This window comes from Dermacentor variabilis, chromosome 3 (assembly GCF_050947875.1).
Source record: "Dermacentor variabilis isolate Ectoservices chromosome 3, ASM5094787v1, whole genome shotgun sequence".
Lineage (NCBI taxonomy): Eukaryota > Metazoa > Arthropoda > Arachnida > Ixodida > Ixodidae > Dermacentor > Dermacentor variabilis.
In genome coordinates this window covers 150,397,224-150,469,312 of record NC_134570.1, presented here as the reverse complement: position 1 = coordinate 150,469,312, position 72,089 = coordinate 150,397,224, and the positions used below count along the sequence as shown (strand labels likewise).

General features: G+C 46.4%; 1 long non-coding RNA gene across 1 annotated transcript; it reads left to right on the top strand.

The window, feature by feature from the left end:
* Positions 1–21,018: 21,018 nt before the first annotated feature.
* LOC142574259 (uncharacterized) lies at positions 21,019–66,010 on the top strand. Its single transcript, XR_012826477.1, has 3 exons — positions 21,019–21,054; positions 47,196–47,275; positions 65,923–66,010. It is a non-coding gene; the product is annotated as an uncharacterized LOC142574259 (long non-coding RNA).
* The last annotated feature ends 6,079 nt before the right edge of the window (positions 66,011–72,089 follow it).

Here is a 72,089-nt window from a genome sequence, read left to right as displayed (position 1 = left end):
CAGGATGAGCACCTAAGAAAAGTGATCAAATGCCTAGCCAGAGAAAATGTGACAATGAACAAAGAGAAATGTTTTTTCTGGGTTAATGAACTGCGTTTTTTGCGCTGTATTCTAAAGCAGAAGGCATTCATCCCGATCCGGCTTAGATCAGTGCTATCATAAATTTGAGACCACGCAAAACCTTCACTGAGCTAAGAAGCATCTAAAGCAGGACCAATCACTTAGGCCGCTTTCTGCCACATTTAGGCCTGGTGACGCCCCAAATGGAGGTTCTTTTGCGCAAGGATATGGACTGGATTGGGACTGTAGCAAGGAAAATGCATTCCAAGAACTCAGAGCTCGTATGCTCAGCGCAGTGATGGCTATGTACGGGGCTTCGCTACCAACCACTCGTTCAGCTGACGCATCGTCTTTCGTACTGGGGGAGCTTTATTTCAAATGCGAAAATTCGGGCGACTCAGACCAGCTCGATTCCCTTCTAGTTCGCTTACGAAAACTGCCAAATCCCAACAACAGTACTCACATATCTAAAATGAGGCGCTTGCGCTGGTATAGGCATCTGAAAGATTTCATGAGTATATACATGGTCTTGAAGTTGTCCGCGAATGTGTCCTCGAGACCTTACTATCATTGTTGGGTCACATGGCAATCCATACTGTGCCTCCAAGAGGTTACCGCTTTTGGCTGCGGCTGATGTGATAACGTTTTTCCGTGGTGTATGTGTCAGGCAAATTACTCCCCACTGCGTACACTCTCACGACCTTCGTTAGCATGCATGAAAATTGCAAGCTGCTTGCATGCATGAAAGTTGAAAGCGTACTCGAAAATTTGTTTATTGGACTTAGGAACAGGTGATCAGGTGAACAGGTGAACAGAGATGGTTAAGAGAGTGACAAAGTGTATCGAAGCGTGCTCCAACTGTGCAAGAGGAGCTGGCATAAGAAACAAAACATTTCTTGTTATCTCGCGCCATACTTGCAGAATCAAGCATGCGTTAGTTTAGAGAACTAGATATGGAGGAGCGTAATGAAGCTGATCATTGTTTAGTGTCTTCGAAAAGAAGTGTTAAGCAGACTGCGCGAGGGCCACCAAGGCACCTCGCAGTCCCGCAGTGTAGCTGAAGGTTCTGTCTGTCGTACATGTTGTTCTTTCGTCCTTGTCTTCGTAGCGCTCTCTTTTTTCATTAAGTATGGTGGCCGGGTATTAGCGCTGAGATAGCGTGTTTCGTGAAGCAGTGCAATGTCTTTAGGATGCATGCGCTGGAAAACATCAAACCGAAGATTTTATCGACAACACCCTTTTCTCCTTGGCAGAGAGTGGGCGTTGAGTTGTGTCAAATTTACGGAAAACAATATCTTGTCGCAGTGGTATATCTTTCACGCTACCCGGACATAGCCATTATTCTGTCAACAATGTCTGCTACTGTGATAAGCAGATTGGAAAGCGTTATTGTGAGATATGGTATTCCCATAGAAAGGTGACGGTCAGGGCTAGTTGGCTTTCCATTTTTGACTGTGTGGTACAGGGCGAAGCGGGACCCCGTCGCGTCGTCTCGAGTCCGAGACAACCTCAGGGCAACGGGGAAGTAGATCGTATGGTACAAGATATTAAGCATTCCATTTTGAAATTCAATGACGCTTACGTGGCCTTGCTGTCCTATATGACAACCCAGCACGGTGGCTCAGCGATTATGGTGTGGCTTTGCTAAGCGCGAGGTCGCGGGATCAAAACACGGCCGCGGTGGCTGCATTTCGGTGGCGGCGAAATGCAAAAATGCCCTTGTCCCCTGCATTGGGGGCATGTTAACGATCGCATGGTAGTCAAAATTACTCCGGCGTTCCCACCACGGCCCGCCTCATAATCAAATCATGGCTTTCGCACGTAAATCCCTAGAATTCAAATGCAATTCGTAGAGTAGAACGCCTGGCGTTCTGCAAGTCCGCCCAGCGGTGATACTGATGGGTAGAAGGCGTAGGACGAGTGTCCCATTGCTGCCTCGGCACCACAATCCGGCACAATGCTGACCGCGAGGAGCGGTGGCTAATGACCGTAAGGTCAGAAAGAGGCACAGTCGTCACTTTTACTGACTTCACCGGTCTAAAAATCTCGCGAAGCTGGAAGTAGGCAATGGGGTGTGGGTGACTCATCTCCGTACCATAGGTAACGGGCTCGGAGCAGCACCACAGCCACGTTCATACGACCTTCACACGAAGAAGAAGGTCACAGTATGTGGAAACTGGGGAATGCTTAACCGTCTCCCAAAAGACCGATGGACAGCGGGATCAGCTAGTTTCTATATAGTCAGCAACAGCCTAGAAGGACTCAATTAGTCTCTATTGCAGGCATCCAAACTCACATATCGTCGGTTCCTCTACGACGGAGACTGACGATAACGAGTATCACGTTAAGATTGCAACTGTGACTAGATTTGGTAGAGTAGTTCGCAAACTCATAAGGCTGGGTGTAGACGACTTATTGACGTTTAGATTGATATTGCCCTATGTTTTTTGTGTGTAAGTGATGCTGGGGTCTTGTCTAGCTACCGCCGTTTTTGATTGTATGCATGCGATGATAATAGTGATTAAAAAGGGGGATGTGCTGGAATAGCCTGTTTGTGTTGTACACAAGACATCAACCGCCATCGGCAGCTGGCACTACCGTTCTGATGTGCCGCCATGTTATTGATGTGTATAAAGGAATTTTCGATAATAAAGCGAGGCTTTCTTCTTCACCAATGAGCAGGGCATCTGGACTGCTTTAGAGTTACCGTATATGGCTCCGCAGAGGGCTGGAGCCATACACAGTAACTGCTTACTACCTCTTTGAAGAGCGCTTAGGCGAGCCCTGCGCTATAGCTCCCTCACGAAAACCACTACTTGGGTTCTGTTTTTTCTTCTACCGTATTCCTTAGAGACGATCTCGATTTATTGAGCCTCGACGCCCTGTGGGACATCCACCTGCATGATGAGCTAAAGGTAGTGAGTTGCAACCGGCAAAAAATTGTTTACTCAAGCTTCTTTTGCGCGGCTGTGCTGGCTGACGGGTTTGGCGTAGGACGGTGCGACCAGCACTCAACACCCAACCTTTATTCGGTTTGCAAAGAAACAGTGTTCTCGGATTGGTTGCATTTGAACAACCGTATGGCTGATATTTTGCTGCATCGCATTCCGCGCTAAAAACTCGAAATGCCCATACAGTGGAACTACAGGATATTTGAAATTACAGCTGCAATGGCAGGCCACGAAAACTAATTTTGGGCTTTTGACAACAAAAATACGCCAGTTCTGTTTTTAAGGAAAATGGCGTTACATTATTTTTCTTCCACCGGATCTGTTCTCTCGTCACATACATGGCGCTTAGCCTCATGATTCGCCGATGAGCGGCCATGTTTTGAGCGTATGGGCTTCTATGGAACCTTCGCTACCAGACATTTTTACCTTGGTTCAACTTTAGGAGCTTAATTATTATAGCTACTTTAAGCCTTACCTATTGGCTTGTTTAGAGTGAAAAAAAAACAAGAAGCGGTAGTGTTTTGCTATGCTTCATGTGGCTGTGCATGTAAATTGAGCCCTTTGCTCGCGCTTATATTTATGCACATATATAATAGGGGCAAACGCATGTGCGAATAAAACGCTTAGCTACGCATTTCGGTCGCTAGCCTTTATGTTTGTCGCCAGGGCAGGTGCTCCATATATACATTATGCAAGCTTGCGGAGCATTCTTATGCGCCTTATATATACGACAAATGAAAGTATTTGCGCACAAGCATAACTCTGAAATTTAAAAAAGATAAAAGAAATAACTTCGCGAGCGTAAGAACGGCAGCTCATGTCTGGGAGGCACGCTCTCTTATTTTTTGCATGATATATGCCCTAAAATTATGAGCATATGTTCGTAGTTTCTTAGATCGCCTCCTCCAGCGCTATACCTTGCCTTGCGCTACGTGAGCCCTCTCCGTCTTAGTTTGCTGATCCCACGCCCGCCTCTCTTTCTCTCTCTTTGCATGCTTCTTTCTTTTCTGACAAGTCCTGCTCTTCTTATAATGAGAAAGCCCCTAACTTTTTATGTTCACCACAGTGGTGGTTTGGGAACGCTTGTAATCTAGAAGAACGTTTAAGAAACGCGAACTCGACACGGAAGAAAAATGCAAATACAAGAGACACACAGGCGCTAGTTGCAACAGTTAATTCTTGCAATTCAGTTGCTATATTATACATAAATGTAATCAAAGGAAATCGCTGCATAGAAATGAAAAAAAAAACGGGCAAGGGCTTGATATCCTATCGACTCCACGTTGGCACATCAAATTATATTGCTGTTAGCGCGATTATATTGCTCTTAGACCGGGTGTGCGAACGCGGAAAAATTAAATCTGAGTGGCTGTCAAGTCATTGCGTATTTCTTCACTTCACATACTTATTTGTTCTGAATACTTTTATGTCAGTTCTGTTTTAAGTAGCAACAGCATCGCAAGGATAAACTGGTGGAAGCGGCGCCGGGGTGCGTGTGTGTGTCTTATATGTGTCTTTTTTGTCCGTGTTTATTTGGTGCTTCTTTTACGTTCTTTATGTTAGCGATTGTATCACACAGGCTGAACAAGCCACCTTTCTTTAGACATGTCGCTGTTAAAAACTGCGGTAGGTAAGGACTATGATAGCCCTGCTTATATACAATAAAAGGTGCAAACAGAATAAAGAGCGCTTACACAACTCTCCTTCTCACGGGACCCACAAGCTTAGCAGCAAAGAGAAAAAGTAGTTCAAGGACGAGTCAGGTGATTCAGGTGGGAGACATGAACAAACTCTGCATTATGGTGGCACCTAATAGACAATTAGGGAACCGATGCTGCGCGCAATTTGACAGGCGATGTCTTTTTAAACACAATTTAAGGGTCCAGACATCGGCGCAGTAAATCCTCACGTGAACTTCGGCTCAAAGAAGTGCATAGCGCAACTTCATCGGTGAGGCCTAATGATGTAAAGCGACGGTGCTCATTGCAGCGAAGCTTTCTCTCTTCTCCAGCGGCAGCCGTTTTCGCTCATAGGAGATCTCGACAACGTCCGACACAAGGAGCCAGTTCGTGTGGAAGGGACGTGCTTGGCGAGACAACGTCGTGTCGAATACAGTGCTAGCAGGATTCTTTCATAAACGAGGTATCAGGTATGAAACTAAATTCGATTTGATTTGAGGAGGGGCTCTAGCTAGTGCTGTGCTGAACGGTAGTGTTGTAAGCAAGCATTACCTTTGGAAGAATGGTGTCCCATGTCGTGACTGCAGCGCCAAGAATCTCTGTGCGGAAAGACAAACTAGAGGTTTGGTGAAAATATCACGGACGAATACGATGCTGCTTAATGCAAAATTTGAGCTTAGCTGTACATGGGTTTTCGTTTCGCAGTTTAATGAGGCATCGCACCGATCACCACTCTATGTGGCAGAGCCACGCCGCGCAGCGCTATATATATACACCAGTTACGCAGTTGCCGATCCCTAGCAACTTCTGCTTGTGTAACCGCAATTTTTACCGGCAAACGCTTGTGGCGAACGCTGTACACGAAGGGGAGGTTTCTGGTTCTTCCTTTTACTTTCTCTCGCACCTCCGGTGCTGCCGCTGTTACGGATGCGTAGACGTGACCGCCAGCGGCTACTGATTTAAGGTGGTTTCCTCCACTTTCATCCTCATGTTGCCGCTATACCCACTTCCTCCACTTTCCTCTTCACTCTGACGTATTTCATCCGCCACTGCGACCCAGGGTCGCTCTACTTTCTTTCGCAGGGCTCGTTCGCTCGGTCAAGCCGCGGAGGTACCACAACGCCCAACGCAGATTTGGGCGCCTAAGAGCAGCGCTCTAATAACAAGGTACATGTGCTGCAGTCACGCCATGAACTACGCCAACTAGCCCAATTCACCATTATATTCTACAGCATGATAGCTCGGCGGGTCGAGCCTGATATACAGGGATATACTTTCCCATATCCTGCGATGAAAGCACACGGCTATACCATTTTGCAGCGAAACTGCATAGCACTAAAATCAGAGGTTTCGTGGCGTCTGTGTGCAGAAACTATCATCAGGAGCACCGATCCTGGTGATAGTGGAGAAAGGGTCGGAGCTCAATCGCACATTCTCCTGTGGGCTAGGGCACACGTGTCTTTGAAATACCCTTGTCAGACGTGAGACTCAAACTATCATGATCATAAGTGACTTGAATTTCGTCGTATACTTTCACAGCTGGCTCGTTGGCGAACGACGTGAAAGCACTCGTGCCACTGCTCACGCGTTCGCCGTCTTCATCTTCTTCCGCAGATGGCTCCGTTGCCGCTCATTATTCCAGCCACGGACCACTCGTGCCACGGTACGTGCTCCACTACAGCGACGAAGTAGCCACACAGACCTGCCCGGCAAGTGTGCAGTCTGTATGCAGCAGGGACACCACTCCGATGTCTGTCCCACACCAGATATCGAAGTCTGCACACAATGCGCCACCATCGACCCCCAGGACAACCACACCTGGGCGCCGAGATGTGTCCTCTGTGGATAAGACCACGTCACAGGCGCACGAGAATGCCGTAATCGGCTGAAAACGCTCCTCGAAAGTCCGGCCCACCGAGACCAGGACAAAAACAAACCCACAAGAGGCCGCAACAGGAGCCCGCAGCGAGAGCCACAACCACAAAGAATCTGGTTCAGCTCCGACCGGGACACGTTCAGAAGCCGCTACAGGTCCAGGCCCCAGTCGTTTCCTAACTACCCCAGGAGGGAGGACTCCAACCCCCCCAAAAAAGAAGCCAAGGGAACGACAAGAGCAAGCGGAATTCCTACCAAAGCGGCGACAGCAGTGGCAAGCTAAGCTGGTCAGTACAGGCAGCCTCAACCATTGCTCCGCACATAAATGTCAAACACAAACTTCAGGAAGAAAAGCAAACACTTAAAAGAGAATTAAAACTTCTAACAATTAAGCAGGGACAGCAAGTGGGCGAGATGGCAGAACTCCACGCCCTAATCCGTGGCCTTCAAAAGACAAAGGACGAAGGGATTACACCTCAAGCAACCCCGTAAGGCATAGGAAATGTCGAATACATTACCATGACGACTCTACAAGAAACGCTGCAACAAGTGATGCAACAGATTATCCAACAAATCAATGAAGTCAAAAATTCAATGAGGAATCAAATGACAGCCTGCAATGTAAGGGACAAGGTAGACCTTATCTACCACAGACCAGGACTAGCGGCCCTATAATATGATTCGAACACCTCAGACACCTCATACAATTTCTCCCCTTACTACCATGGGAAGTACAAGTCAGGCAGAACACGAACAATTCGACATATGGCAATGTAAGTGCCACGGATATCGCAAGAATTATTATTATTATTATTATTATTATTATTATTATTATTATTATTATTATTTGTTTTCAACACATATATACCCTTAACCGGATAGGGAAAGCGAGGAGCAGGCTGGCAACTGCCACCGGAAGGGGCACAACGTCTACGTACTCTTCAGAAAGGAGGTGAGAGCAACACAGAAATGGAAGATAGGATGAGGGGGAGGATAGATGAAAGGGAGAGCAACAGGAGAAATCTAAAGAATAAAGTAGAATACAGTACAGATCCCACACAGTAGGGCCAGTTAATGAAGGTCACGCAACTACAGAATGTTGAATAGAATAGCTTCGATGCTACAAACGTGAACCTGTTAGTGAACTCGAGAAAAGTAAGCAGAGCGCGGTGAGCCTGATCACGTTTAGACGCACAACCCCTGGGGTACAAACATTCGTCGAGTGTCGTACACCGCAGGGCACGGAGATGATAGTTTCTCACTAGCGATATTCGCTACGCACTAAAAGCGGGACACTCAAATATAACGTGCTGAAATGTCTCGCAGCAGCCACAAGGCTTAAACAATGGACTTTCCACACGTCCTTGTCTGTATAAACGTTCGTGCGCGTTCACGCAGCCAACCCTCAGCTCGACTACACATGCTCTAGCGTGACGAGGCAAGCCTCGACCGCGATCACGGGGCGGGAACGTTCCATTTGCAACCCGTTGGTCTGGATGCTGCTTGAGTAGGTGGCGACCAATCAGCAGACAAGCGTCATCAAGCTTGCGGAATATTTCTGGGAAATCCCAGTTGTTGTGAGCGCAAGTTGAAGCGAATCGATCAGCTTCTTCATTTCCGGCGATTCCTACGTGCGAATGTATTCATTGAGCAACGAGAGATACCACACCAGATGAAATTTTGCTCGCAGAGTCAGCAATGCTGCGCTCAACTGCGCCATTGCTCTGCAGTGGGCGTAGCCAGGCTGCTGCTGCTGATGATGAATGGCAGCGCCAGAGTCCGTAAAGATGGCAATCTTCGATGTAGTTTACTCCTCTTGCACGTATTTCAGCGCAACATTAATTGCTGCTAGCTCCGCAGTTGCTGACGAAGTTGGATGAGGTAGTTGAAAGATATAGCGCACTTGACCGTCGCTGTATACAGATGCATATGTGAATACTTGAAGATAATCTGAAAATTTTTCGAGCACGTGAGACTGAGCCAATTGGAATACTGCCTAAACAGGCTTATCAGACTTTTTGTGCAAGTCAGGGATTTAGTAACATACGTGATACACATTTAGTAACATACGCGATACGCGCATGTGTGTGTGTACTTATATCATCACGATGACCATAGATCAGTAAAATAAAACGTTCGTACCTTTGTTCAAAATTCTGTGTCATCTCTGTTTAGTGCGCTAAACAGCTTCGCTGGACATCCGCCTTCACTGAGTGGAATGGCTCACAAATGTTTTGCTTCATTTCATTTGGCACATTCAGGTTGTTTTGTGAACGATGGTAATAGTATGAAGAACAAAGAGAAGGATGGGAATAGTTGAAGTTTTTCCCAAAAGGCGAAACATCGATTGCGATAGCAAATTTCTGAACAGCTAAGCGAATCAAGGACAGTAGTTTTATCAAGAATGTAAACTTGCAAACATAGGCATACGAACTAAATTAACGAGCAAGCTGTAACGCGCGCTCGAGCAAACATGAACAGATCTCACTCAACGACCTTGGGAGCTCGCCTTTAAAGCACGGGAGTGAATAAGTGTCGCAGTAGCAGCGAGAGAATGGCCCTTCGTGCTGCGTCTCGCATCAACGCGAACTAACCGGCGTAAACACAGCGCGCACTGCACTTGCTCCCCATCGCAGATGGCTTTCAAGGTAAAGCGGCCCAGACTAAAACGCTCCCTCCTGTCCCTACACTCGCCCCGCAGCCTCGCGCTCGGTGGAACACAACGTGCTTCCTCCCCACTTCTGTTCCTTGCGTGCATGAGATCGAGCCGCGATCGCTGGCTCAGCCTTACACGCTTTCACTCCCACATACAGCCTACGGTGCGCGAGGATGATTTTAACGCCCTTAAACCTTATACGGAATCTCACGGAAACAGCAACGTCAGGAATGCGCCTGGAGTGTTTAAGTAATTGTTATTGCAATAAAACATGTTCCTGTGGCTGCTGAGTGCAATGCCAGAGGTTCCGTGGTGCAAGCTAATGACATGGAGAAAGCCGTCCAGAATATAAAAGAGGCACTACAAAGAAAATAGTCGGCGGTGGTTACAAAGCAATGTACAACTTTCAGGGCCTACAGGGGGCACGGCTGTGCATCCAACATGGCAATCATTAAGACGTTGGTGATGGTAGCGGGACATGTACGTTCTGCCATAACCGGAGTTTCTCGCACAGAAGTTCTAAGATATATGATATTGCGTAAGCAGCGATGCGAGACCATTTTCTAATACATGAAGGCATGTTGGTTGCATGAATGCACCTACATGGAGCACTTCAATGCGTAAAGTTGTGAATTAACACTGCAATGCAGCCTCTTGTCACGTCGCTTGCACACAGTTGTTGATGGAAGTTATCCCAAGCTATGAAACGGTGGCGCAATGGCTCATTAATGGCAGAAAAATTCTCGTAGATGGCGATTTCTTGCGCTTTTGTCTGCACTCTACTCCGCTGTCTAGGCTTAAACTCACCTCACTGGTGGTCGAAGACTATGTAATTCCAGCTTTTGTATTACGCGAGCTACAAAATCAAGATAAAAACAACGAAGTAGACTTTGCGTATGTGTAAGTAAACGAAGTTGTCAAGAAGTTGTGTTTTGTACTTTGACTGAACTGCTCGAGTGACTCTGGAGGCATATCCGATTACTAGCGATGTGGTTTTATTCCATGGGATCTCTTCATCAAGAAGCAGCAGCAGAGTCGGTCAAAAAGTTGACCAGCAGTACGGAAGCCAGCACATGTTCAAAATAGTAATTTTTGAGAAATGCTGCTTGTCTTTTCAATTCTACGTTTCCGGTCCTTTATGGGAGCAAGGAAAAAGCTAATGGGTAGTAATGAAAAAAGGAAGTGCCATTTGCAAAGCGAACCATACAAAAAGATGGAGATATGGCGACTGCGGTAGTTGCGAAGGTCCCGGGTTGCAAATAAGGTACTTTCCAGGCGCTTGAGATTACGAATAATGCAACAGGTATCCGGACGCGGGCTATCCATGATGCACCTGAGTGAAACTGCGTGTAGGAGTCACATGGGGCTTTTGTCTGCACTAACCTCTAAATAAGAACTCTTCTTTTTCGACAAGTTGGTAAGCAAACGAATATTTGCTTTCTCTGATTATCCTACACTTGTAATTTGGAAACACATTGACAGGCTCGTTTCCTGGATTTATTTCCGTCTCAATGTGCGATAGTCCTCCGTTCTGCCAAGTTCTGTCCGTCGCACTAACCGTCGAGGGCGTCTGGTTCATGAATAAACCACATGTCACCGTCACTGTCCCTGAAAGTTGCAAATAGTTATCCGCAAGTGTCATAGAAAGGGGTTCATAAAGACTAATGCCGAGAAATTATATCTGAGCAGACGGGCAAGGAAAGGTCTGGAACAGATACGTGGGAGGAAAATTAAAGCGTTGGTGACACTGACACAAGGCAGATGATACAGCGTATTGACGTGGTCGCAAGGCTAGGACAGAAGAAACAACAGCTGATGCGATTCAGCGTCTCGTAGGGCTCGACGTGACCAGATGGTGAGTCACATTGCAAGAAGGCTAAAATATTGATGTTGAGGAAACTGACCCTGATCTGAACCAGTGTGGTATTTGTTTTAGTAAATTTAATGATCAAGTGCACATTCGTGAAGGCAGAAGCTGTTCAGTTGGCGTCGCTAATTTCCACTCAGAGTTTTGTAGAATGACTCAGGTGATCGGTGAGGCTACGGCAATATGTGTGCGAGGAGAGATGTGGTGGGTCTCAGGTTTCGACGCTTGGGCAACAGTTCTTCAAAGACGATGGTTGTCAGTGACACCAACTGCTTTATACTGAACACGCATAGACCGGAAGTCGTGGGCTGGCGAAGAGTAATGAACAAGTTCTGCAAGTCATATATCTCAGTGATTACTTGGTAACAACCACAAATGCCGCAAGACGCTAAGGTCGGAATTCAAAACTGGCGCCTTGGTGCTGGCTACGAAAGAGAATTAGAGAACTAAACTTTGATTTTCCGAAACGGTACACCGAGTCAGAACCCGGTTCACCCTAGGTGGGAGGATTCCTTATTCCAAGAACCCTCTGGCTCGGGCTGCCTCCTTGGCTCGGGCGACGAGACTGCGTTGGTCATCCAGGTCATCGGAGGAAAGTTTGGCCTCCCACGTTTCAGTTGTATGGATCTGAGGTGACTTGGGGCGCTCTTTTATTGCTTCTATGGGGCGACTTTCTTTGGAGTCGTCTTGTGGAGCTTGTGAGTAGGGTCTGCTGCTTTGTCACGCAGTGGGCAATCCTGGACCATATGTTGCAGGGTGTCTGGAACGTCGCAATGGGGGCATGTGTACGAGTACTGCGTAGGATACAGTCTGTGCATGATTATTCCGTGCACGTAGGTGTTGGTCCTTAGGCGGCGCAGGATGACTTCTTCCTCTTTGCTCAGATTCTTGTGTGGTGAAGCGTACGTTCTTCTGCTGAGTCGGTGGTGTTGCGAAAGCTCCGAGTACTTCAGGGTGATGTCATCAACGTTGGTGGCCGGCCTAGATTGGGATGGCAGGAAAGCCCGGCTGGTATGCTCGCAGGCAGCGGCGTGTGCCGCCTCATTTCCTGTCATGCCCTGATGGCTTGGGACCCAGTTGATGTGGGTGTCGGGGAGCGGGGCGCGTGCGATGTGATTTCTTAGTATTTTGAGCGCGGTTTTATACGCGTCCTTTTTGATAGTAGCCCGCTGCTGCTTGGGAGTCTTTTAGTATTACTGCTACTTCAGGGCAAGTTGTCATTGCCAGAGCGATTGCCGCTTCCTCTGCAGTCTCGGAGGCTCTTGCTCGGATGGTGACAGCTGCAAGTTTCTTGCCTTGGTGATCCGTGAGGCTTAGGGCAAAGCCTACGAAAGACGAGAAAAAATAGTTGGGTGGCGCATGCTCGATGCGCAAGTATGGCACGCGCAGTGCGGTTATAGAAGCCTGCTGCACCGGTCTCTCTTATTCTAGCGCTCCGCTGCGATCCCTCGCTTCGCCACAGTTGTGACTCCGGCCTAATTTATGGCCGACTGAAGCAACCTACCACTTTCAGGCAACGTTTCGCCAGACGCTACCTTGCGGCCATAGGACGTCGCAACTCTGCAACTCCGCCTGCCCACGTTTAGGGGCAAGAACGCGCAGGTTTGGTTTGCCCAGGTAGGAGCCATCTTAGATCTCCACCGCATCACCTCGAAGGCTTCTAAGTTTCGCCACTTACTTCGTAAGCTGTCTCTTGAGGTGTCTAAATAGGTGGCAGAGATCATCGCTGCACCTTTGCGCGATGCCCTGTACCAGAAATTTAAAAATAGTGTTGTAAACTGCACCACGGTGTCTGAGAACGCGCAACTCTAGCACCCGCTCACCTCATAGGAGCTTGGAGGCCACCGCCTCGCCTGGCTGCTCAACAGCATGCGGCAGCCCCCGGCCCAAGCAACGTCTATTCGAGCGGTACGCTGTTGAGGGAGCTCATCCTGCAGCACTTGACGCATTCCACCCGCCTTGTATTCGCCTCGGCAGGGGACTTGACAGCTCGCTGATCGTGTACACGACGCAATTTCTACTTCGGTCGCCTCCCTCTCGTCAACACCACCGTCCTGAGTCATGGCCCGCTTAGAGTCCCGGAATGGCGATCTCGCTCTTCACATCGATGCCTTGAGGACGTCCTCTCATAATTAACGCTACTCCTCCTTACGTCCTAGCCGCCGTTCGTCTTCCACAAGCAGTCCCCGCAAGCGCAGTTCTCCAAACTCGCCTGTTTACATACGGCAGGACAGGCGCTGAACTTTTGACTGGTACTTGTTTCAAATGATCGTCTATTTATGCACTGCGCATCAAGGGCATTATGCAGGCATCATCATACAAAAGATTGCATAAATCAATTAGTTCATGTATGCGAATGTACGGGCTATCAATTCACGTGCCTAGACGCCTCGGAACAAATGGCATTTCTTCATGCAACCACTAAGGCGGATAGCTGGCACATTTGTCACCTGCCTTCCTCACAAAATACGCTTCAACTATTTTGCGCTCTCTTTTAGTTTTTTCTTTCCTCAAGAAAGTTTTGTCGCTACACATGGCGCGCATGCGCATTGTTTGCAGTGTTCAGCCACGTGGCTACCGTATCCTCTTCGATCGTCATTTCCCGGCATGTGAACTGATCTTCGCCGATGATGCGTGCACGATGTACCTGATGCGCAGTGCATAACTACACACATAAATAGAAAAGTATCACCCCATGCCAGTAAAAGCACAAGCGGAGTCGGGTGTACGCTTTGAAGAGGTCAGCGTGGGCGCATTGCGGGTCTGCATGGACAACGGAGCACACATCTGGGCGGAGGTGGCGAAGGATGATGAACAATCTCTTGCGACAGTTGAAAGCGTAGTTGCAGCAGTAGAATAGTGCATTCAGTATCGGAGAGTGAGAAACTTGACGGCGGAGAGTACAGGAAGGGCAAGACACCGGGGAGTCAGATAAGGAGTCCAAAAGAGCCGCAATCCCCGGATATTTGAGCCGCGCTAAGTCCTATCGATGAGCATGGGTGACGAAGCCAGCGAGTCGATGACACAAATGCAAGCCGTATCACTTGACGTGGGGGAATGAGAGAGAGCGTTCGCGTCGGTGTGTTTACGGCCAGACCGATAGACAACGCGCATGTCGAAGTCTCTTAACCGGAGGGCCCAGCAGGCGAGGCGGGTCTTCAATGGGTCTTTCAATGTCGACAGCCAACATAGGGAGTCGGTAACGACATCGAAAGCACGGGCGTGCAGGTATGCTCGAAATTTTGCAAGGGCTTAAATGATAAAACTGCTTTCTCTGACGGAGTTATTAGATTCGACCTTAGTTAGTGTTCGGTTAGCATAGGCTACTACGTATCCGCCTTATCGACTTTAGCGCTGAGTGAGCACAGCACAAAGTCCTACGCCGCTGGCGTTCATGTGGACTTTTGTGGGAGCCACGGCGTCCAAATGGCGCAGTACAGGCGGCGACGTGAGGAGATGGAGCATTGTTGCAAGCGCGTCGTCACAAGCTGGAAACCAGGTAACCTAACGGCTGCGAGGAGTTTGGTTAATGGAGCATTCATAGAAGCAAAATTCCTGATAGAACGACGAAAGTATCAGCAGAGCCCGATGAAGCTTCGAAGTTGCTTTAGAGTAGTGGGTTTCGGGAAATCGGTAACAGCGTGAAGTTTAGAAGCGTCGCGTCAAATGCCGTCTTTGAAAAAGATGTGTGCGAGTATCGTAAATTTCTTGGGTCCGAGTCGACATTTCCTAATATTGTGTTGGAGGCCTGCGTTAGCTAGCCACTGCAAGGGCTGCTCGAGACGGCATAGATGAGCGGCGAAGTGAGGCGAAAAGGCAACCACGTCATCAAGGTAACATAAACACATCTTCCAGACCGTGGAGGAGATGGTGCATCATCCGTTAAAATGTAGCAGGGGCAAAGACCAAATGAAATAATGTTAAATTAATGTAGGCCGTCTGTTGCTACAAAAGCTGTTTTTCGGGGATCGGCTGGAGCCATGGGAATTTGCGAATGACGTAACTAACGTTAGCCGAGCGTAACTCGAGTGAGAAGTACTGCGTGCCTTGGAAATAATCGAGATCTTCGTCAATGCGCGGCAAATGATATAGGTCTCTACGCGTTATCTTGTTGAGAACGCGATAATCCACGCAACACTGGATTGGTCCATCTTTCTTCTTTACAAGGACTACAGGAGACGTCCATTGGGCTGGTAAAAAGTAGAATTCCGCGCTGAAACATACCGCTGACTTGGTCCTCAGTAACTCGGTGCTCTGCGGTTGACATGCCTTAAGTGCGCTGGCGCAGCGGAGCATGGGGGCCCATATCAATCTCGTGATACACCATAGTTGTGTGGCCCAAAGTCGTTTGTTGACAATCAAATGTAGAGGAGCATTTGCGAAGCCAATTGAGAAGCTGGGAGCGTTGTGCGGAGCTCAGGTTAGTATCCATAGAACTCTCCAAGACTTCCATAGTAGGCAGGGGTTAGCAGGGCAACAAACCACTGTACTGATCTCGATGCAGGTGCCATCAAGAGGTGCTTCAAAGATGGTCATCGAGTCGATGTGCTCAAGTCGTCCAAGGCACTCACATGCGATGCGAAGTGAGGGGCGGGGTATAGTCACTGGAGACAAGCATATAAATGAAGCCCCCGTTGACAGTAACGACAGTGAAGACAACATCGTCGATCAACAAAAATATGCGATGGTGTAAAAAAAAGCAGTGGTATCGTTCACACTTAAAGCAGGCAGTCGCAATCACAGATGAGTGCGGAGGTATCGTGGTGTTTTCAGCCACGAGCAGCTAGTCGCCGGAATTACCAGCATCATGTAGTTGGGCGTCAGGAAGCGGCTAAAATTTGACTTTGGGGCGAGAACAGGCAATGACGGCTTTGTGATCGGTAAGGAAGTCCCACCCCAATAGGAAGTCGTATGAGTACGAAGGCGGAACAACGAGTTCGACTCCATACGTGAGTACTTGAATGGTGGTGCCGGTAGTGCATGCCGAAACAGAGGTAATGTGCAGTACACGTGCTGTACGGAGCGACAAGGCAGACAAGGGTTACCTATCGCCGAGACACGAACTTTAAAGACATGTTAGTGCACGCAAAAGTCAGCCAACAACATTCCCCTGTAATAAAGGCATGTTGTCACCCCAGGTGAAAAACCTGCAGGCACCTTCAAAGTGACATTAAAATTAAAAGCACCGCAAATAGTTATACACATGAAGTCAAATCTAGTTTCGCCTGTACAAGTTCGGATGTGATTTATATGGTTGAATGTTCCTTCTGTAAGAAACAATATATCGGTGAAACGGGACAATCAATGAACGTCAGAATAAACGGACATCGCGCGGACACAGTTAAAAAGCTCCCCAAAGCCGTCGCCGAGCATTTCAACCAACCATGTCGCAACTTCGATGAACTTAAACTCTACACCTTACAGTCAAATTTTCGTTCTGAACGAGAAAGTAAATACAGAGAATAATACCTTATCCATAAGTTCAAGACAGTGCAACCAATAGGCATATACCTTTCAAAGAGGGCTTTAGAATCTATTCGCTATGCTAAATTTCAAGCTTTCCGCAACAACACTTAGTTGTGTTTCTTGGCGTATTCCCGTTTTTTTTCCTTTCCTTTCCTCCGTTTTTCATTTTTTTTTTTGCAGCCGGCGTGTCAGACGCCATTGACGCGCCGGCTAACACGCGTGCGTTGACACGTGGTTGACAGACGGGGGTGGCGGGCCCTGGCCTTGGCCTTTTGCACATCATTCCTTTATTCTCAATTCGACACGCTAACACACCTTCCCTCGTAGCCGCACCCACCCGCATTACAACCTCTCCCCTTTATAAGAACCCCACCTATATATACTGTGGCGAGGAAAGCATACGTCGCCTTGAAGAAGACAAGTCCACTTGTCAAAACGTTGGCTCCTGCTTTCACCTTACTCTCGTGTTGCGCATCGTCTTGAACTATTGTTGGATGACGACTTTCTGTAGAGTAGCGGACGAGACGGGTAGCTGTTTGTATTTTTTTTCTGTCGATAGCGACGTTTAAGTGATCATGACCATGTGGCGTATGTCAAATCCTCCGAGTGAGCGTACGTGTCGGACGTGTTCTTTTCAGGAAAGCCATAAAATCCAAGATTGTTACGACGCGACCTGTTTTAGACATCGTATAGGCGGCCTTCTAGATAGCAGACTAGCATAGCTCTACGAGTGGTGTCGTTCCTCATCGTTAAATACTTCGGTTCGAAATAGGGTGATGTTCTTGTAGGGACTTTCTAATTGCGTTATTTGTTTTCCTAAGTGAGCTATTGTTTTATCAGTTGCCATTAGCTGACTTTTCAATAAATTCAGATTGTCGGTTAATTCCGACTGGCCGCTAGATAATTTCTTCAATTCTGGGTGTCTAATAGCGGTGCCATAACCTGGGTAATTTTGTACATCACCCAATAACATAAGTGTGGATGACAGCGATGAACTCTATTGCCATACACACACAGCAATGCGTGCTCGGAAGCTGTAGCGAAAGGTAATTACTCGACCTTTTAGCAAAAATAGAATAAGGCTTGTTAGCTGAAATTGCGAAGCGAGCAGGTTATTGAACTGCGCAGTGACACAGCCGTCAGGCGCACAGTTTGGTGCGGATTATGTCTGCTGCCTAGCGGCTTTCCACGATGAAGCCGGCGCTCGCCAGATAAATTAGCTGGTCGCCACAGTAATTTGAATGCCCATTTAATCTCCAATGTCATTGTTCTTAAAACATGTTGGTACCTCAAGAAATGTAGATGCCAGGACAGGAAACAGCATGCTATTTAAGTCGGTCGCGAGCACCTGCATGGCGAAGGCAGCCGCGTTATTGAACTGCGGAGTGGAACAGCTGTCGAGGCATGTCGAGTCCGGTCGAGTACGTAGGGTTAGTAAATAAGAATTATGGGAACCCTATTTGTTGAAATATATTGACGGCAAGGATGAAATATGGCACCTCAAGTTTGTGGTGTTCCACAGTAACATCGAATCATGTCTGACTTCAGCCCGAAATTACAGCATTTGACGAGTCACGGTGCCTATTCAAAGTTTGCATGTGCTGCATTTAGAGCATGCAGTACCTATAGTGCACTCTGAGCTGACAGTGTTTTCAGCGTACGGAGGAGCACGGGAATGACTTTCATCACTGAACAAAGCATGACGATATCTTCTTTATCATCTTCAGGCATTTTATCGGAGGATTAGTCTGACTTTGAGGTTGCAGGTGCGCACTGTGAACGTGCTGGCAGCGGCGGCTTTGTCAATCATGGCCAAGCTGTATCAGTCGCAGACTTGCTTTGTTAGGTATTCTTGTTCCCATCAGCCTGGACTGGTCTCAGTGGAAAGGGACCTGGAGAAGCAGGACATGTTACGGACGCTGTAGGCGCACTGACTTTGTTAAATGAACGTTGGCGACGATATCGCAACTTGCCGAGGGTATTAGAAGCCTCTCGATGAGACGAATGCTCTCGCCTTTAATGTTATGACAAGCAATTCTCTCTCAAATATTTGGGTAGTCGTTCGACCAAGCTTCCTGCAGTCGATGAAAATGGAAACATCTCTGAGCAGTAGACTTGCAAGTCTACTAAAAGCACGTGTATGCGCTGAGGTCGATGTAGCCCCCGTATGGGAGCCAGTATCCCAGGTCCTTTTTTCTTAAGAGATGCAGTGACGAGGCCCAACAGCTGGATAATGGGTATGTTAGTAGCAGTTGTAGCATTTCGTTTAATTTTCGCTTGGTGTTTTGGCAAGCGTTTACCAAATAGGGAACAATCAAAGGGCAGGGAAAAGTGAACCATGTGCAAGGATGGGATGGGTCACGGCATGTTTAGGTGTCTGGTTAAGGCTGCAAGGTTGCATATTCCGATCAGCTGCGAGGCGCAGTACATTTCCTGGGGTTGTGCCGGAATATCCTGCTGTACCAGCAGATTGGAGAGGTACTGAAGTGACGTGAGGCGTCGGTAAGTGAATAAGAACGACGCCTTTGGCGCGAAGAAGGTCATAGTGTCTTTAGAGCGACGTTGAAGGCATGGAGTTGGTCTATGTGCTCCTCTGACCATGAGTCAGCCGAAGCGTCTGGAATCTTGAAGACATAAATGCCAGCTTGAGAGGCCAGATCATAGTCACTGTCTCCCAACCCAGCAAGCCGATCGAGAAACAACTCGTCCACAGTAGCCAGAGCGAGGACAGACAGGCGAATGTACTGCAGGAAAAACTTCAGCAAGAAGGCCGTATGTGCTGATGTCGCTCTCACCGAAAAAGCTGCCGCATGCTGCCGAGGAAGTGGGAATGCCTTCAGTCGTCGAGCTGTTCACCAAGTGAAGTGTACCTTTCGTAAGAATCTGTGTGCTGTATTACAACCAGCAAAAACGCACTTAAGCTCCACAGTTAAGCTCCCAAGCCATAATGTAATTTCTATCTTCGGGGTGTTTTTTGGTCGACCTAAGTGTACATACTTGATTTCGACAAAAGTAATGAAAGTGTTAGACAAAGCTTGGCAGCAACGACGCAAAGATTTTTCTGACGTCATTTCATGACGATGAAAGTGGGTCCTTGCACGCCCAGAAAATGCGCCAGAGATGTTAGCCTATTAAATAATGGTGCACAAAATTATCTTATCCGATGAACCACATACATTTGACACCAATTCATTAATGTATTATTAAGAATAACGGGTTATAACGCGTCCTTACGCTAGAAAACCTGAGGAGTGCATAATGCAGCTGTTGTGCAACATTTTAATAATCGCTACTTTCTGTACAAGAAACCAATTTACGTAATGTAGGAGTGGTGGTGCTTGAGCAGCAATTATTACACTATTTAGGCATACGAGAAACGGATACTATTACTCAGATATTATTGCCTTTCATGTTCACGGGAGGTCACCAGAGCTACAGAAATTGTTCTCTTCACTGAATTTGAATATATATTTTTCATTGTTGCTTGAGAGCGGATTTTATGTTGTTGCTTTACCGTGGAACAACTGTGTCGACGAAAGTGATTGTGAACCATTGGACACTTGCAGCATACAGCTGCTCTTTCATAAACAAAGAACCTATCTTAGGGTTCTTTTTTATGGAGTGGCTATTTTTATAGTCTGCTTTTAGGGGAAGGAATTTCTGCAAATATATATTTTTATGTATAAGTATTGCGAAGGCATGCCGCAATATAAAAGGCTGACGGTGCTGACGAGCCGAGCTTACTCGGGTCTGAAGCTTCCTGAATGTAAGGGTAAGTTTTTTTCTTTCGGCAGCTGACCAACAGCAGCCTTTAATGTCTCCTCCCTTCCTCTTAAGGCGTCTTCTCAGAAGCTGAAAGTCAATGTGATCTAGTATTGAGAGCCTATATTTTCTCCTTTCGTCCTAACATTAAAATGATTCACAAAAATACTTTTCTAGTAATATATTGAAAATTGATTACTGTCACAGACCTTCAGAAAAACGCCAATACGCTGATTGGCTTTTATACACCTTCTTAGTGCTTGAGCAATAACTTTAGCTACCGGCCTTCGAAACAATTACAGCTTATATAATAAAAAAGACAATGAAACAAGCACGTCTTTGAATGAAAGACGGTTTTCCTTGCGGTGTTGCTGGGAAGAAATAAAAATAGCAACTGTTGGCAGTAATGTGCACGGACCGGCGGACATGAGCGATAATGCAAAAACTTAGAATTTCTCTTCACCGAGTTTCGATTTCCTGTCGATGTAACCATAAATCATGTCTCTGAAGTTAGCTCGACCCTTTATTCTGTCATTAATGCTTAAGCAACTCTACAATCTGAGTCTGATACCAAATTTACTTTAAATTACACAAGTTTATATGTGAGAGGCGCTCGATAACCTGCCATTGTGATGAAGCTCGCTTTACAATTAGTTTGCATCAGTTAATTTTACTACCACGAAAAATGCTCAAATAATTTCAGACTTTGCGCCAAGCATCAATATTCCTGACTACTGAGTAAGTACGTCATCGCCAAACCACAGCAAATTGTCCTTCATAAAGTTTTTGATAGGAAAGAAATGGTGGATTTCGGGCAGTCTGTTGATCGTTCCTTTAATTTTTCAGAACTTTAAGGACCACCCTACGTTTATTCTATGCGACTTTCTAAGAACGTTCATTGTTTTTATATGGCAAAGGCTCTGACGAACAAGGGACTTGAGAAATCCAACCATGAGAAAACCCCAATGACGCTTCGCGAGAAATGCCCCACGTGGCATGGGACTGCGTGCGACATGATGCGGGTTCTCTAAGTGTGCAACTGCACTAGGATAACGTCATCGGCGTATTTCTTCGCGTGAACTTGACAATATATTCTGTACTACGACTGAAATTTCAATTGTAAGGCCACTACGGCCAAATATTGTAGACACCGTAGGCGGAAAAAGTCCGTCTACATAGATTACGGCTCAGCGTAACAATCACATGCCGTCGCATTCAGTATGTAGTTGGCTAAATACTGCGTTTCTCATAGTCCTGATGCTTTTTGCGAGCTATAAATCATACTAGCTACCACTAAAACTCACTCGTTATTGGTAATATCTCTGACAACCTGGCAAAGCATTTTTCACCATTTAGAAGCAGTTACGAAGGCCCCTTTTATTAATTATTAGGTTCTTTTTGCTGATCCAGTTAATAACGTAATATATTTTACAGCTGCATTAACAGCTGCCTCAGAGCATCTTACCAGCGCATCTGTTTCGGGAAATGTGTCTTGGCAGGGTTTCTTTACTTTCACTTCCATATGAGAAACAAAGAAAATAAAGGGCGTAGATAGGGAAGCGGACAGGACTAAACAGACCGGTGTCCCGTAAGCCAAGGCTCTGCAAAGCCGCAATACTGCGTACAATATTTATCCTTCGTGTGCACGCATTTCTGGTTCAGTCGTTCTTTGAAGAAAGAAAAATAAACTAGGCCAGCATATGGGATAGTGAATGCGTTCGTTCTATTGTTGATGAAAACTAAGAACAGGTTTCTCTCCGCTCAAGGAAACTGACAGAACAATGAGTAGATAAGGAGGAACAGAAAATTTAAACTATCAGAAACTACTTACCTCTGAATGCCGTTTAGAACACATCAGGTACCTGTACCATGTATTTTCGCTAATTCCTTTCCCTTCGCTCTTCCTGCCAAGCTTATGCGTGTGGTCAGGCATTGAGTAAGCAGAAGAGGAAGCTGGAAGAGTAAGAAGGGGAAGAGTAAGCAGAAGAGGAATGGAAAAATTGGATAACGCTTAAACATCGCTGTGAAGAGTCAAACACGATCGCATTCAAAGATCCCTGACTGCTTGTCCTGCTTCCCGGCAATAGCAGCTTATATAGCCGTAATGTTTACCGGGAAACGCTGGCGGCGAACGCTATGTACCAATATCAGCCTGCTGATAGAAGCGTGGCCTCTTACATGCGCCGACCACGGAGGCAATCCAAGTCACACTAATACCATTACGTCATTATTATATTTCTGTTATTGTTTCCCACTTTTAATATTTAAGTCTGAGAAGAATTCACACAAACAGCATGCGCTGTTGCTGTTTTGTTTCACTGCATTATTTTGTGTTCTGTCATTCACAAAATTCCGATCAATACCTTTGTCAAGAATGCAAGACAAGGTATGAGCCACTTTAGTGATAGAATAGCGTGGCAACATAACCCGCATATACTATATCTATTAATTAATTAATGTATTTATTTATTTCAATACTGCCACAAGAAAACTGTGTGGCTGCATCGGAGTAGCTGCTGGAGCACACGGACAGACACGCTGTGGCCTGGCGGGAATGTTCCTATCTTCCTTCATGAGTAAGGAATGAATGGAACATCGGCTAAAGTCTCATTTACCATCGGTGAAAGCGAAGTTCAGCACGTGTGCAATAACTGACGGCGTCATGGTACGAAAGAAAGTCAGAACCGAAGATAACGTCATGAGAGCATGAAGAAATACTAAACTGAATGGTATACAGGGCATCCTCAATTAACACACGCGCTATGCAGGCCGCGAGAGGGTGAATATGCTGAGCGCTTCCTGTGCGAAGGGAGAATCTCGAAGGTGGTGTCGTAACTTTCCGAAGTGAGCGATAGAGTTTTCCATCCATAACAGAGACGGCGGTTCCAGTGTTAACGAGAGCAAATGCGCATACATCTTCAACGCAAATTTCTATAATATGTGATGGGCAACGGTGAGGACATTTCTAGCTAGACTGTGCCGCAGATTTTGGCTCGCTGACTGCGACAACCAGTTTTCCTCTTCTCGAGCCACAAAACGAGGTTGCTTCGGTGAATGTGAGCGGTGGCACGGAGATGTTGAACAGCACTTAACGGGCATTACTCTAACAGCGGACGGGGCCAAAGATGAGTCGTATCAGCTGCAAAATGGTCTGGTACACCTGTGTCATGGGACGTCATGGGCGATGCGGCACCTGTCGATTGAGTGCGTCAAGAAAAGTAGGCGATCTGACTTGCGTAGCCACAGGTAAATTATATTGGCCGACCGTCGGACGTACGCTATGAGTTCGCGATGGCACGTCCTCGCCAGGTCGCAAGGTGCGGTGGACGTGGCGTCTGGCGAAACAACGGAACGGTGACGTCGGCCTAGGTACCATGACGTAACTGAGGGGTGGAGCTGCCGCTTCAGGGCATCGCCTGGGCCTGGTGACGATTTCAGCATAAGTAAGAGGCACCACTGCAGGGATCTGTTGGTGGTGGAGAAACAAGACCCCGGCAATTTCTTGTTCAATTGCATGGCAGAGTGAGGACCCAAAATCTGGAGTAGGCTCTTGAACATGCTGCCGCGTAGCGTAGGGCACCGAGGGGAGCTAGCGGACAACTTCTGTTGGCCATTTCCCGACCAGATGGGAGGCGGAGTACATTTCCTGGGGTTGGGCCGGAATATCCTGCGGTACCAGAGATTGGAGGGGTATTCGAATGGCGTAAGGAGTCGCCAAGCGAAGAAGAACTACACCATGGGCGCGGATATTTCTGAGAACGTCATGGCGTCTGGAGAGCGGCATTGGGCGCATTGAGTTCCTCTATGTGCTCCTCTAACCATGAATCAGCCGAAGTGTCTGGCGTCTTGGAGACAGCATCTTCCAACAGCATCAACAGCATCAAGCAACGCAGCAAGATGATCGAGAGACAACTAGTGCGGAGTAGCAATGGCGAGGACAGACTGGGCAATGTGCTGCAGGAACAACTTGAGCAAGGACCCGTGCATACTGATGTCGCTTTCACCCATAAAGCTGCCACATGCTGCCGAGGAAGTGTGACGGTCCTCAGTCATCGAGCTGTTCACCAGTGAAGCGCACCATTCGCCATAATCTGTGTGGTGTATTACAATGAGGAAAAACGAACTTCAGCTTCTGTTAGCGAAATCATGAAACATAATGCAAGTTATATTCTTGTGGTGTGGTTGAACGGCTACATTGTACATATTTGATTTCGACAAAAGTACGAAAGCGTTAGACAAATTTAGGCACCAATGACGCAAGAATAGTTTCGGCGTCATTGAATCACAATGTACGCATGACAGATCGTCGCGGGTTTTCCTAAGCCCACAGAATGCGTCAGGGTTGTTTACCTATTAAATATTGGTGCTCGGAATGATCTTATCCGATTAATCTTATACATTTCATAACAATTTATTATTGGAATAACGGGGTATAAGGCACATCATTACGCTAGAAAACCGGAACAGTGCATAATGCTGTTGAGTAAATTTTTAATAATGTCTACTTTGTCTGCAAGAAACTCATTTACCTAATGTCGGAGTGGTGGTGCGCGAGCTTATTGCCAGGAGCAGCAATAATTACAGTATTATCTCAGCGAGCAGCGTTCACTGGTTGGAAACGGCAGCTGATCCAGCCGGATGTTGATCGTTCTACGAAGGTCGGCGTGTCAACGCTGCTTTTGCAGCTCGTCGTAGCGTTGGCCCACAGTAGTTATGTCTGCCACAGTGCGCGGCTTCTTCGCAAACACGATGTTTAAAACATTGTTCTCAATTCCCTTCAAAATAGACATTATTCTGCCTGACTCTGGCATGGTCACGTGGACGTTTTTGCACAGGTCTAGAATGTATTCGGTGTAGGTTGTGAATAATTAATCCAGCTGCTGAACTCGTTCCTGCAAGCGCTCCTCTGTGCACAGCTTCCGAAAAGCAGGGCGGTCGAACAGGTCTACGAAAGAGGCGTTAAACGCTGACCATGTCTGGAAATCTCTCTCATGATTCTTGTACCCGCGAGGTAGGAAATCACGTTTCCAGTTTTGCGTCATAGTCCCATTTCTTGCAAACGGTCACCATCACGTAAGACAAGAGCCAGTCCAGGACGTCGTTGTCATCCACGCCGCTGAAAACTGCACGATCCCTTTGATGGAGCACACCGGAGCATACGATCGATGGAGGAGGAGGCACCTGAGGGAGTGCGTCATTGGGCATGGTAGACGCTAGCGCGTGGGTTCGTAATTTCAGCGTTGTCGTTTTCCTAATACCCACCACCTTCTACGAATTGTGAAGAGGTTGATTGGCTGCGGACTTAGAGCGGTAACGCGACGGGCAAGTGGCAGCAAGAGTCCCCCGAGCGGCGGCAAACCCCGTGTTCAGTGAATGCGATGATGATTGGACAGCATTCGTCATCTTTACTACACCTTATATACCATATATGGCACACTAAAGTATTTCTTCTATCAGTAAGGTTGGTCATATCTTGTATTACATTCTTTAAAATGTTATTCCTGGGTATTTCGGGAATCAGAGCCCACAAACAAATGTCACGTAAAAGAACACGGACAGCGCATGTCTTTTATGTCTTTTTTTATATTTTAGTCTTCTTCGACTAAAATATGGAAAAGTACGAAAGAATGGCAGACTATCGCGCCACTCAAGAGGCCTCTTTTGAACCAGAAAGCTCGCCTTAGTGCACAGCGTTGGCAGACATTGTTTTCCAGTATACGTCACGGTTACTTAGGCTGCAGTTGTCAGGAAGCGTGAAGAGCAGTCACGGATGTTTGAATGCTATTGCGTTTCACTATTAAAGGCGGAGCTTCAACGTCCTGGAAAACTTCTGCGACACAGGATCCTTAACGCTATCGTGTTAAAAAGTGGTGACCGGAAAGCTAGCTACAACGAACCGTCAGCTGTAATGGCAGCAGAAACACAGAACTTGTATTGATTTCGTCTGTGTTTGTACGTGCTTAACGTGCGGGTATGCTGTACCTATTTTCAGTACCCTTTCTTGATGCCCGCTTTATAACATGTCATCCTCAATACATCACGTATTGAATTACCGTTCGCTTTCGTTGTTAGTTGCAGCGTGATGTCTCTCCAAATAGTCATCTGGTGTTTCAGCTCTACCGTGTTCTGTTCTGACGTTCCCCGTTTATGCTTGCTGATGACGTGAGTGCAGAGCAAGCAATGGTTTCTGAGCTGTGCGCTGATTAGTACTTTAGCACTTATGCAATCAGGCATTCTTTAGTATTGGGAGTAGTCGAGTTCCCGAGTTAGGCTACAATAAACTGAAAGACGATTAAGCTACTCCCTAATGCGAAATTTGAGCGCAGCTATATACGTGTTTCCATTTTGCGATATCTTGAGTGGCGCGGACAATCTGTTTCGCGTGGCACGTTGCTAATGGAGCGAAGTGTGACGCGACTGCTTCGCTAATTAGGAGGCCGCGAGAGGCAACGCGTGGTTGACGCTTGCGCGCTATTCAAAGCAGCCGCCACAGTGCGGCATCCGCTCATGCAGTGCTTGTTTCCATATATGGTATCCGTGGCGTTATCGGTGAACAGACTACGCGCGCTACTCGGGCACCATCTCGTAGGCATTGTCACCGCAAAGCCCGGCTTGTGCGCCAGTACGCCTTTCTTCTCACGCTTTCGCCATATCTTCCTCTTCCCCTTTCTGCCTCATGGTTCCGCTACACCCTGCTCGTCCACTTTCTTCCTCGCCATCTCTTGGCTCTCTCGAAGATATGGGCTCCGTGTTGGCTTTTTCATCCTTCGCATTGCTCGTTCGCGTGGTTAAGATGACGCAGAGGGCGACGCCAACGCTCGCCGCAGTACTGGCCGTCTCAAAAGCTGAGCTGCAAAAAAATAAAAATAAAATAAAATAAATCATGAGCCATTGCATTCCTTGAATGCGGGTGAGCAGCAAAGCTGTTTAGCGCACGGCACAGAGGTGACGCACAATTTTGAACCAAGATACTAGCATATTTATTCTCCTGATCTGTGGTTATCGTGACCATATACGTGCGCACACGCATTCGTGTATCACCTCTGTTATTAAATGTGTCCATCACGCAGGAGGCTCACACGCCCTTGAGCAATGGCTCATGACGCCGTCATAGCGGCCTCCCTATTACGACGGCTGTGTTCTCGGCATCGTTTTTGCTTGCTCCTAGCTTGCGCGCCTCTTCACGGCCACGCTCTGCTTCTGGGGCCGCCGGGTGGGCACGCCGTCGACTGTCCGCCTCCCACCGCTACTCTCAACATCGCTCATCGTAGAGACGCTACGCTTCACACGTAGGGATCACGCGTGGCCTTCCCAGAGCGAACGGTGGACCGAAGTGGTACTGAAATTCTTCTTGATCGCCTTATCAGGCGCACAGTACGTCACGCGCTACGTCACGCACTACGCCATACGTACACAGGGGAACCACAGAAGGGCTTTTACGACGCTGCATTAAAGGAGCAAGTGTTGTCGGCCTAGCTGCGATATTGCGTCGTTTAGACGCAGGGGGCCGCTAAACGCAGCCTCGACGCGAGCGACGATATGCGTTCACCGGGGCGCAGTCCAGAGGAGGGCAAGAAACAAAACACGTTTGTCATTTGTGATTGAGCATACTGCCTAGTTAATCAGGTGAATGAAACATGGAAGGACCAGAGTTTTATTCTAGCGGAGAAAGACGGGGCTACCCACTTTCCTCCAGTAGAAGCCCACGTATTTATGGATTTATGACTGACGGGTATTTCTGAAATTTTCCAACTTCACTGTGAACTATGATGTGAAAATAAATGAAACTCGGCGCAATATTAGAGTCGTCTTGGGAGCTAATTATCATATAATTTGCTTCGGGATAGTTAATATAAAACAAGTATGCTCCCTCCGTAGATGCCCGTGTATTGACAGCAAGTGGCAATTCTGTAACGTGTGCAAAATCACTGAGAACTAATTATGACAAATAAATAAAAATCACAGTGATGATAGAGTTGTCTTAGCGTCCAATTTCTGCATAATTGTTTTTCCAATATATTAATACTTGCTATCTCAAAAATTGTCTTGATATCTACTTTCTATCTAGGTATCTATAAAGAATTGGCTCGCGACTGGCCGCTCGAGGCACATTGCGCATATTCGCTGGCTTCCTTCACGGTCGGAAAGCAGTTTTATGTAGCACGTATTCAGCAACAGAAAGCTGTATCGCGAGTTTTACACGTTGCCTTACGATTTTCTCATTGATGCTTTTAATGTAAGGAAGTTCATGAAATTAATAATGCCGATCTCAGTATCTCCAACCCACGACAAAAAATATTATCTTGGTTCTGTCCAACTACGTGGGATTTGCATTTGCAACCTGTGTAATGATTATGACAGGCAGCACAAACCCAGTCACCCAAGTTGGTGTCTAAGAAGTTCATTAGAGCTGCACATACCCAGCCGCACAAACCATGTGACGAAAGTTGGCGTCAAAAAGGTTCATTGAAGAGCAGCACGCCACAGTGTTACGTACAATGTGACGCAACTTTCCGGGGTGGTTGACTTTGAACGCGGATTCCTCAGCACAGCTGTTTCATGCTCTGCCGATATGACCATAGGCTACCCGTGGGGCATGTTGGCGGGAAACAGGTTAGGCGCGGCAATACATTGTGAGACCTGGGGTAAGTTGCCAATGAATGCTAAGAACATTATTAAACCTGAGCAAACTCACATTTTTCGCGCAAAGTGCGAACCAGCGACAGTGACAGCAGGCTTCAGCATTGGGCTTAGACTCCTCGGGTGGTGCTAAATATATACGCGGGTGCTCCATGTCGGTGCGACGCTTCCCTTAAGGTGGCGCCCATTGGATAGAAGTACCGGTACTGCGTCAGCGACCAAAGGTCTGACGACGCTTACATGATGAAGAGCGCTACGAGTGTTGTTACATTCGTCACACATGGAGGGTATAAGAAGTGAGAGAAGTGAGAATCTGTTGGAGCAGAAGCTTGATGTGGGCGAGTTGGTTTTGCATACTTGATGAAAAGAGCGCTACGAAGACGCGGATGAAAGAACAACATGTAAGACAGACAAGGCGCCTTAATAATAATAATATTTGGGGTTTTACGTGCCAAAACCACTTTCTGATTATGAGGCACGCCGTAGTGGAGGACTCCGGAAATTTCGACCACCTGGGGTTCTTTAACGTGCACCTAAATCTAAGCACACGGGTGTTTTCGCATTTCGACCCCATCGAAATGCGGCCGCCGTGGCCGGGATTCGATCCCGCGACCTCGTGCTCAGCAGCCCAACACCATAGCCACTGAAGACAAGGCGCCTTGTCTGTCTTACATGTTGTTCTTTCGTCCGCGTCTTCGTAGCGCTCTTTTCACCAAGAGAATCTGTTGGCGTTCGGAAAACGCGTCAAGGGTTACCACATGCTGGCTTGCATGCAGGAGTTCCTGAAGAGGGGGCTTTGGTTCGGAGGCTCCTATCTAGCTACAAGAGAAAGCAGAAATGTCTTTCTCGGCAACCACTGCACCGATTGTAAAGAGGTCGATAGCTTCTAAAAAAATTGGCAGTTTTGCCCCAAACGCGAAGCACTAATACTTCTTGCACGGTGTTTTAAGTGTACGCTGGTCCGACTATCGGACGTGTGACATGCGTGGAAGCAGCAAAACCTACTTGGCTTTAACACACCGTGCAGGGCCTGTAATGGCGCGGCACAGGAACCAGTACAATAACCGTAAAGAACCACGCGAGTAAAATTATATGACTTCCAGGTTTGAGCGCAGACCCTGTTTTGCACTTTTATTATTTATTAGTCGGAACACACTTAAGATAAAATCCCTGCGCTTAGAATGTTACGTCTCATGCCATTCATTGTGGGCTGTCATTTTCAATATTCTGTGGAATAATTTAGTGAAAAACGTGAGACCTGGTATAAGAAGTTACAGTTCACAGTTAGTGCATAGCGTAGCAATATGAACTGCATAGATGACATGGATAAGCGTATAGTATGCATATGCCAAAATATAGACGAAGACCAACGAAGACCAGAATGGACAAAATTCACTTGGCGTCTCCGTGTATTTGCTGTCACAATAAAGGAAGATTTCATCCTTGTTCCTAAGTTGATCCAATAAACGAGATTACTGTTCTTTTAGTTTAGAGCGCCAACAGCCGGATCAGGCTAAAGAGCATTAGCCAAGTATATTGCCTCCGAGTTTTACGAGGCCTCGCTCTGCAGCATCACGATGTGGGCGCCTCTATCTTCCCGCGTAGCTGTAGCGTCTACACGTTGACGCGTGTATTCTACTTGTAACGGCGTCTAACGGACTGCGCCTAAATTCATGTAACAAAATTTTAGATTTTTACCTCCATTTTCTGAACACATAAGCAAAGTCTGCCCGACTCTTGGCCAATCCCCGCGAGTGGGTAAGCGCCAAACTCATCAAGGACATCATCATCATCATCCGCCTAGATGGTGGCTGAGATTGGGAAAGGACGAAGGAGACGTGCCTCTGTTTCGTTTGTTTTTGAACAAGTTGTCCTGTTGTTCTTTAACGTCTCCCTGTCTTCTGTCCGCGTTGTACCGCGACACTGGTGGGGGCGCTGGGTACTGAGTTCGCGTAATGCTCCGGAGTCCTTCTGGGAGTCGTTCATCTAGCTCGGAGGCATAGTCGCCAGTTACGACAACCGTGCATCGCTTTAGTCGCCGACTGCTAGGCCTTGCCGCGGAGTTCTGCCCTCTTCAACCACCTCTCTCCGGGAACTGCACACATATCGCAATGGCCGAAACCAGCTCACCGCAAGCACCCCAAAGCAGCCGGTTTCCCAGTCCACAACAGGTAGCTGTCCTGCATCCACTGGTTCCCGATCGCTATCGTGATGCAGTCTTCGAAGGCATTGAAGACTGGCTTGAGAAGTATGAACGCGTCTCACAGATTAACCAGTGGACTGAGCAGCAAAAGCGTTCTTACGTCTATTTCGCCCTTGACGACAGTGGCCGTACTTGGTAGGAGAACCGTGAAGCTAGCCTGACGACATGGAATGACTTTCGGCAGAAGATCACGGATACATTTGCAAGTGCCGACCGACGCGACCGCTCCCAGCAGATGATGGAGCTACGGGTGCAACAACCTAATAAGTCGGTCACGATATTCTCCGAGGGCATGGCCCGCCTCTTTCGTAGAGCCGACCCGAACATGACCGAAGATAGGAAGTTGCGCTACCTCATGCGAGGTGTCAAAGAGCAAATGTTCGCGGGGCTTGTGCGGAATCCACCAGTCACCGTCGCTGACTGTATCAAAGAGGCTACGGCTATTGAGCGAACCCTTCATCAACGGTGCAGGCAGTACGATCGACTGTCCACCAGCACTGCAATCAATGCCGCCGCCGGGACTGCCGAGTGTCAGAATTCCTTGCGTGAATTGATCAACGAGCTTGTCAGAGAGGAAGTGCAAAATATTCTGACACCGACATTGGATAGACCCATAGCATCAATCGCCGAAGTGGTGCTCGACAAGATAAGGAAGGCGTTACCGGCAGCCGATCAGCGTGGCATAACTATCTATAACTATAACATAACTATCATAACTATAGCATAGCTATCTCGTGTTCCAAAGCAAGCAAACTCCTTATCACTTCTTTTTACAAATGTCCGAAGTATCGCCAACAAACGCACATCACTGTCATCACATATCGACGCATGCTCAGCTGATATAGTTGTGCTCACCGAAACATGGCTTTCAGCAAAAATTAAAGATAGTGAAATACTAGACTGTCAAAAAACGTATAACTTTTACAGGTACGATCGCAATTTCCGCACGGGCGGAGGTGTACTGATTGCCGTGAGCTCTGCTATCCATTCCTTCACTATCTCCATTGACTCACCATTAGAAATAGTTTGCACTCGTGTTGCTTTTCCCACTGGCGACCTCATCTTTTGCGCGTGTTATAGGTCCCCATCCTCCACTACCAATTTCTGCACTGACCTTCATGATGTCCTTAACAAATTAGTTGTTCGATACCCAAAATCACATTTGTTCTTACTAGGTGATTTCAATTTTCCAAACATAGTGTGGCAAAACGGTGTTCCCTCCCTTAAGCAGTCATCCTCCGAGTGCACCCATTTTTTAGACATCTGCGCTGATTTTAATCTAACTCAGCTGATTCATGAACCCACACGCACTACCAGCACTTCGTCTAATACTTTAGACCTCTTTTTTACAACAGCTCCAGATTTGGTTTCTCCTCCAACATACCTTAAAGGAATAAGTGACCACTCGCTTCTCCACTTAACACTTAAGAAGAAAGCTCGCTCGAAGAAAACCGTTAAAACTATATGTGATTACAATGCCGCCGATACCACATCCATTTTAAATGAACTAGAATCATTCATTACTGACTACACAGTCAACTTTTTTGAACGTACCGTTGAAGAGAACTGGTCATTGTACAAGAACAAACTGCTAACACTAATGGATCGCTATGTGCCTACAAGAAAGATTGTTTCCAGTCCTTCCTCGCCATGGTTTACTGGAATTCTGCGCCGTCTGCGCAACAAAACGAAACGTATTTTTCGTCGCGCCAAAGCAACTAACCTTCCCGAACGCTGGGCAGCATATCATTGCATTCACGCAGAATATACTATTGCTATTACAAATGCAAAAAAGATTTTTTTCGATAACACCCTCCCATCACTTTTACAGTCTAATCCACGTAAATTCTGGAATATTGTTGGTGGCAAAGAAAGCAAAACAATCCAACTAGCCCGTTCTGACAATGTCGCGATCCCTCCGAACCAGTGCTGTTCCGTTTTGAACGATGTATTTGCTTCCGTCTTTCACAAATGTGCTCCTGCCATTCTACCGTCGGTAACTAAATGCTCCTATTTACCAATGAACTCCGTTTATATAGATTGGGTCGGCATACAAAAGTTGATTGAAAACCTGAAAATATCCTCTTTATCAGGTGAAGACTCAATTAACTGTAAAATGCTTAAAATTACTGAACCATATTCTTCCATTATGCTTTCGATGCTCTTTTCCCAGTCTCTAGGTTCCTCAGTTCTTCCAAGCGATTGGAAGGTTGGCAAGGTTGTTCCGGTCCCTAAATCAGGTAACACTCATTCCCCCGATAACTATCGTCCTATATCACTGACAAGCATACCATGCAAAATATTGGAGCATATTACACATTCTCATCTTATTGATTTCCTTGAGTCTAATTTCTTCTTTTCGACTGAACAACACGGTTTCAGGAAAACATTTTCATGTGAAACGCAACTCATATGTTTTACTAATGACCTATTTACCCATACTGACATGGGCTTCGATGTAGACTGCGTGTTTTTGGACTTTGCAAAAGCTTTCGACACTGTTTCACATGATCTTCTCATTCTTAAACTTAGCATGCTTAACATTGACCCTAATGTACTAAACTGGATTAAAAGTTTTCTGTCTAATCGAACTCAGTACGTTTCAGCTAATGAATGTTCATCCTCTCGCACTTCCGTAACATCGGGTGTACCACAGGGATCGGTACTGGGACCCCTGCTTTTCCTGATTTACATAAACGACCTTCCTAAATGCATTTCCCATTCATCTATCAGGCTTTTCGCAGATGACTGCGTCATTTATCGCAAAATAACTAACCCCACTGATTCTGATAAGCTTCAAGACGATCTTAGAAGCATATCCAACTGGTGCGATAAATGGCTCATGCGACTAAGCGTTAATAAATGTAAAACAATGCATATATCAAGCCGCACTAACACTGACAATACGCGTGTTTACTTGCTTCACGATACTTCTCTTGAATCCGTCAACTCGTACAAATACCTAGGTGTCCATATTTCACGTAACTTATCATGGCATACGCACATCAAACACGTCACTAATAACGCTAACCGGGTTCTTGGATACTTGCGTCGAAATTTCTCTGCTGCGTCTATGCCGATAAAGCTTACCCTCTACAAAACATTAGTGCGACCAAAGCTAGAATATGCATCCACCGTATGGGATCCCCATCAAATCACACTGATAAACACTCTAGAATCCATCCAGAATCGCGCAGCACGTTTCATCTTATCTAACTATTCCCGTTACGCCAGCATTACTTCCATGAAAATCACACTTACATTACCGGAGCTTTCATTGCGCCGTAAATGTTTTAGACTGTCTCTTTTCCACAGGCTGTATCACCAAAACCCACTATTAAAGGATCATCTTATTACCCGACCTTCATACATTTCATCCCGTTTCGATCACATGTTTAAAGCTGGTGTTCCATACTTTAGAATAAAGATGTGTCATGGTTCTTTTATTCCTAAAACCAGCGCCGACTGGAACGACCTTCCTCCCTCCATCGCTGCCATTTCTGACGTTGGCAATTTCAAGACTGCTGTATTTTCTGCCGTTTTGTAATACTTATTATTGTATAATTATGTACTTTTTTTTCTCTCACTTACCACTCCTTTATGTAATGCCATTGGGCCAGGAACGTATCCGAAATAAATAAATAAATAAAATAAAAACTTACGCCGCCGCTGTCCGATGTCCACCACCGTCACAACCACACCGCCGTACCACCAGCCTCCGACAGCCGCTCCTTGATCGCCGCCGCAAGAGGATGCTTCGAGGCGCGCACCCGTTATGCCGCTGCAGTCACACCAGCAGCCGTCGTTCGCCGCCCCTTGGTCAACGCCGCAAAACGACGCTACGGGACGGCCGCAATTTCAGAGAACCGACGTATGGTGCACCGTCGATAGGCGACCACTTTGTTTTCGCTGCGGAGGCGCCGGCCATATTTCGCGTAATTGCTGGCATCGCGACACGTCATTTCTACCTCATCGTCCGTGGTCCTATGGTCGACGTGCAAATGACGATCCCATGCTACGCCGCGACGACGCTACTTTTCGGGAACCTCCAATTGCGCACCCGAATGACGAATCCTTGCGAGCAATAGGTCCGATTTCGGCCGTCGGTCACGTTCTCCAACTCCTCCACGTCAGGTGGCTTCACCTACTGAACGTACTTTTGCTGACCTGCGAGGACGAAGGTCGCCCAGCCCACGCCGGGAAACTGAAGTCGGCGACCTCTGGGGATAAGGTTGCAGGCCCGCCGCAAGACAATAAAAAGCTCCCAGCACCCCCGCTGCAGAACGCTGTGAAGCCGATAAACAGTGAAGAAATTGTGAGAGTCGATATTGATGTTTTCGTGGACGGACAGCCAGTGACAGCGTTAGTCGACACTGGTGCCAACTTCTCTATAATGAGTCAGGAACTCGTCCTCCGCCTGAAGAAAGTAAAGACGCCATGGACGAGACCTCATGTAAGGACGGCAGGCGGCCAATTACTAATGCCTACTGGAACATGTACCTCTAGAATTAATATCGGGGATTCTTCTTTTCTGGCCGCTTTCATCGTTCTGCCTGTATGCTGTAAAGATTAGATTATTGGAATTGATTTTCTGAAAGAATATGGCGCCGTAATTAACATCCCCGATCGCATGGTGACGTTTTATAAGTCCTGGTTTAGTATACTGCTCATCGCCGCAACACCACTCCTTTCGTCTGACAGAAGACGACATTTTCGTCCCACCTCGATCCTGTACCCTTGTTTCGGCAGCATGTGACGCACCGTTTCATTGCGTAGGCGTTGCCGACCAAATAACCGTTGTTGTTCACTCATGGTATCTCGGTCGCACGAGGAATCATAAATGTCACCGACGGGCACACGAACCTGTTGCTAACAAATTTTAGCACAGAGCGACGGTGCCTTCAAAGGGTACGGCTGTGGCTTATTTTGACGGTGTTGCGGATGTACGCGGCTGCTGTTCACTACTCGAAGCAGCGCCTACGCAAGACCCAGCTCGTGTACTTGACGTCAGCACTGCTTTGTCGCCACACGAACCAGAACGACTTGATACGCCACTGACCAAATATAGCAACTGCTTTGCGTCGACGTCCAGCGTCGGTCGGACACTTCTAACAAATCACCGATTAATTACAGAGGATACGGCAAGACCAATTCACGAAAATCGTCATCATGTTGCTCCCAAAGAACGTGAAGCCATACAATAAGTGACAAAAATGCTTAAAGACGACGTGATCCAGCCATCAACGAGTCCCTGGGCATCTCCTGTAGTTCTAGTCAAGAAAAAGGACGGCAGCTTGCGTTTCTGTGTGGATTACCGAAAACTAAATCAGGTGACAAAGAAAGACGTGTACCCGCTTCCCAGTATAGACGATTCACTCGACAGGCTTCGACACGGGCGTTACTTCTCTTCAATGGGTTTAAAAAGCGGATATTGGCAAATCTCCTATATGAATACAACAATCAAACCCCGGCCCTCAGTCCCCAGCAGCCGCTAAGCAACTGACCACGGCGGCGGTCAGATCTGTGACGCTGCAGAGGGTGCTAAGAATACCTGGCTCCGGACAGGCCGCCATTGGAATCTGAACCTGGCAACGTTTAACGTTAGAACGCTATCTAGCGAGGCGAGTCTAGCAGTGTTATTGGAGGAATTAGAGGGTAGTAAATGGGATATAATAGGGCTCAGTGAGGTTAGGAGGACAAAAGAAGCATATACAGTGCTAAAAAGCGGGCATGTACTGTGTTACCGGGGCTTAGCAGAGAGACGAGAACTAGGAGTCGGATTCCTGATTAATAAGGAAATAGCTGGTAACATACAGGAATTCTATAGCATTAACGAGAGGGTGGCAGGTCTTGTTGTGAAGCTTAATAAGAGGTACAAATTGAAGGTGGTACAAGTCTATGCCCCTACATGCAGTCATGATGACCAGGAAGTCGAAAGCTTTTATGAAGACGTGGAATCGGCGATGGGTAAAGTCAAAACAAAATACACTATACTGATGGGCGACTTCAATGCCAGGGTAGGCAAGAAGCAGGCTGGAGACAAGTCAGTGGGGGAATATGGCATAGGCTCTAGGAATAGAAGAGGAGAATTATTAGTAGAGTTTGCAGAACAGAATAATATGCGGATAATGAACACCTTTTTCCGCAAGCGGGTCAGTCGAAAGTGGACGTGGAGGAGCCCGAATGGTGAGACTAGAAATGAAATCGACTTCATACTCTGCGCGAACCCTCGCATCATACAAGATGTAGACGTGCTCGGCAAGGTACGCTGCAGTGACCATAGAATGGTAAGAACTCGAATTAGCCTAGACTTGAGGAGGGAACGGAAGAAATTGGTACACAAGAAGCCAATCAATGAATTAGCGGTAAGAGGGAAACTAGAGGAATTCCGGATCAAGCTACAGAACAGATACTCGGCTTTAACTCAGGAAGAGGACCTTAGTGTTGCAGCAATGAACGACAATCTCATGGGCATCATTAAGGAGTGCGCAATAGAAGTCGGTGGTAACGCCGTTATACAGGAAACCAGTAAGCTATCGCAGGAGACGAAAGATCTGATCAAGAAACGCCAATGTATGAAAGCCTCTAACCCTACAGCTAGAATAGAACTGGCAGAACTTTCTAAGTTAATCAACAAGCGTAAGACAGCGGACATCAGAAACTATAATATGGATAGAATTGAACAGGCTCTCAGGAACGGAGGAAGCCTAAAAACAGTGAAGAAGAAACTAGGAATAGGCAAGAATCAGACGTGTGCGTTAAGAGACAAAGCCGGAAATATCGTTACTAATATGGATGAGATAGTTCAAGTGGCTGAGGAGTTCTATAGAGATTTATACAGTACCAGTGGTACCCACGACGATAGTGGAAAAGAGAATAGCCTAGAAGAATCCGAAATCCCACAGGTAACGCCAGAAGAAGTAAAGAAAGCCTTAGGAGCTATGCAAAGGGGGAAGGCAGCTGGGGAGGATCAGGTAACAGCAGATTTGTTGAACGATGGTGGTCAGATTGTTCTAGGGAAACTGGCCACCCTGTATACGCAATGCCTCATAACCTCGAGCGTACCGGAATCTTGGAAGAACGCTAACATAATCCCAATCCATAAGAAAGGGGACGCCAAAGACTTGAAAAATTATAGACCGATCAGCTTACTGTCCGTTGCCTACAAAGTATTTACTAAGGTAATCGCAAATAGAATCAGGAACACCTTAGACTTCTGTCAACCAAAGGACCAGGCAGGATTCCGTAAAGGCTACTCAACAATAGACCATATTCACACTGTCAATCAAGTGATAGAGAAATGTGCAGAATATAACCAACCCTTATATATAGCTTTCATTGATTACGAGAAAGCGTTTGATTCAGTCGAAACCTCAGCAGTCATGGAGGCATTACGGAATCAGGGTGTAGATGAGCCATATGTAAAGATACTGGAAGATATCTATAGCGGCTCCACAGCCACCGTAGTCCTCCACAAAGAAAGTAACAAAATCCCTATAAAGAAAGGCGTCAGACAGGGAGATACGATATCTCCAATGCTATTCACAGCATGTTTACAGGAGGTATTCAGAGGCCTGGAGTGGGAAGAATTGGGGATAAAAGTTGATGGAGAATACCTTAGCAACTTGCGATTCGCTGATGATATTGCCTTGCTTAGTAACTCAGGAGACCAATTGCAATGCATGCTCACTGACCTGGAGAGGCAAAGCAGAAGGGTGGGTCTGAAAATTAATTTGCAGAAAACTAAAGTATTGTTTAACAGTCTCGGAAGAGAACAGCAGTTTACGATAGGTAGCGAAGCACTGGAAGTGGTAAGGGAATACATCTACTTATGGCAGGTAGTGACCACGGATCCGGATCATGAGACTGAAATAACCAGAAGAATAAGAATGGGCTGGAGTGCGTTTGGCAGGCATTCTCAAATCATGAACAGAAGGTTACCACTATCCCTCAAAAGGAAAGTGTATAACAGCTGTGTGTTACCAGTACTCACATATGGGGCAGAAACCTGGAGGCTTATGAAAAGGGTTCTGCTGAAATTGAGGACGACGCAACCAGCTATGGAAAGAAGAATGATGGGTGTAACGTTAAGGGATAAGGAAAGAGCAGATTGGGTGAGGCAACAAACGCGGGTAAACGACATCTTAGTTGAAATCAAGAAAAAGAAATGGGCATGGGCAGGACATGTAATGAGAAGGGAAGATAACCGATGGTCATTAAGTGTTACGGACTGGATTCCAAGGGAAGGGAAGCGTAGCAGGGGGCGGCAGAAAGTTAGGTGAGCGAATGAAATTAAGACGTTTGCAGGGACAACATGGCCACAATTAGTACATGACCGGGGTAGTTGTAGAAGTATGGGAGAGGCCTTTGCCCTGCAGTGGGTGTAACTAGGCTGATGATGATGATGATGATGATGATGATGATGATGATGATGATGATGATTGGCAAATCGAGGTAGACCCGAGAGACCGCGAAAAAACTTCTTTTGTGACACCAGACGGCCTATACGAATTTAAGGTCTTGCCTTTCGGCTTGTGCTCTGCCCCTGCTACGTTCCAACGCCTTATGGACACTGTGCTTTCAGGCCTGAAGTGGAAAACCTGCTTAGTGTACCTCGACGACGTCATCCTGTTCTACGCAACCTTTGAAGAACATCTTGAACGGCTTGAAGCGGTTCTGCAGTTCATCCGGTCCACCGGCCTTACCCCGAAACCGGAGAAGTGCCACTTTGGCTTTGCGGAACTACAATTTCTTGGTCACGCCGTCAGCCACGCAGGTGTCCACCTGGATCCCGAAAAAATTGCCGCCGTTGCACAGTTTCCCGTACCATCCGATAAAAAGGCGGTCAGGCGCTTCCTCGGCCACAGTGCCTATTACCGGCGGTGTATTGCAGACTTTGCTCGTATTGCGTCGCCGTTAACTCACCTGATGAGAGACGACGTTGGTTTTGTATGGGGCGACGAAGAGCAAGGTGCATTCAACGACTTGCTGGAACGTCTCCAGACACCTCCAGTGCTTGCACACTTTGATGAGACCGCTCCTACATTGCTCCACACTGATGCAATCAATGTTGGCTTGGGAGCTGTTCTTGTAAAGCAGCAGGAGGGTACAGAAAGAGTACTTGCCTATGCAAGTAGAACACTCTCACGCACAGAGGCTAATTACTCCACGACTGAGAAAGAATGCCTCGCCGTAGTATGGGCGGTTATGAAATTTCGCCCATATTTGTGTGGCCGCCACTTCACAGTTATCAGCGACCACCACTCACTGCGTTGGTTGACAAACCTTAAAGTTCCTTCAGGACGACTGGCGCGTTGGAGCCTACGGTTGCAAGAATTTGACATGACTGTCAAGTACAAGTAGGGGAAACGACATACGGATGCTGACTGCCTGTCTCGATCGCCGATAGAGTCGTCTGCTACACCTGAAGAAGACTCGGCATTTCTTTGTGTTCTGGGCACATCCACAATCGCACAACAACAACGGGACGACCCTGAGTTGCTTGAGCTTATCAATTACTTAGAGGGCAGGTCTACGAAACCGCCTAAAGTTTTCGCAAGAGGACTGTTGTCGTTTTGTTTGCGGGCACAAGTAATTTACAAACGAAACTTTTCTTCGACCGGGTCCCCTATCTGCTCGTCATTCCTGCAGGTCTTCGTACGGAAGGACTTGAAGCCTGTCACAACGAGGTGACTTCTGTTCACTTAGGCTACACGAGAACGCTAGCCAGAGTGCAGCAGAGTTACTACTGGCCGAGACTTACCACCACTGTGAAACATCACGTTCGGACTTGCCTCGACTGCCAGAGGCGCAAGTCGCCTCCGTCGAAACGAGCCGGTCTCCTACAACCCGTCCTGGTTCCACGAAGACCAGTTGACCAAATCGGAATGGATATATTGGGCCCACTTCCTACTTCTACTGCAGGCAATCGCTTTGTTGTCGTCGCAACCGACTATCTCACACGTTACGCTGAAACATAAGCAATGCAGACAAGCACAGCAGCTGAGGTGGCGCGCTTTTTTGCTGAGCATGTTGTGTTGTGACACGGCGCACCAAACGTCGTAATATCAGACCGAAGAACCGCATTCACGGCTGCACATTTAGATCACGTCTTACTGCTAAGTGGAACGTCTCATCGGAAGGGAACCGCCTACCATCCACAAACCAGCGGATTAACAGAACACCTAAACAATACAATTGGAGACATGCTCTCCATGTACGTGGATATTGAACACAAAAATTGGGACGACATCCTACCTTATATCACCTTTGCATATAACACGGCGAAACAAGAGACAACGCGCATGACTCTGTTCATTCACCCTTGCTCACGGACGGGATGTACGAACGATGTTGGACGCAATGCATCCACATCACTTTGACGACACTGATACGGACGCCGATGTGTTTACGCAACGCACAGAAGAGGCTCGGCAGCTCGCGCGCTTGCGGATCTGCCGGCAGCAAGACTACGACGCAGGGCGCTATGATCTTAACCGTCGTATGGTACTCTATGACGTCGGCGACAGAGTGCGTGCTTGGATACCCATACGGAAACGAGGCCTCTCCAAGAAGCTGTTAAGACGATACTTCGGACCGAATCGAGTATTGCGCCGACTCAGTGACGTTACGTACGAGGTCGTCCCCGATTGTCCCGTTTATACGCGGCGCCGCACGCATTGTCCTGAACTTGAGCACTTTGTCCGCATGAAGCCGTATGTGAGCGAATAACTATGCGAGAGGCTCTAACTTCCGCGAGTGACATTTCTGGTTTTGCATCGGGGCGATGCTATTATAGGGAGGGACAAATGACGCATGTATTCTACTTAGAAGACAACGGCGATGGGGGCATTAACGGACTCCGCCTAGATGGTGGCTGAGATTGGGGAAGGACGAAGAAGACGTGCCTCTGTTCCATTTGTTTTTGAACAGGTTGGCCTGTTGCTCTTGAACGTCTCCCTATCTTCTGTCCGCGTTGTACCGCGACAACGTAGAAACTAGGTCCTCAGAATCTCCACCATATATGTTGCGTTGTCGATGCGAATGTATATTTAGAGACTCTTCCTTACTCTTGCATGTCATGCTTAGGAGATCCTTGAACTTCAGAAGTCACCGATAAACGGAAGCACCATTTGTAGTTGATTCGCCTGTTTTCTGAGGGGCAAATTGGCAACAGTTACTGAAGAGTAGTCGGTGGCGTTCAAGTGACAAGCCTTGAGAATTGCTTCCGCTATGATTAGCTTGGTAATATGAGTTGTATAGTTAGGTTAAGCGAAATGACGCGCAACAGTGGAGCTGCTTGACATAGTGATTGACTTGAGGCTGCGAATTTTGTGACTTGCTTTAAATGCGCAGCGTTTTCTGCCTAGTCGTAGCCAAGGTCAAAAGCGAGGCCGTTGAAGGTCACAGAGTTTGTCACCGATGCGTGCGCACACCTATGCGCCCATTCGCACGCCGCTACTGGCTTCCTGCACTCTTGCTGCACTCGGCGGTGCAGGTGGGGCACCACAAGTTCTTGTGGCTCGGTTGCGCTAGCTGCGCTGTGTTTCGCGTTGGCCTGTTCTGGAGATACAACAATGGACCCACGAAAGTATGAAGCGGAAGAGGAGCGAAAGAGTTCAAAGGCTCTGCAAATACTACAGAAATATGCGATGCGTACGGAAACAGCGAGGCACGAGGCGAATCTAGGGCCAATTATTTAGGCGCGGCCGCAGAACAGAGGTACGCCGAATGAGCGGAAGATGAACAGGCCGCCGAAATGAAGCGGCACCGACTGGAAGACGGGCACTTGCGGGACACAGCGTGTGCTTTCAAACGAAATATTTCGAAGACGAATTTGGCGCGGCGTGAAGCGTGTGCGACCGCCTTTGGTTCCGATCGTATGTCGTCAGGGTATCCTGGCCCGCACATCTGGCGTTCCTCGAGCGAGCATTTCTTCTGGAGCACGTGGCTTCGTTTGGGCTTTGCGTGACGTACTGGGGAGTAACTCTTCGCATTCAGGTAGATGATCACCGAAGTGGGTTGCCGCCGTAATTTTGGCGGCGGAGCAGTTATTCGCTAGTTTCCATCGCATGGCTGTGTGCGTAGACCGAGCGTGTAGGTTAAAAATGCTGTAGCCTCTATACAAAGCAAAAGCCTACCGCCGGTGAAATCTCTCCACTCACCGCCTGTGCGTCGTGCGTAGTTGGCGCTCTAATTACGTCTACCTACAAACGAAATAATACGAATTAATACTACAACCGCAAACTGAAAATAGCCAATGGGTGTGTCTCATTGGCTGTTGACGCCACGCACTGCATAGGCATGTTATCTCAGTGGCGTTCCGGCCGTGTAATGGGTAGGCGGGGTATTGGGCGGATTGAACAAGAACAGAATGCCTGCGAAGAACGTCGGCGGGAGCAGAAGCGGGAATGGGCGCGAAGGCGGCAGCAGGCTGCTAATGCCGAGTCTACCATAGCGATAACAAAGCTATGGTAAGCTTAGTGATAAAATAATAAATATGGTAGAAAATGGTACTACATGGCGTATGTGGCTTTATTTATATCAATATAGTTTATCATCATTTATACAGCTCTGCTGATCATCCACCTTCACAGAATCGAATTGCACTCAGTTTTTCAAGCGAAGCGTGTATTGGCTCACATGCTTTGGTGCAGTGTGGTTACGCAAAAAAAACCCCAGTTGCTCCCAGAGCAGAGAAGCTGGTTGAAAGGGCGGTTTGATGAGTCGACAGCTGCGCCAGAGCCAGAGCCTGAGTCATTAGCAAGGATTGCAGCTGTACAGGCGCGCGCTCACGCCTTGCGCGCAACCAATCAGAGCCGTTTCGCTTCCGGCGGAGCGGGAAATAGCATGAATAAGTTTCGTGCACGCTGGGCCGGCTGCGTTCCTGTTCAGTTCAGTCTCGGAAACGGATAGGACGGCCACGCTTTATGCATTCCCGCGAGAAAGAGTCAGCCTTCAACGAGCGGTGGCGAGAATTTACCTGTGCAAGGGCCCGCTATCAGCGCGCCGATTCAATTGTTAGAGCCGTTTCTCGTTCTCTGCGCCAGCTTCGTTTCTATTCAGTTCAGTCTAGGAAAACAGTTCGGATGGCCACGCATTGTGACTCTCTCCGAGGAACAGGCAACCTTCGACGAGCGATGGCGAGAACTTGCCCGTGAAAGGGCTCGCCGTCAGCGTGCTGGTCCAGCCGTTAGAGCCACCTAAACCCTGGCAATCCGACAGCAACGAAAAGAAGATGCCGAGCTGAGGGAGTGGGAGGCCGAAGCAATGCGGCACCGTTTACCTGGACGAACTTCACCATGACGAAAGTCAGGTGCAGGCAGGACAAGTTTCGCTTACCCCCTTTATTCCGGTAGGGGAAAGATTGGAATTTTTGTTATTTGCTGTTGCATATTTTTCAAATTATGTTTCGGTGTCGGTGCCTGCGTTATTACGGTACTATATAAGGCGGTAACATGCAGCCGTATTTTATAACACACATTAATTTGCTGACGTATAGAACCACTGGTGCTATACGATATGAAAACAGATTTAGAACATTTATAAACCCATTTTGTACAAATGGCAAAACATATCATTGATTATAGAGATTATCGTAAGTTCACCTGACAATATAATTGTCAGGTGAACTATCTTCTATCTTCAATTAAAAAAAATGTCCGACAATTATGATACTTCCTAATGCGACATTTGAGCGCTGCTCGATACGCATTTTCGTTTCATGATCTATGTAGGAAAAACATTCAGGCTCAAATGACTGCACCGACAGGCAGTGCCGTCAGTGCTTTCTCGGAGGGAGGGGTAGCATGCGAACGCTGGCACTATGAGTGGTATCGGAGCCAGCAGTGGTAAAAGGCAGCGACTAATGTGCGAGCGCGTTGGCGCGGTTATGCCAAGGAACGCGGACGAGCAACCTAGAACGTGCGCCTCAGAGATGCGCTCACAAACAGGCGGTCCAGTGGCGATGATTCAAGAAAGTCACACTTTCACCCGGTAAGCAAAGGCATGATTGCGATAGAAAATTATTAGTTGTGTGAAGTTACGTTAGCCGATATATCAGCTTCATAAAGTGTTATAAGTATTCCCTTACTAATTAAATTAACATGCACGTTTTCACGCGCACTGGCAAACACGAACACCTCACATTCGATGACCACGGACACTTGCTGTCGGAACACTGGAGTTATGAAGAGCGGCAGCAGCGGTGAGCGAATACCATATTTTGCTGCATCTTGTTTCAACGCGAAGTAGGCGTGCGAGAACACGGAACGCACGAAGCCATCAGCTGCCCCAGGCCCACTAGCCTGCGAACGCACTGCAGATTGCGTCCGAGATAAGAGTCGCCAGGCTGTGCTCAGCCGCCGCATCTGCAGTAGAAGACATGCGCATTAACCTGCCCCACCCTATTCCGAGCGCCCACACATCTCCTTCCCTTTGCATGCGTGAGAGGACTGCAGTCACCCTCCCCCTTCCTTCCTTTCGAGCAAGAAAACAGACAGGCGCATTAATCCGCCGTCCTTCTGGGCTCACCGTCGCAAGCTTTAACTCGCACGTACAGCATATGGCGCGGGCCACGATGTTATCGCAGTTAGACTTTTTACATAACATCACGGTAACGCCAGCTGCAACGACCAAGGTGGAAATTCTCCTGGAGGGTCCACATAATTGCTATCCCAATAATAACTAAATCTCTTGAAATCACCCTCGTAAGCGGGAGATCAACGTCACAGGCAGTCGTTTTCTGAGTCAAGTTAGCTCTGAGCAAGACTGTGAAGCTTAAATAAACGTACAGGCTTCTGCTACAAAAGCTGGCCGATTGAAACTTTCAGGGGCTCTCTATATTGCTTCGAATAGGTTCATTAAATTAGCCACTTACAATCAACAAATAGAAGCTGAAATACGTCAACTCTCTTATTATATAGGTTACTGCAGAAATTACTTTTGATGGTAAAGCGTCAAATGGCCCATTCAGAGAAAAAGCGACCGTCTGTCGTCTCAACAAAAGAAAAAGAAAACCTAAATTATTATTGCCTGTGACACCACGTCACGAGCGCACCTCGACGGAGCCCCTCGCCACCTCCAGCCGTGAAAGCGCGCCAGGTGTTGCGTGTGGGGAAAGGGCATCGCCGTGACGACGCTTAGGGCTTGTTCTCGCTCTCTGAAGCCTGTGTTATATCCGCACTATCCTTGCGCCCACAACCTCTCTCCAGAGCTCTTACTGCGCCTCAGTAAGGCCATATCAAAACTACGAAGGGAATTAGCCAAGCGTCTCAACGCATTCGCTTGCTCGCGAGTTCATAACTCGAAGGGCCGCTTAGCGGCGTTCAATTTGACATTAACGCTGTAGTATTCACGGTTCATAAGAAGTGCTTAGGTGTCCTCGGATTTGTTATTGAGAGACCGCCAACCTGATCATTCGAATGGTGATTATAACGGTTTTTCGTGACTTGTAAAGCGCTCTTTTTGTATCAGTTCCTAAGAAACTGTTCTATCCTACTGCATTTGATGAATGTATAACGTTTCATGACATATGAAAGTATAGCTTGTTTTTCATACGTGAGCGTTCAAAGCAAACGTTGCACAGTGATTACCTTCTGTTTACATAATCAGTGTGTATTTGTTGCAAATTCGCATTTATGTCCTTATTGCGTGCTGCTCTGTGCAACTGGGGCCACAGACTTCTTCAAACCACGTATGCAATTGGGCTTTTTTGTTTCGGAGGTTCAAAACCTTGTAATGATCTTGAATAGAATAATAGTGTATATCAACTAAACACAAAACAGGGCCCCGAAGGAGGGGATTTTTTAAATTTGTGTCTGATCCATCAAATATAATTTGTAAATGAAGTAATAACCATGAAGTTCTACTGTTCTGAGTGCAAACCATATCGAAGAAGTGTAAACCAAACTGCGTGATAAAGGATTTCACAGTAAATTACAGTTTACTACAATTAACTCTACATCCACAGTACCAATTTAATTTGCATATATTTAGGAGATGAAAGAGTTAACTAACCCAACGCGAAATTTCGCAGATCTGACGGTTTGGGACAAGCAATGAAGTCGACGTGCCTGTTCGTCGTTTTTCTAGCCACCTGTGTCCTCGATTTCTATGGTAAGACTACTGCTGGAGTTCTTAAAAGACAAATGAACGCCTGTATCGTCTAGGTGAAGAATGTAGTGCCTAGATGAAGAACATTCGACTAATGTGCCTTATCTACAAAGGCGACTTTCGTTGAACCGAACACATCAGCCTTTGTTGCGTTCTTGTACCTCATCATAGCTGACTGTAGAATGCGCACAAGCAGCCAGTATACACTACTACACTATGCAATCAAGCAATGCATGTTGCGCATGCTTCCATGCTGTTTACTGACAGCCCATTCGGCGAGCATTGTCTTCCAGGGCCATTACATACCAATGAAGTTGTGAGGAAAACAGGTGTTTCTTGAAAATCTCAACAGGTTACATGTGTACTGTCGTGTATGGTGGGGCTACTAAATGGTTAAACTGAATTTAACGTAATTGATGGAGTAAATTGTAATGCCTGATTACACGAAACTCATAAAAAGCACATGGCTGAGAAGGAAACCTGTCTACAAGTATACTGAATGAATGTGGGTTGTCTAAAATGGGCTCCTGCGCTTCCTAAATCATTTCTCTAGTTTTAGAAACAAATTTCCCAGAAATGAATTCTTTCATCGTCGCCATGGGCTAAAAGCAACGCAAAAACAATAAGGAAACACTGCAGAAAAGAAATAATTAAATCGTCTGCGCATGTATGGTATTTGTGAACATGAAATTTACTGAAACAAATGTTCATATGAAGTGCAGAATTATGATCAGACCATAACGTTCGACCAATATTATTGGCGGTGATTACTTTTGTATTTTTCGGAATTTTTTAAAATCGCCTTTGGCAGATCACTTATTTCTTGTTAAGTAGCTAGGTTATTCGAAGAGGCTGGCATTACAAGGACGAGAAAAGAAAACACATATTTGCCTAATTTACAAAAATCCCCAATTAACTCCTTACTTATTTACATTACTGCACATATTTCAGCTTCAAATTTTAGCAGCCGGTGAGCTTGGGATGCATATCCATTCCGAATGAATCTCCAGGATGTCAGCAGTTTCTAAATATAATTTTCCAAAGTTGCAATCTAAATACATGGGCGTTACAGTTATATTTGTGCTTCATTGCATGAAAGAGCGTCTTGTTAAAAAAATCTGGAACAGCAAAGCATTTTTTACGGAAAGTTTGGTGGCACACATCTCCAAACTGTCGTCGCTCGGGAAATTCATTCGAAGTGAATACGGCTGGCAAACTCGCCGCCTACAATTCGTAAATTGCAATATGGGCCATAATGTAAATAAGTGAGTTTACTACTCCATTCTTTTTAATTTCTCAAATATGTGTTGACATCTCTCCTGAAGGTATTGTCTGCCTCTTCCAATAATCCAGCTCAAGGTCAAGCAATACGTTGTCCGCCACAGGTGATTTTTGCAAATTTTGGAAAGCTTGAAAATGATCAGACCGTATTTTAACGCTACAGCGCCGTGAATTTGCAGCAAGACAGCTTCTTGCTCGGCAATATGTACACATTGCTTGCGGTGCGTCAGATGCGCCGTCGCCACACTTGAAACATTTATTGGCTACCGCACACCTTCTCCCTTTTGTTTCATATCCATATCTATCAGGCCACCATCGCATCTTCGTGCATTTGCGTGGCAGAGGTTCTGGAGGGCCTTCAGCGGTAGTTGAATCCTATGTAGATGTAGTTTCTGATGCAGGCTCCTGGTCCTCGGTTTGTTTTTCATCGAGCTCTTGAGGTGCTGCTGAACCGTGTGGCGTATATAATATTTTTTGTTCTAACGGAGTGCATATAGATATGAGTAGCAAAGAATAAACCCTTATGCATAACATTTCTAGAAGTTAAGGAACGCTGTGAAAAGGTATACAGGGAGCTGTTATGGGTTATTCTCAAGGACGAATGCCTACATAACGATTTCGTGGAGCTGCTCAGGGAGATATATCGCGACAACGGAGTAAAAATTGTGTGGGAAGACTGGACTTGTAATGAAGATGCGGAAATTTGCCAAGGACTGAAGAACGCCTGCCCTCTGTCTTCACTGTCTCCACTGTTGTTTAGACTACATTAAGGGCATAGAAAGGCAACTGGAGCCCAGTCAGTTAGACTTGATTTATAGTAGTGTGAGCGCAACACATGCGTGACTTTCAACTTCAATATCTTCACATATCATCATCCATTGTACATCTCCATCTATATATATCATCACCAGCAGCACAGCTTGATCCTAGTGGTAGTAGCACGAGCTCGGCGGGAATAAAGCGGTTTCTTACAAGTGGTAGGCGGTACTTTTCGTTCCCCAAGACCTTTCGCACGTTTACACTGGAGCTCCACTCAGTTCGCCACAAAACACCACCGGCCATGCTCACTTCATCGAATCTAGGTACGTCCCAGGCCGCTGCTCCACTGCAGCCTTCGCCTTCCGTCGTGACCATCAACAGCCATCAGTGCGACTCCCAAGTCTTCGCCGGTCTACGCGGGGATGACCTAGAGGACTGGCTCCAAAACTACGACCTCGTAAGCTACTTGAATAGATGGGACAGTTCACAGAACTTACAGAACATCCCGCTCTACCTGTCTGATGTCTCCAAAACCTGGTTTGGGAACCATGAGCCCGATCTCCTTGACTGTGCAACCTTCACACAACAGCTTTGGCAGATTTTCGGTGCCCCAGCTGTTCGCGCTGAGGCCTCGAAGAAAAAGCTCGGTGGCGCATCCAATTCGCTGGGCAGTCGTACACTTCATACATTCAGGATGTGCTTGCATTGTGCAAGCGTGTGAGCGCCACTATGTCCCAAAGCGACCGAATACGCCACACTATTAAGGGCATAAACACTGTTTCCTTCAATGCCGTTGCTGCGCAAAATTCTCCTACCATCCAGAATCTGATAAGTGCTTGCCAGCTACTCGAGAAGGTCCAGTTCCTTCGGCTATACACCGATACCTCCGACATTTCCCTCTCTTCGACCGTGGACTTGCGCACGCTTATTCGCGACATCGTCCGGGAATAGCTTCACGGGCGGCGCTTTTCCTGCGCTCCGCAAAGTGTCGCCCCTTCTCCATCGGCCAGCTTGCGCAACATTTACGACAAGAGATCACGTCCCCATCGCGTCTGCCGTGCTCCGAAGGCCCCTGCTCTCATCAGGTACCAAGGTAAGCAGGCGTTGCAGCGCTCTCTCCAGCCATCACCACCCGTTCGCCTACACCAGGAGACCACCCTCCAGTGGCTTCGCTGTCACCGCCAGTGCATTTACAGCGTTACTACGGTCCTCGTCCCGCCAGGCCCATTTGATACTACTGTGGCTACCGAGAGTTCATATCCGGATTTTGCCATAGGTGTTAACAGGATGAGCAACGTGACTACGCTCCCGAAGAATGTACAAGCGTCCATCCACCATTGGGCAATAAGCGCACGTCCTACTACTCCTCTTATCACCGATCGCCTTCTCCTTCCGACCCTATTGATATGCCTCTGAATTCTAGTAAATCTCGCCGCAGGTCGCTGTCTCCACTTCGTCATTCGGTATCGCCTTTCCGACCCGCTTCTCATGTCACGAACGCCCACTCGCAAAATTCCCCAATGCAGTTTTAGGCGAGGAAACGGCGTACACTGGAAAGCCTACAATTCCTACGGAGCGACCGTTCAATTTGTTGTCAGTGTTTGCGGAAGGTGTATACGTCGAAGCTCGCGTTGACACAGGCGCTGCCATATGAATTATTCGTGCTGACTTTTGTTCCTGTCTCTGAAATGTGACCACGCCTCACTCCGGCCCTTCTCTTCTCGTGCTGCGACCAACGCTATTATTCGGCCAATCGCGCAGTGTATTGTTCGCGTCTGCGTAGACGTAATTCGTCCTCATATTGCTTTTGAGGTATTTCGTGAGTGTACCCACGAACTCATCTTTGGGTGGGACTTTTTCCGAGTCCGCTTCTATCTCTAGTTGTCCGCGCCTCATACAACTGGATACCACCGGCTATTTCTTCCTAACCATCGAGAACGCATTCGTCTCGTCACGTCCTGCGATTACGCTCTTCGACCATCTAGAAAATGTGTTATAAGTGTCAACTCCTGCAACATTGTGGATAGCGACGTACTCATCCTACCCTACGGCCATATCCTATCTCGAGGGATTCTGGTTACCCCTGGCCTTATTCGCTTCTCTCTCGAGTCTGCATTGCTTACCGCCTTAAACCAAACTCCCGAAGTCCAATTGTTGCCTCGTGCATGAACTGTCACTTGCGTTGCTGACACTCATCCCGCTGAAATTGTCGCGCTTTCGGCAGGGCCACCCGAGTCAGGATCACCGCCATGTAATCGCCTCTTCCGCACCATTGTTGGCAACCATGAGCCCTGATCTAACATCTGCCCAGAGTCAAGACCTCCTCGTACTATTGAACAAACACCGTTCCTTGTTCAACGTCAATTATCCCGTACTCGGTATGGCTACCGCCGCTACTCACCGCATACAGAGTGATGGCTCCCGCATTGTTCAGCGGCACCCATATCGCGTGCTTCTTCCAGAGCGCAACATCATCGAGGAAAACGTATAAGACAAGCTCACACGAAATATCATACGACCTTCCTCGAGTGTATTGTCCTCCCCAGTTGTTCCAGGGCAAAATAAGAACGGCTCAGTGTGTTTTTGCGCTTATTACCGTGCGCAGAGCAAAATCACACGCAAAGATGTTTACCTCCTGCCACGGATCGACGAAGCACTAGATTCGCTCCACGGTACAGAATATATTTCTAGCCTTGACCTTTTATCAGGCTACTGGCAAATATCGATGTCCGAATCCGACAAAGAAGAAACCGCGTTTGCTACCCGTGATGGGCTCTACGAGTTCAATGTGATAACTTTTGGACTCTGCAATGCGCCTGCCACCTTCGAGCGGAAGCTCGATAATGTATGGCGTGGTTTGAAATGGAAAACCTATCTGTGCTATCTCGACAACATTGTAGCGTTTTCAGCCACGTTCTCACAACATTTGCAAAGTGTTGATGAAGTCCTTGACTGTCTTGAAAACGCTGGCTCAACACAACAAAATGGAGTTTCGCCAGCAAGATCATCAAACTTCTGGGGCACATAGTCAGCAAAGAAGGTATTCGACCGGACCCTGAGAAGCTCGCTAGCGTCCTCGGGTTTTGTCGTCTACTGCGTCAAAAAGACCTGCGCAGTTTTCTCGGACTTGCTTCTTACTTCGGGCGCTTCATACGCAACTACGCTGCGCTTACCGCCCCGCTCCATCAACTCCTCGCCAGTAATGCGCCCTTTGTTTGGTCCGACGATTGTGAACGTGCTTTCCTGGCTTTGAAACATGCCCTCACGTCGAACCCAGCACTGTGCCACATCGATCCGAGCGCTCCCACCATCCTTGACACTGAAGCTAGCAGTAATGGTCTCGCTGCCATTCTACTGCAACGTGACAACACAATCCGCGAACAAGTAATTGCTTACGCTAGTCGTGCACTAACCACGGCAGAGAAGAATTACACTATAATCGAGCAGGGGACTGTATTGATGTTGTTTGGGCAGTGCAAAGATTTTGCCCATATCTTCATGGCCGCCACTTCGCAGTCGTTACCGACCATAACGCACTGTGCTGGCTTTCATAGCTAAAGAATTTCTCAGACCGCCTGGGTAGCTGGGTGCTTGGCCTGCAGTAATACGATTTCGATGTCACCTATAGGGCTGGAAAAAAAGCATCAAGACGCCGAGGCTCTATCCGGCTACCCTCTGCCGTATCATAATGATTCACCACCGCTTCTCCGTTCTAGCGTACGTCCCGAGTCCTCTTCATCGGCTTTACCCATCGCAACCCTCGATTGGCTAAGACCCGACAGGCCCTCTGTCCTTGTGTCCCACCAACATATCGACCCATACTGCCGAACTGTTCTCCAACGCACGGAAGGTTCTCCGTCATCTGCAAACGCCCGACTTCGTCGACAAATTAATAAATTCAAGCTTTGCAATGGGGGTTTACATCGCTCTATTTATCATGTGGACTGCAACAAATGGATCCCACTCTTGCCACGTTCTCTGCAACGTGAGGAGCTCGAAGCTTTTCACGATCATCCGACGGCTGGTCATCTAGCCTACCACAAGACTTAAGACAGAATACAAAGTCGCTGCTCCTTGCCTGGCCAGTCTTCAGCCATTGCGAAGTACGTTGCATTCTGCGTTCCTTACCAAAGCCGCAAATGACCGACAATAAATCCTTCTGGCTCTTTACAACCTCCGCCTTCTCCCGCTTCGCCTTTCAAAGTAATTGGAATAGACTTGTACGGTCTTATTCCCACGACCTCACATGGCAATGGTTTGATTGTAACGGCCTAGACCATCTGATACACTATGCGGAGACAGCATCTCTACCATCCGGGACTGTTGGTGAAGTCGCCTCCTTCTTTCTTCACGACATTTTCTGATGCCATGGTGCTCCACGCGTACTCCTCAGCCACCGCGGCAGTCTTCCTGTCTTCAATCCTTACCGAAGTTTGGCGCGCCTCTAATACAATTCACAAGACGACTTCAAGTTACTATCCGTAGACCAACTGCTTGACCGAGCGTTTTCATCGTACCCTCTCTGACATGATTTCGTTGTACATCCACCCCGACCACACGAACTGGAATGCAATCCTGGCGTTCGTGACATTAATCTTTAGCACAGATACGAAACGTACCACCTTCTTCACTTGTCTATGGCCGTTATCCAAGTTTCGTTCTTGATGTATGGCTCCTTTCGACTCCTGTACCCCCAGCAGCTCCTTTCGCGGAACCCTTTCTGCCTCGCCTCGAGGGCTGCCGTCGCCTCATCATCATCAGCCTGGTTACGCCCACTGCAGGGCAAAGGCCTCTCCCATACTTCTCCAACAACCCCGGTCATGTACTAATTGTGGCCATGCCGTCCCTGCAAACTTCTTAATCTCATCCGCCCACCTAACTTTCTCCCGCCCCCTGCTGCGCTTCCCTTCCCTTGGGATCCAGTCCGTAACCCTTAATGACCATCGGTTATCTTCCCTCCTCATTACATGTCCTGCCCATGCCCATTTCTTTTTCTTGATTTCGACTAAGATGTCATTAACTCGCGTTTGTTCCCTCACCCAATCTGCTCTTTTCTTATCCCTTAACGTTACACCTATCATTCTTCTTTCCATAACTCGTTGTGTCGTCCTCAATTTGAGTAGAACCCTTTTCGTCGCCTCACCCGCCTTAATACCGGAATCTCCGAGGACGCTCGCAAGTTTCGTTACGACTCGACCCACCATGCTGCGGCTTTTTCTTCTGGCGACGAAGTTCTTTGGACTCATGTGCGCGCTGCATGCTTATGCGAAAAATTTCGCACGCGTTTTATTGTACCTTACTCTGCCATTGAGCAGACATCACCTGCCAATTACCGCGTCTATCCCCTTAGAACCCCATCCGATTCCCGTTGCCGTGGATAGAGGTAGTGCACGTTTCTCGCTTAAAATCATATACTCGAAGCATTTCATGATACTTCCGCGCGTACAAGCGGCCGCTTCCACAGCGAGAGGGAATTATTTGGAGCACAACACATGCCTGACTTTCAACTCCATCATCTCCACATATCATCATCCATTTTAGATCATCTTCTTCTGTATATATCAACACTGGTAGCACAGCTTGGTCCTCGCAGTGGTAGCACGAGCTGGACGGCAAGAAAGCGGTTCTTTAGAATAGCTTAATGGACAGATGGTGAAACAGAATCTCCCCTCACTGATGTATGCGGACGACATATTGCTACTAGCGTACAATGCAAGAGATTTACAGACACTGGTCAGTATGTGGGGCAGCGCAACGACAAATCTAGCCTCAAATTTAGCGCACAAAAATTGTAAATAATGGTCTTTCAGGAAGAGAGGTGATGTCAATTCAGCAGCAAGTCATACACATAGTCAAGCAACACGAATACATCGGTTTATACATAAACGAAGGAAATATCCAAGCACCCATCAATATAATCTGAAAACGAAAGAGAAGCTGAATGCAGCAATAATGAAACATAGAGCAACTTTGGGGCATCAATAAATATGAAGTTGTGCGTGGACACAGGAAAGAAGCAATGGTGAGATCGCTAACCTTCACAACTGCCCATCTATGCTTAAAATCGCATATCTTGTCGGGGCTCACGTTTTATCAAAGAACAGTAATCCTCTTTGGCACCCAAGGCAAAACCGGAGATGAGGAAATGCAGGGTGACATGGGATTGGCCTCATTCGAAAGTCAAGTCAGAGAAGCGCAGAGCTGAATTAGTATTCAAGGAATACTCAAGAATATGGATGAAAAGAAATGGCCTTCTAAAGTGCACAAGTATCTGTACCTAAATATTGTGGGCACAGATTGAAGTAAGAGGTCAAGAAAGCTGGAAACAAAGTACAGGGTGATTGAATGCATAGATAGAAAACCTGGAAGAATCAAAAAGTAAGAGAAATAGAAACAGCGAACCGGATGGGAAATGGAAACAAAGGAGAATAACAAGAATGAGAAAAAAAGTAATTAGAAAGGAAAATTTGTTCGATAACATGAAGGGAAGTGCTTTGCTATTTGAGGCTCGAGCAGGTTGCCTAAGGGCACGAACATACCACAGCAACTCTTCCCAATTAGATGAGGCATGTGTATGCAGCAGAAAAATTGCGAAGACCATTGAGCACAGCCTTATGAAATGCGAATGGTTTCACGCAGGCAGACCAATACGCATCGTCTACCTCACAGAAACCCTCGGATTTGAAGGGAACGGAAGAATCAACTGGACAGCAGTCGGAAAAGCAAGAGACGTTTTAGAGTATTGGCGCAAAAAGGCGGGGGAGAACTGCATTTCAACCGGATAATGTACCGGTGTAGGTAGCGGTACAGATTAGATAGAGAAGATTTTAAGAATGAAAGCACATTTAGGAGATGTATGCAAAAAAGCTCGCATGAAAAGCAACTATAGCACACCTGAATAAATCAGGCAGGCTGGGTGATTATGTTTCACCACCCCGTTTTGAAAGGGATGCCGATAAGTCATCATCATCGTCGCTATCCGCGTCAGCCGTTGCGGCCGCAATTAGATGAGGGCTAAATGCAAAAAACACCCATGTAGCATACATTGCGTGCACGTTAAACAACCGTAGGATGTTGAAATAGGAGTTTTTGACTAAGGCGTGCCTTATAATTCTAGGGCGACTTCAGTTCGTACTACTCCAGAATATATTCTTTTATAATATATCGCGCAGGGGATTTTGTAATCAACGAGAAAGTAAATGCAGTCTAAACGATGAAAACAGAAAACATAACATAACGTAACATATTAGTGGTGTTAAGTCTTGTCACTGTATTTTCTCATTCACTTAATTTTAGCTGTAGTACAATTCTTCGACTCACGACCTTCCATAAAGACACGCGTGCAGCCTTCAGCTAGCAAGGTGGTGCTGACAGTTTTTCAAAGCGAAGCTTTCTTTGCCACATCCTTCGACTTTCCCACTGCTGCTGCTGTTGCTGTTGTTGCTACTTTCTGGCGCACTGCCTCGGGGGGTGGTTCAGAAGGTGCGGGTCGGATAAGAAAAGAGGTACAATAAACTCGTTTGTGCCATACCCCGTCAAATGTGCACGATGTTATCTGGAGCTCCCTGGGCGTCGCCAGTTTAGCCTCTTCACAGCTGTAATTATCCGTGAATCCCCGCAAGCACTTACCTTTCCAGCAACGTGCAAGTCCATAAGGAAGCTAGATAGAATGGAATCGAGTAGGAATAGAGGAGGCAGAGAATGGGTAGACGCGACGCAGTCGCGAAACGAGTAAATAACAGCCTTGCCGCTCTCTGCTCTGAGTTCCCATACAAATACGAGGGGGAGGGGGGGATAGGGAAGAGGTGGCGTCTTGCCGCTCTCTGCTCTGAGTTCCCATACAAATACGAGGGGGAGGGGGGATAGGGAACAGGTGGCGTCAGAATGCAAGGAAACGCTGGATACACTTAAGTTCAAGGTACGTTACGGTGGGCTTCTGCTATTTCTGCAAAATAAAACCACGCAAATATGTCTAGCGGGCACCTTACACAAGGCGTGAAGAAGCGGAGCTGCATTAATTAAACCGCACCGTAGGCTCTTGGCGACACAACGGAAGAAGACGCACGTCAGATCAGCGCTGTGCCTGCCGCGGAAGCTTTGCGGCTGTGACATTGTTCGAGGGAGCGGATTTGATCTAGACCAAGGCAGCCGCGTTTCGACGGGGGATGAATAAAAAACACTCGGGAACTTTGACTTCTGTACACGTTAACGTACGCCATGGTGTCAAAATTAATCCGGAGTCCGCCACCATGGCCTGCCTCATAGCACGATTGTGGTTTTGGCACCTACATTCTCATAATTCAATCCAAGTTTAATGCTCCTGTCACAAAATGATGTGCCCATGTGATGCAATAACGATGATCAACCCTCTCAGAGGTTATGAAATATGGCGCACAATAACGCCTCAAGCAAATACCTTTCCCTTTGTGTTTTGTGTACTACGCACACAAAGAGCACTGTTGCACATAAGGTAACGTTTACCATCAACTCGCCACTCTCGTGTGGGACAAATGTTGAAGAAATTAAACGTTCGCTGTCAACATCACTGCTCATCATTGTCAATCAAAGCAAACAGCACAGAAAGCTTCGCTTACATCGATTCCCACAATGCGTGGGGTCTGCATAAACTTTAAAATTGGCAAGAAGTGATGATAGAAGATTTCTTGCAGAAAGGTACCACCGTAACGGAGACCTCTTCGTTAACTTGCTGACAAACATAAGGAAAGCCATCACAATCAGCAGGCTTGCCTTAATCTCAAAAGGCGTTCTTCTCTTGAACCAGAACACTCCTGATCGTGGCTTGCATGCTGTGCAAATGGAAGCACACTAGTATGGATATAAAATTCTTCACCGTCCCTCGCACTACCCGGGCTCTGCACCCTAAAATGTTGACTTGTTTTTGTCTGTGAACTCAAGTTTAAAAACCAGGCAGTTTCCTGATGATGGCGCGCTAATCTACGAAATCAAATCACGGCTTCTAGGCTCCATGTAGACCTCAACCGGTGTGCTATCTGCAGCTGTGAAAGAAAACGATGGCAAAAGTGCGTGTTTGTCGATGGTAGCGATTACAGAAAGGAAGCCAAACATTGAAGCATTCATGCTCATTAGCGAAGAAGAAAAGGGCCAGGGGAAGTGTTTACGAAGACCGCTCTCCTTTCCAAGACAGTGGTTTGAATGTGGTCTAACCATCGCAGCAGGTGGTTTTACATCTCCCAGATTTATAGGCTGTTCAGGCCATCAAGGAATTACCGAAGAACGAATCATCATAGAATGCTGGCTGCTTTTCGTGATTGCTCAATATAAGTGCGTACAAAAGTTCTAAGCTATACGTCGCTTTAAAAAATGAAAACAGTACGCTGCTGTCATTTCTGTGGGTTTCTTTTGGAAATTTTGCGGATTTCTCCAATATATATTTGCACGTCCAGCTCCTAAAACAAAATGTTTCTTTATGTGCAGTATACTAGAATCTTTGGGCATACGAATACATCACGCGCATTTGCGAGAATGAAGCAGTGCCGCTAAAAGTGTCAGTAGGTGCTTAACAGAGTAGTCAGTGCACACGAAATAGTGGGAGCAGCGGTGGCTCTCTACGATTTCCATTCTTTCTTCCATAGGTCTAACTGATACTGTACATGAGAAACTGTGTCCCTAACGTAGATGTTTCATGGGCGGGACATAAGCGAACAAAAATAATATCTCTGTGTTTAAATATTTTCACTGAAAGCAAGAACTATTGTGCGCACCAAATGTACTGCGGAAAAACAGACTGACAGAAACTTTATCCTGCCCATATGTTCAGCCAACTGGCCCAAATCTCTACAATAATGTGATGTGTACATTGCCTTTTAAACATCGAAGTCAGAATTCTAGATTCAGAGGTGAAAATGCTAGAAAAGTGAACTTGTCGAAATTTATTCGCCGGCAGCTTTCCTGGGTGCTCTGTACCTGCAGTGTGCTCAGAAACACATTCGAATAGTGGGAAAATTGAAGGAGATGTTTATCTGAGAAGCCAATGCTCAAACCTAATCAGTGATGAGTTTTTCTCTTTGCTGCATCGGGCGTCACCTTATCACCCAGTACGGTACGAAGGCAGGCATGCTTTTATAGACGAAAGTAAACCAGCGGTGTCGTTGCGCCTCGCATTCCCGCCTTTTCTTGCCAACTGGCAATAGTACCACTATGCTTGAACTACCAGTGTGTTCCGTGCACACTTGTCACTATGGCTTAGTGTTTCATTCGGGATAGCTAGTTATGCTTCATACCAAAAGTCTTCATGATCCAGTTTTAGGCCTATTTTGTGCCATATTTTAGCCGCCTGAAACAACAAAAAGTGGTGGTGACAGAACAGATCATTAACACCTAACGAAATATTAAATGTAAGAGTGAGTATTTGCCGAATGCAGGCTACATGGGGCCACAATATTGTGTAGTAACAAGCGTAGTATTACGTAGGAACAAGCGGGGATAATATTTTCTGCAAGATGTGCAACTGTTATGCTACTGAAGAGGAAGCTGCTGTCATATCAAAATATATGCTTGATTTAATTCATAAAGGGAATAGTACAGTCATAGAATGATGCTTTATGCTACCTGCACGATAACACGGAAACAATTCTACCTGGTCACTAAAGGTTCATTGTTTTTACCTACCTGTTAAGACCCATGCCGACACGTAAAAGGCGGCCCGCGTTTTTTAATGCAATCAGCCATACCCACATATTCACCGCTGCTTCCCTGAATAACTGCACTTATATAGCATAAACAAGAAAGAGGTAAAAACATATTCCAGTGTGCTTACTCCTAAATATGTAAGTGAATAATGCATGAACCACCGAAAGCGTTGTGATGAACCCGAACAGATGGCATGAAACGAAATAAAATATTGTTTCACAGAAGCGCTCTTATCATTCTAGAGTGATGTTTGTACTATAGAGAAGTCTGACAAGACTAAGAACGGTGATAGTGAGTGCCCTATTTGTTATTTAAAAATTAGGGATATGATATGATACATGATAGGGATATGGATCACCATGATAGCTACTTTGCTTTCAAATTAGTACGGTATTTAGCAAACTAGTGCTCACCTCTGGGATAAACAGGCAGTCAAGTTGCCAATTTTGGACGACACGCCCACTGCATTCATAACTTTTTGTCGAATTGGCCTAGCAGCCCTTCCTTTCAACTGCCTGCCAGAGAAAATACGCAGGTCTGTTGTCGAAGATTTTGTTTTACAGCGCCTATCCCTTATATTTTCCACCAGACCCTTCTTATAACGTTGAGGCCCACGGTTTTAGTGGCCTATACAACCAGCTAATACAATTTTAAATGAGGCGCCTCAATCTTACTAGCCGTGTACCCTGTTCAGAAATACTGCTGAAAAGTGCTTTACACCAGGAGACCAGCCGCTGAATGCATAAAGCATCGTAGCCTGTCCAAGAGTTGCCCAATATTTATCTGATGTAAGACTACGTTTTATCCGGTACAAGATACCAAGATTCATGTTTCCACACAGCACAAGACATATTAAATGTTCCCATGAAGCTAGTTTCAATATTTAATTAGACATCGTATTATTTTTAATGGGGACCTCATTTTTCAAAACTGCCAAATTATGACAAAGTTTTGCCTCACAACTGGTTTGCCGCAGTTTCTTGAAGGCACACAAAAATTTGTCATTTTTTTGCGAGAAGGGGGGGGGAGCATCATCTTACGAGAATGTCGTTTTCAAATTTAGAAAACGACTCTCAATATCAAAAAACAGGTATGCGAACACATTTGGATTTGCGTAATAGACGCTATCATTTAAAATGAAGATTTCCTGCGAATCATATTAACATGAAAAAATCCTTGAGTTTTCTATAACCAGTTACAAATAGGATGGTGATCATACCTCCATATCGAAATGTCTCTGTACGGACGCAGCACACCAGGCTGACTGCTCTGGCACACTAGCTTGAGGAAGAATACAACAGGCCGTGGCTCTGCGCATTAGTCCATGAATGAATTGAGTCTTTCCTAACCTTACGCATTCTTGTGCTAGAAGTCGCTTTGGTGAAGCGCCGGGGTACTTCTGAGACAACACTACATCAAACGAAAGCTCTATGACTTTAGCCCAATGTAAAGAGAAGATATATATAGCGCAAGGTAAAAAAAAACTTCATACGCTAACGACTGTCGCACCGTGCTGATGCTGGTGTGCGCCTCGGAAGTAAACACTTTGTTGATAAAATGTAGATAAGAAAGATGCATCCATGAGTTCGAATGATTTTCTCGGTAGAAAGGCACGAGTTGGAGGCTGACAACCCCAAAAAACCTGTTTGAATATTCAGCTTTGCGTGGTAAATGCGAATCCTGCACTATTTCGACAATATGTGGCCTTAAGGAATATATGACGAAAGGTACATCTTTGCTTTGTGTACCTGGAGTAACGATTAACTTTTAATTTATCATAACATTATGCTCTGTAGCATGAAAACTAAAAAAAAATAGCAAAGAAGGCCTTTCTTCCTTTTTTCTTTTTCTTTTTTGTTCTAGTGCTTGCACATGACCGGGGTAGCTGGAGAAGCATGGGAGAGGCTTTTCCGCTGCAGTGGGCTTAGCCAGGATGACGACGACGATGATGATGATGATGATTATGATGATGATGATGATGATGATGATGATGATGATGATGATGATGATGATGATGATGATGATGATGATGATGATGAAGTAGCACCAAGTTTCAGAAGAAGGCATCCTCAAATTATTTGATCAGGGGGGTGGGGCATAAACTTTGAGGAATTTCTTTGTACGCCAATTCTCGTAATTTGCTATATATATAATGTAGAACTACTTTCACAACTGTATATATGATGTCAGATATAGGACATTAAACCATATATATATATATGCAATGTTTCCCTCAGAACTTTCGGAATTTTTCATAAATTGCCCGTGGTAGATTGCAGAGTTCTATTGCGTGCGCTGGTATGCACGAAGAGCCGCACAATACTTGCACTAGAATTCAAATGCATAACGGACTACTTAACATAAATTCACTAATTAAATTTCGGCTGATTACCTTATGATGACACATTGCAATTTACAAATACTAGTGGTTGAGTCTAAAGGTATATCCACTTGCAAATAATTGGCTGGATGACCCCTTTACTGGATATGAGCCCTGAAACTTCTGGTACAAATGCACCGGCGTTCTATTTACTCATTTTTGTTCATTTTTGTTCATTTTTGTTCAATTTTGTTCATTGAAGCAGGAAGGTCACTGGACCGCCAATGCATTTTTTCGCAAAGTTCAGGAAATAATATCACGAAACTGTTGTCAACATTAGAATTTATCCCATGTTTATTAACCTGGTGCACTCACCGGCTAGAGTTTTACGAATTGCAATATGTGTCAAAATGCAATAAAAGTTATAAAGGATAAGTGCTTCAGAAAGGCTGGCCTTTCTGAGGCATCTTATCTCTTTTTATAGCTTTCGTACCACAGTGTGCTATTCGCTCTGTCAGCCCCCTTCATTTTTGATACATACTATAGGGGAACTCGTATGAATCTTGATTAGTGATATTTTGTTAATTAGTCGATTATCAATCTCATTTGTATGTTCGAGTAATATCCACGTCTTCGAGTACACGAGATTATGGACTAATATTTTGCTATCGGACACAGGCATATACAAAAAATATTTGAACGTGTTCGATGAAATGCCCTGTATATTAACATAGAAATTAGAAAAATGTAGTCCGCCGCATTCTGATGTAGTCAGGAAGGCATAAAAACCTTAAGAATTCTCTACTTTTGGCCCCTATGGAAAGTGAGTACCAATGCTTCAGTTTCAGTTTCAGTTTATTATTCGTTCATAACAATTTGTTACAAAAGCATGTCATGCAGACAAGGGTCCCAAAGTCAGAGACTGCACTGGAACCCTTGGATTAGAAGTTATATAAAAAAATAAAGCGGTATATAGAGCAGAGAAACAAATTATGAATTAAGAAAAATATAACCAAGAACCGAGTGACGACACACATAAAAAACAAAAGAAAGAGGAAAAATGCCCAATCAGTGGTAATTCCACCGCTTCTCAATAGCAAAATGACATTGTAGGAAATTATTCAGACAGCAAATAATTCTTGAGTTGAAATTTGAAAGAGTACAAGGTAGTTGACAACTTAATGGAATATGGAAGACTGTTCCAAAGTTTAAGCGCGCAAAAAGAGGAAGCCATCTTTCCGTAATTAGTATGACATAAAGCTCGGTACTGAAAGATGTTTCGGTACTGAAAGTAATGTACTTTTCTCTCTTTCATTGTCATATGATATACTCTTGCGAATCTTGGTCGTCCAAATTTAAAACATATTTGGATCCAATTTTGCGCTTACCAAAGAGAGCGGTGGGGATAATGAGGTTTTCTAGTCCATTCGAATCCAGCAGTCATTTATTTTGCAGGTTGAAAATAGTTCCCTTTACCCTATCCCCCGAAATGAAAGGTGCTATTTTAGTGAATAACATAATATTTCGCAATTCCTCATTGTCGTTTAGTATATTGTGATTCCTACACAAAATACTAGATACACTACTAACATAAATTTCCAATTACCAGTTACTCGAAACACATACGGTGAAACACTAATTCAGTATCATGGTACAAAAATATGGAACGCCTTACGAATAGAAGTGAAGAGTGCCAGTAACTTTTTGTTTTCCATAAGAAGATTATGTCTCTTAAAAATTAGTTAAGAATGTTGCTCTGTCTTCGTGGTGATATTTTTTAAATAATACTATTGTATTGTTGCACTGATCTATGTTTTTTCCCTCTTGTTTCTCACCCTGTACAATTATGTATAATCAATACGCATTTGTTCATCACTGTCCTGATCGCCGTAGCACATACGCATGTATGCCACATGGGCCTACACTAGTCTTGGCTATAGGCCCAACAGTTGTTTGATTATGTTGATGTACAAATTTATGATGAAATAAATAATGTCTAACGTCTTCTTCCCAATCATTGTGTTTGCTGTAACCCCATAATTCCTGAGGACTGCAACACCTTAGAGAATGCCATGAACCCTGCCCCCATATGGTGTATAAAAGCCCACGTTCGTCTGAACTTCACCAAATACAAGTATCTCCAATTTATCAAAAAGCACCCCAGTATTCGTCACACTTACTACATTGATTCTACTCCAATTAGAAGTCCAAATAAATACTTCTTTATGCCCCCTAAGACGTCGCTCTCATGGGCCAGCTATATCGAAACAATTTGTTCAGAGGTCTCACAATCTCTTGGGAAAATTCAATGCCTTCTAAAATGCGTATCATCCGACGCAAATAACCGGGTGTCTGAGGCATGCTTTAGGACAAAACTTGATAACATGCATTTATCTGGTAATCCTCGCAAGCACATCTTGCTCAGATTATTGAAGGAATCCGAAGCCGCACCGTGTGTTTTATCACGTGGCAGTATTCAAACCAAATAAGCGTCGTCCAATTAAATGAATCCACGTGCTTTTTTAATTACGGGGTTTTACGTGCCAAAACCGCTATCTGATTATGAGTCACGCCGTAGTGGGGGACTCCGGAAATTCAGACCATCTGGGTTCCATTAACCTGCACCTAAATCTAAGAACACGGTGCTTTCGCATTCCGCCCCTATCGAAATGCGGCCGCCGTCGCCGTGATTTGATGCCGCGACCGCGTGCTTAGCAGCCCAACACCGTATACACAAGCAACCACAGCGGGTAATCCATGTGTTTGCTTTAATTTCCGCATCTTGCCAAACGACACTACAGAAAAACCCAAAGGCTACATAACATCGCCCATGTTTATTTGGGGCGTTGTTTTAAAGAAATGACACTCCGTGTGTGTGTTTGCCTTTGGCGCCATCATAACGAAATTAACGCGTATGAACTTGGCTAACTGTCAGCTCCACTGACCTCGCCATGTCATAACTCGCCTTGACTTCGTGCATTGGTACAATCATCCACTATTATGACAACACATTGCTAAACGTTCCCCAGAGGCAACCCACATGAGTCAGTCATCCGATTGCAAGAATAGATTGCCGCACTTCAACACTAAGGTCTTCGATATTTGGTATGCAATAAAACACTCGAATTGGCTAGCCAGCTAAAGTGGCCTTATTTACTGATCACGTGGTCTTCTTCCAAAAATTAACGCATAATTTTCAATAAACATGCATTCGCTTGTTTCTATCCTCCGAAATCCCGGCTGCTTACGGTTACTGCAAAGTGTGGTTTCGCCTGCGATGCTTCTTTTATGAAATCTGGAACCTTTTCCCCTTTTCTTTCATGCTGTTAGGCCACGGTTAACAGAAGTGTACGGCCCCTTTATGCAATGCCTACCTTGCTTCAGTATGCAATAAATAAACTAAACGAAGTGAAATCGGGGAGAGGCTTGACAACACAACTTTGATGAGCAACATGTTTAGGCAGCCCAAAAACACCAAGTACACTGTCCTGATCTCGGTGACTTGCTAATCAGCGACACAGTAAAACAAAACTGCACTTTGACGTGACGTGATTTGCATGAAATGCGAAGTACTTCGAACTATTCTTTATGCTTCATTCATTTTGCACACATTTTGCAGCAAATGCAGCACCAAGTGGACCTTTACCGGGCGAAGTTAAAACCGGAGGCAAAGTAGGAGTATCGTCAGGCACAGCATTGCCAGGAACCGTAGGCTCAGCGAGACTAATCCTAGGAGGGGGAGTCTCCGCAGCAGGAGCGCCTGGAGCGAGAGGTCCAGAAGCAGAAATTCCAGGTCAAAAAACAGGTAGCCTAAGCGCCGGAGGCTCAGGAGCATCGGCGCCAGGAGAAGGAAGCCTATTTGCAGGAGGCGCAGGCGGAGGTGGCTTAGGAGTAGGAGGTAGCCTAGGAGCAGCAGGCCAAAGCGGAGGAAGCTTAGGAGGAGCTAGGTTTGGAGCATCGGGTCTAGGAATAAAAAACACAGCAACAATCGGTGCAGGAGGAGGCAGCATACAAGCATCAGGTCCAGCAACAGGCGGGGCAGTAGCTGCAGTCTTGCAAGAAGGAGGAACAGGACAAGCAGGCTATGGAGAAAGTGCACAGGAAGCTGACCTCAGACAATCCCAAAGGACTTCCTTGCAACAAGGAACAGCGATAGCTGCGGGAAGTAGTTCTAATGGTGCAAGAGGCGTCACTGTAGGGAGCACCGGACATGGTTTAGCCATAGGTTCGTCAGATGGACAGCAACAACATGGCCAACAAAACCGTGCGGTCGGGGACCGGCAGCAGCATGGCCAAGGAACACAGACGCTCCACCAGACGAGCCAAGAAGATCATGCAAATGGTAAATACTCAGAAGCCTGTTTATGACTCTGGCACGTAAAGCAATTTAAGTAATCCATGTAGAATGAACTAGATCGGTGCATGTGTACCGCCAAGTTTGGTCTACTCCAAAGAAGGAAAGAAAACACTGGAAGAATTACAAAGAAGATAAATTAAGATCAGTGAGACATTGCAGGTTCGCTTGCATTTGCGGGTGAGCTGTTCATGAGCTTATTTTACTTGCCTTTTTTGGTGCTCTCTCATTAACGTTGATATGAACTTCGTATTTACAGGTATATGCAGTGTTAAACGATACGTGCAAGCCTCTGGGGCGCATATCTTTCGGGCGTTGCAATGCTCCTACATGCAGATTTGCTGCCGATGCTCTGTGCCAGTGGAAGAGCTGGCTCCATTATACACGTGTGATCTGAAGCAATGTTAGACGCTTCTGCACTTCCTACGCAGAGACATTCGCTCACAGTCTCCTAATGGGAGTTCCCTTTAAGAATGGACCTACCTGTATTTTCTGTAAGTAATACTCAGCGTAAGATGGCGAAATATGGGCAGTATAAGAAGATGAATAAAAACGACAACTGTGAACTACGTTTGTTAGAAAAGGCTGAACAAGATACATACATAGAGATATCAGTCAAATAATTGGCAGCCTGTCGGCAAAAGAAAAGTAAGGGTAACTTAACAGCTAGATAATCAATCTCTTCATGCACCCACCGTGTTTGCTTAGTAGTTTTCTTGTAGCGAAGCTAGCACGAGGTTACGGCTTGAGTCCAAGGCCATGGCGGCTGCATTTTCATCGGGGTGAAATGCAAAAAACTCCCCTGTACTTAGATTAAGGTTCACGTTTAAAAGCTCCAGGTTTTGAAAATTCATGTGGAGTCTTTCGCTACGGCTTGCCTCATAATCACATTGTGGTTTTGGCACTCAAAACGAGAGAATGTTTTAGGCTCTTCATGCAGTAATATAACACAAGGAATATTTCTTTGTAGACTCTGCTGCAATCATTTCACTGATATGTTTATGCTGATAAGAGGTCTATTGGCGATGCGTTTCTGCGGTCCAAGGACGCTACGAGTGCCAACCTTGAGGCAGCGAGATGCAGTGTCTCGAAATGTACCACCGGCCATCAGCGGAAACGCAGCTAGCCGAGCTTTGCCGATGCTGGGGGATGGAGGTGCGTCTTCTTCACCAACGGCCCCCGCAGTAAAAGAGCCATCCTGGTGACCTAACAGGTTGGAGGGAGAAGGTCATGGTAGGGCTCTAGACACGTCACGTGGACGAGGTCACGTCCACGCCGGCGCATGTAGTCAGACGGAGAAAAGGCTCCATTAGATAATTCACCGGGCACCGTTCGCTCTAAGACAGGACACGGCCCTTCGTAGTTTGGCAAGGAACAGGCAGCCATACAAAAGTCCATGGGGGCATAAGTGGGATTAGCAAGTGAGCCTTTTAATGCTCTTGTTCTTGTGTTGTGAAGGTGCGCACGCGCTCACGCCAGTCTTCGGCTTGTCTGGTAGCTTCGCACACAGTTGGGCACTTGGAAACGATAGCACGGTATGGAAGTAGTGTCAATGGCATACGAAGGCTCCATATTTTACAGGAGAAAGAAAGGTGAAGTTCCCGTAGTAGCGTGTATCGTAGTGGTGTATACGAACGTTACAAATGGAAGTACACGGTCCCACTTACCATGATCAGAACCAAATATACGTACATCGCGAGAATATCACCTAAACTACGGGTAAGTAGTTCTGTAAGCCTGTTAGTCTGCGAGTGGTAGTCCGTGCTCCGTCGATGAACAATGTGACCTTACGAAAGTAGAGCCTCGACGACCTCAGAGAGGAAGGCGCGACCTCTATCTCTAAGGATTTCTCTAGGTGCCCCATGACGAAGGATGAAACGATGTAGGATGAAACAGGCCCCACCCCACGCTATCGTGTTTCGTAAATCAGCAGTTGCGGCGTAGCGTGTAAAATGGTCCATAGCAACTATGATCAACCGATGGCCATCCGGTGTTGTTGGAAGCGGGCTGTAGACATCAACGCCAACGCGATAGAATCGTTTGGCAGGGGAGATACGTGTCAATGTGGCGACTTGCGGCTTTGGCAGCACCGCAGCACTGAACAAACTTTCTTACAAAAGAGTACATTCCGAGCCAATAGAAGCGATGGCGAACAGAGGCCAAATATTTGTGTTTGATAGGAACTACTACAAACAAGCTTTTGGCACAGCAATGATTGCCTTCGTTTTGATGACGTGGACCAAGATGGCCTTGGAAGCCATCGAGAGCAAAGCTTTGGCTGCCTGCGCGCGGCTTCCAAGAAGTTTCCTTCGTTACGTAGACGACTGTTGCTGTGTGATCCACAAGTCAAAAATGCAACCGTTTCTGGACCACCTGAACTCTGTTGAACGCTCTGTCGAATTCACCGTTGAAGAAGAACGAATTGCATTCTTCGAGGTCCTTGTAGAACGCTCTTCCAGAGGCTACTCTACAACTGTATATAGGAAGCCCACATATTCGGGCAAGTACTTCAGCTTCGCCTCGATCTATCCCGACGGACACAAACGCTCTCTGGCGGTTTCTTTGTTCAAGTGTGCGTCTCGTTTCTGCTCAGACGAGTCCACACGACAGCGGCAATAAAAAAAAAACTCGTTGCCTTTCCACTCTGTGAAGAAGGATGACCAACGAAGCGGTGTATGTGGGCTGCTTAATGGTGAACTGCACCTCCGCCGCGGGTCGGCCTGGCATTGCACTATTTTCGGTATCGGTCCACGTATGGGGAGTGCTTAACGCATGCCTCATCTCCACCGCAGGTCAGCCGGCCTATCGCTATTTCCGGGATCGGCCCACGTAGGGGGGTTTCTTTGCTTACAATGCGAAAAGTTCCTTCGAGGCACACTAAGGTGCACTATCTGTGACTGCTTCTGAAGGTTGACGCTATGACCGGAGGTACCGTCTCTACGACAGCGTCTCCAGCCTCTAGCTGTCCCAAAATATTGCGAGAACGCTCCCCTTATCAGCTTACCACATTGCGGTTTTTAGTTCGGTGTATTAGAAGGCACCAGCTTCAGAATGGCACTGGAAACCGGTCTAGCGCTCGCGAGAAATAGCTCTCAGTTTCCCAGAAAAAGATAAACGCTTTAAACTACAGCGACCCTAAACTGCACCGATGTCGAAATTGGCATAGAAATGTGGCAGCGTTAGAGAAATCGCGCTGATGCCATGGTGAAAGTCTGCACATGCAGTCAAAATTTGAAGATGCGGAACTCAAGAAAGGGTTATATTGCTCAAGCCTAGGTGGTGACAAACTGTAAGTTCATGAAAATTTTCCATTTGAGCAGTACTTTTACATATATATGTAAGACGAAATCTATGTCTATAGATTCTTTTACAAGGGCGAAACCGCCTATTCTTCTTGTGCTAAGATGCTTGAGTGTTTGAACGCTTCTTGTAGAAATTGAGTTTTTGTAGATAGTGTCTAGTATTTTTCCTTTAGTAATCTGCTTGTGAGATGTATGCTCAGTTTCGTACTAATTCTAACACGGAGTATGGGCAGTTATGTGCTATAAGTACTTTGGTAAACTAAATTTGATTATTCAGATGTGTTTTGTATATGAAATGTAGTTGCCAAGAAGAGTAGGTCATTAGAGAGACGTTGCTGCATACAAGCTGTGTTCTTACGCGTCAGAAAATGGTCAGCGGTGTTGAAAAATGAAATCTTGTGTTAGGTAGTGAGTGATTGAAACTGCGACGTGTTCCTTTATAAATTTATCGCAGAAAGATATTACCTATGTTTCAAAGCATGTTTAACGACATAGGAGTCGTTTATATTTCCTAGGGGTGGCAGCATCGGCGGAGATCACACACGGCGGAACATCATTAAGTACCGGTCAGACAGGTCTAGGCCTTAGTCCCTCTGGTGCTTTGACGAGTACCGGAACAAACCTACAAAGGCAGACAGGTCTGGATGGCGAAGGAACGGGACGACAAGGAAACATTGCAGTAGGTGGAGGTACGACGGGTAGTGTCTTGTTAGCAGGAGGATTGAGTACTGGATCACATCAAACTGCAACAGCGTCAGCACCCTCAGCAGGACATATAACTAGAGGCGCAACAAGAACTTTTCAAGGGCAAACACCATCTGGAAGTCAAAGCCAATCAACGCAAGGCCAGCCATCAGGACCTGGGCCAGCTCTTCTGGTTGTACAAGCAGGTGCATCACATGCAAATGGACCACTGGGAAGTCAAGACGGCGTGCGTCAAATTTCGCAGTCATCTCAAAATACAGGAAAAGAGGCTGGCGTAAAACATTAATCCAGATAGAATCGTAAAGCTGGAAAGGTAGAGCGTATTTACTATAAGAAGCCTTCACGGAATGTTTCATGTAGCTCTAAAAGCGCAAATGTGCGAGTTACGGACTCGTTTATTTTTGTTGCAAAAACAACACGCGCTTATTTCCACCTGTCTGAGCAAAACTGACGCATGTGAATACCTTGGCTATTTATTTTGGTTCCTGCTTTCAAATTCCGTTGAAGTACTTCATATGCTGGTAAATAATAAACTGAAAAAAATGTCTGCTGTTTATTGTGTCTTTTATAGGGAATTGCAATCAATGATTTGGTTTTAAGATACATGAATAGTTGCTCAGTAGGCTTGTTTGCGCAGAGATATTTGCGTAGAGATGCATAGACGTGTTTGCGTAGTGTAGAGATTGTTTACGTCAAAGCGATCATATTTATGGTCTACTCGGCAATATGAACCGGCTAGCCTAGCAAAATGTACTTCCGTATTACATTTCTTCTACAGTTGGCGCTTTTCTTGTTCCCTTCCATCCCTCCTTGTTTGCGCCAAACCGATCATATTTATAGTCTCATCAGCAGTATGAACCGACAAGCCTAGCAACATGTACTTTTCGATTACGTGAAAAGTGTTCTGCCCCGTAGAAAAAAGGGAAAACTCGGGTGTTTCTGCTCACCTCAAGCGTCTGCGATTCAAGGCAGTTATCAGATCCGACGAATAGACAATTTCCTTTTGAGATTGACATCACTAATGCCGCTAACTTATGGTGCTTGATCTTGGAATGCATCATGTAACCGCGCAAACAACAAAGACCAAAGAAGGAAACACACAGGACTGGCGCGGCCAGTCCGCGTCAGCACGCGTGTCCGAGCCTCTGCTGTGTGTTTCTTTCTCTGTTCTTTGTTGTTTGCGCAGTTACATGATGCATTCCAATATCGACCGCCAACCAGCCCGCCTATCCCTGTTAAATGTGTTTGATCTGTTAGCTACTACTAGGACATATGCTCTACTGGTGCTATACACATGCCATTGTTTACTCGTGTACATTCCCCATGGCTAACTGAAAAATAACAGCACTACTACTGATTTTGCTAGGCAATCTTAGATATCATACCAGAGCGTCACTACATAAGATATCCTGCAGTTATCGATTT